The sequence below is a fragment of the Prionailurus bengalensis genome, chromosome E3, assembly GCF_016509475.1.
Source record: "Prionailurus bengalensis isolate Pbe53 chromosome E3, Fcat_Pben_1.1_paternal_pri, whole genome shotgun sequence".
Taxonomy (NCBI): domain Eukaryota; kingdom Metazoa; phylum Chordata; class Mammalia; order Carnivora; family Felidae; genus Prionailurus; species Prionailurus bengalensis.
In genome coordinates, this window is record NC_057357.1 from 2,636,604 (window position 1) to 2,697,551 (window position 60,948).

General features: G+C 65.9%; 2 protein-coding genes across 3 annotated transcripts; one reads left to right on the forward strand and one right to left on the reverse strand.

The window, feature by feature from the left end:
• Positions 1-13,777: 13,777 nt before the first annotated feature.
• Positions 13,778-22,583, forward strand: LFNG (LFNG O-fucosylpeptide 3-beta-N-acetylglucosaminyltransferase). Its single transcript, XM_043559555.1, has 8 exons — positions 13,778-14,313; positions 18,911-18,959; positions 19,444-19,543; positions 19,651-19,804; positions 19,922-20,007; positions 20,476-20,641; positions 21,078-21,163; positions 21,378-22,583. The coding sequence occupies exons 1-8, from the start codon at positions 13,879-13,881 to the stop codon at positions 21,442-21,444; spliced, it is 1,143 nt and encodes a 380-aa protein (XP_043415490.1). The 5' UTR covers positions 13,778-13,878; the 3' UTR covers positions 21,445-22,583.
• A 6,468-nt stretch (positions 22,584-29,051) lies between these two features.
• On the reverse strand, positions 29,052-60,489 carry TTYH3 (tweety family member 3). 2 transcript variants are annotated; one of them, XM_043559556.1, is made up of 15 exons: positions 60,160-60,421; positions 46,208-46,377; positions 45,931-46,042; positions 45,572-45,792; positions 45,187-45,282; positions 43,995-44,067; positions 43,632-43,707; positions 41,470-41,525; positions 40,729-40,821; positions 38,581-38,673; positions 36,853-36,989; positions 34,943-35,116; positions 34,347-34,422; positions 33,599-33,675; positions 29,052-32,193 (listed from the first exon to the last, which is right to left on the reverse strand). In XM_043559556.1, exons 1-15 carry the CDS (start codon positions 60,280-60,282, stop codon positions 32,178-32,180), a joined length of 1,593 nt encoding a protein of 530 aa, XP_043415491.1. In that variant the 5' UTR covers positions 60,283-60,421; the 3' UTR covers positions 29,052-32,177. The 2 variants fall into 2 exon arrangements, with proteins under 2 accessions (XP_043415491.1, XP_043415492.1); XM_043559557.1 differs by lacking the exon at positions 33,599-33,675 and having other exon boundaries at positions 60,160-60,489.
• Between the last annotated feature and the right edge of the window lie 459 nt (positions 60,490-60,948).

Below are 60,948 nucleotides of genomic sequence, written 5' to 3' on the forward strand. Positions count from 1 at the left end.
CTGAGCCAGCAGACTCCAGGCGGGCCCCGCACCCCTTAACCAGAGCAGGATGGGAGCTGCGGAGCTGGCCTGGGGGGCGGGCCCGGGGGTCCTGGGAAGGGGCTGAGGGGAGGTCACTGTGGACACACTCAGGCGGCCCAGCCCCCTGAGAGATGCACGCGATGGCGTCCGAGTCGGCCGGGCCCGGCCACAGCCAGACAGCCACCCCACCTGCCCACCGTCCTCGCCTGTGGCCCCTGGGGAGTGACCCTCCCTCCGGCTCCACAGCGGCGAGGACGGGAGGAGGCAGAGGAACCGGCTGTGCGGGACACCTGAGCCCGATGACCAGGGCTCCCAGGGGGCGGCCGCCCGGGGGGCTGGGAGGCAGAGACGTGGCCTGTTCCCACCGCCTACCCCCCTGAGGGCCCGGGAGGAAGCAGGTCAGCAGGTGGTTGGCCAGCTGGGGCCTGGGTCTGCCCCAGCCCGCTTTTGCTGGGCAGGGGAGACCAGGCCAGGCGCCTTCTGGCCTCAGTTTCTGAATCTGTGACCAGGGATGCTGCCCCTCCCCCCGGGGGCCCCTGGGAGTAGGGCAGATGTGCGGGACCGTCACTCCACTTCACACACAGGCAGCTGAGACCCGGGGCAGGGCTCACAGGAGGCAGCCGTGCTCCCAGCTCCGCTGCTGTGGGGCCGGTGCTCTGGGTCTGCCAGCCCCCTGCTGGCTGAGGTCACAGCCAGGCTTCCATATAGCATAAAAGATGCGTTGGGGGGCGCCTGGGCGGCTCAGTCGATCGAGCGTCCGACTTCTGCTCAGGTCATGATCTCGCGGTTCGTGGGCTCGAGCCCCGCGTCGGGCTCTGTGCTGACAGTTCGGAGCCTGGAGCCCGCTTGGGATTCTGTGTCTCCCCCTCTCTCTGCCCCTTCCCTGCTCGCACTCTGTGTCTGTCTCTTAATAATAAATAAACGTTTAAAAAAACAAAAGGATGCGTTGGAAGGTGAGTTGAGCCTGTGTCTTGGCACAGGTGATTGCCAGGTGGAAAGCGCCTTCCGGTCCTTGGGGCAATCGCAGGGGGGGCAAGTACTGGGCCTTGCTGGCCCAGAGCCTGGTGGCCACCTGCCCGATGCTCATGCCCGGACCTGAGAGCTGAGACAGAAATGCGCTACTCGTGAGAAGGCCCAGCAGAGCCCCGGGTGTCGAGGGGTTCCTCGACCCCCATCCTTGTGCCGGGCACATGGCCAGGGTCACGGAGACAGGCCGCCTGGCCGCCTGTGCGTCCCGTGTGGAGGTGGGGACCGCAGGCTGCACTCTGGTGGGCAGGCCCCGTGGTGCCCACTCTCAAAGCGGCCCCCCCGCCCCCACCATCAACAGGCTCTGTGCCCCTGCTCACTCACACGTGTCAGCCGTGCCCCCACGGCCCGAGGCTGCTCCCATCGAGGCAGAGGTGCTGGCCTGGCAGTGAGGGAAGGTTGCAGCCTCCCGGATCCCTGGCATCACTGGGGTGAATGGTGCCCCCCCCAAAAAAGACAGGTTCAAGTCCTACCCCCCAGAAGGTGCCAAGGGGCCTTATTTGGAGAAAGGGTCTTTGCAGGTGTAATTAAGTGAAGGATCCTGACGTGGGGTCATCCCGGGTTTAGGGTGGGCCCTAAATCCAATGGCGGGTCCCCTTCTAAGGAGAGAGGAGGACACAGAGGCACCGAGGGAAGGCAGCCTCGGGAAGGTGAAGGTGGAGGTCAGCGCGGTGCAGCCGCGAGCCGGGGACGGCCTGTGGCAGCCGGCAACCGCCAGAAGCTGGGAGAGGGGCCTGGGGCAGGCTCGGGGGCTCCGGCAGGGACACCCTGCCCGCACCTGCATTCGGACTTCAGGCCCCCAGAAGTGGAAGACGGTAAGCGTCTGTTTTCAGGCAAGTTTGCGGTAATTTGTGACAGCACCTCAGGACACCAATGTGAGCGCAGGGAGGGGGGGTCTGAAAAGGCTTGTCTCCCAAACCTGGGTGGGTGGGTGGCAGAGGAGCAGGGGGCCTGGGACAGGGGCCCGGTCGGGGGACCACGTGTGCAAGTCCCTCCCAGCAACCTGCACGGATGTGAGTCCCACAGACCCCTGCCCGACTCGGGTCCACAGCCCATTGGTCCAGGTGGAGACCAGCTTCCTGGCCCCACAGGGCTGGCTGGGAGCACCTCCTGCAGCCCAGTCACAGACGCCTCCCGTGGCCACCTTCCCAGCCCCCGATCCCTCCCACGCCACTTTCCTGCAGACTGGTCCCCTTGATAGGGAAACTTCTTCCTTCTCCTCTGTCTGCAAGTTCCAGCTCCTCCAGGAAGGATAGCCCACAGTGGCCGGCCTAGCCCACAGCCATCCACCCCATGCAGGCCCTGCCTAATGTGACTTCCCTCTGAGATCTGATCCAACCCCATGCAGCTCTGGCCCATGGGACGAGCCACAGACGAATGTCCCACGAGGGACGAGCTAGTGGGCAGGGAGCCTCCGTCGACCCCAGTGCCTTTGCACCTGCTGTTTCCTTTGGCTGTCAGCCCACATGTTGCCTCCTCCATCCCCTCCTTGACTGTCGGGCCCAGGCATGTTCTGTTGTCAGCTCAATTTCCACCCCCTTCCTTTATTTTACCCTGCTGATCCTGATGGGAGCTACGTGTGTTTGCTTTCCCTCTCTGCTGGTCCCCAGAATACCAGGAGCTCAGAGGGTAAGCCTGGGCCTGCCTCGCTCCCGTTCTGTCTCTAACGTAGGGCCGGGAGTGTCCATACGCTGCCAACTACGTGAACGGCAGGGTTTGGTGGCCGCCCAGAGCGACTCTGAAGCCAGGGTGACCTGGGGACTCCCCAGCGTGAGCCCTCCAGCTGTCTACCCAGTACCCGCCTCTTACAACCTCAGTATGGGCTGCTCCCGGGCCGCTAACCTCTCTCTTTGTATCTGAAGGGGTCGCCAGGCCTGGCCCAACCTGGAGGATGCACCGGCCTCAAATCCCCTCCACGCCCAGAGTCGCTGCCCAGACAGAAGGATGTTCCGGAGTCAGTGGTTCAGGAAGGGTTTGTGGCTGCCGCGGTCACAAGGGCCCTGAATGAGGAGGGGGCTTCCCCAGCGTCCAGCCACACGTCTCCAGGGCGAGCTGTGTGCCCCGAAGCACACCCGGCCCTCTCGGGGGCCCCGGCCACTCCGTACGGCAGTGGGGAAAACGCGGGGAGTACGTCTCTCGGAGAATCGGCGGTTCAGCCCGGGGGTGCCGGATCACACCACCAAGGGAGCCTCGTCTCAGCACCCCTGGGTGCCTCGCTCAGGCCCAGCTAGGGCAGAGGCAGAGGTCAGGGAAGGCCCTGGGGGAAGAGCCGGGGGAGGGTCGGGAGGGACGCTGGGGGAAGCTGACTCAGCCTCCACAGACCCTGCTTCTCCGGCAGCGCCTTCCTGGTGGGGCCAACCTTCCGTCCAAAGTTGCCGCCGCCGGCCAGCCGGACAGGAAGCTCGTGGCGGGGCCGCACCCTGGCCCCCTGGCCCCCGCCCGGCGCTCCGGCCTGGCCTCGGCCTCCCACCTTGGCCCGGCTGCCTCCCTGGGGAACGAGGCTGAGGCCAGCCCCGCTGCCCCCGCCCCGAGTCTGCAGCTGTGCCGGACGGAAGGAGCCTGCTCGGGCCGCGGGCGCCTGCTCTGGGCGTGTGTGCACGTGGTCACACGCGTCCTCTGCTCGCACGTGCAGCACCTCACCCCCGCACGCGGGCTCACCTGCACGTGTGGAGATGTGCACACGTCCGCCTGCGTGAGGACTTATGTCTGGGGCACCGAGAGAGAGCGCAGAGCCGGGCACGACGGCCCCGCCAAGCGGGTGCTCGGGGCCGCAGCCGGGGAAGGTGAGGGTGATGGAGAGGGGGCGCGCTCAGGCCCCGGGGTGGGGGCCTCCCAGCCTCCCACGGTCCTCCTCACTCCTGCACTGGGGTCTCCAGGGAGGGAACGTGAGAGCTTACAGCCAGCTCCTGGACTTGGTGGCCCCCCACTTCCGATCACATCAGCAGGGACCGGCCTGTGGCTTTGTCAGCGGAGGACAGCCTTGCAATCCGAGCTGGGGGGGCGCCGGGGGAGGACTTTGCCGAAGGGAGCAGAGGAGGCTGAGGAGAGCCTCAAGAGGGGTGGGGAGGGGCCGGGGGCGGAGTGAGGTCTGCTGCGCACGTGTGCAGATGGTGCCCTGACCAAGGATAGACGCCTGAAATTCGGCCCACGCTCTGCTCACCGGACTGCAAAAAAGGAGCACCTTCCCTCAGGCGGTGCACGGGGGTCCGGCAGGGTTCTGGGGACCCAGCGTGGACACGTCGCAGGCTGCCCGGCCGGAGTCCAGGCTTCCCCGAGACCCCAGGTGGACAGCTAGCTGCGCGTGCTCCTTCCCGCGGGATGCCCCGTCGGCCCCCAGGCCCGAGGTGCGTCCCTGTCTGGCCCGGAACGCCTCGGTTCCCACGCCGTCACAATGGCCACACAACGGGGCCCCCAGGGACGGAACTTAATCTCGGGCTATTGAAGACCTGCAAGCCATGGCCCCTGTCCCCAGCCCGCAGACGCCGCGCCCGGGACATTTGATCCACCGCCACCCTCTCCTCAAAGGGGGACACTGTCTCCCCAGGGCCCCCCACCCCCCCCCCCCCCGGCATGGACAGGAGGGAAACTGGGTCACCGGGATAGAGTGACAGCGGTGGCCGGCCGGGATGGGACTGGAGGATGCTCCTGGCCTGCAGACCTGCCCCAGGGCACCTGGCCCTGGGGGGAGGCGGGACCGGCCTGAGAGCTGCGCCTGCGAGGGCCTGGAGTTTGGGCCTAGAGCTGAGGCGACAAACTGCCTGCCTAAGACCTGCTCGTTGTGTAGGGACAGAGCTGAGACTGGGGACCCTCCCTTCCCCCACCCAGAGAGGGGCCCATAGGCCACCCTGCACTCCCCTCCACCCCCGGAGCAGGCCAGCCGGCCACCCGCTCCTCCACCCGAGAATGCCCGGCTGCCGCTTGGTTTCCTGGCCCTCGAAGAGCTTTCTGGAGCAGCCAGGAAGAGTCAGGCCTGGCCAGGAGCTACTTCTGGGAGCAGAGACCCAGGCCTTCTGTGTGTGAGGTGCGCTCACCGTCTGCAGCCGGCCTCTGAGCGGAGCACTGCACCCGCCCTAGACTCCGCGTGGGGGCCGTGGGAGCCTCGAGCTCAGCCCCGAGGACTGTGGGAGCCCCACGGGAGGTTGGAGCCCGCAGATTCTTGCTCTCAGGGGAAGCTGGAGACACAGGCTCACCGCTGCGTGGCCTTGGGCAGGACCCTGTCTTCCCATCTGTGCAACGGCCCTAGCTCCTTCTTGCCCCTTTGTACGTCTAGCAAATTCTTAGCTCTTTGTGGTTGCCACCCTCCCAGAGCACTCTCTGGGTGCCAGAATATGTGCCGGGGGCTGGAAGGGACCCAGGAATGGAAAAGAGGGGAGGGACCCAGGAAAACTTCTCCAAGGAGGTGGCCGCTGACTGGGGAGGCGGGCATGGAGGGACTGAGCCCAGCGGGTAAGCCGGGAGCAGCAGAGGAAGTCGGAGGCCTGCAAGAGCAGGGCCGGCCCTCCAGAGTGGGGAGCAGGGAGACAGGGATGGCGTCAGCCCAGGAGCCCGTTTCTAGGATTTGGGGGCCAGCCCTCAGGTCCGCGCAAGACCACAGTGCCCGCTTCTCACTCGGAGCCGGCAGCTCTGGGCAAGGAACTGCCCGGGAATAATGTCCACCTCCCACCTCGGGCGGCCAGGGAGTCTGTGGCCAGGAGACAAGAGGGTCCAGAGGGCACGCTGGCGTCAGCCTGTGAACCTTGGTCCCACGCAGAGTCAGCTGCCTGGAAAGAGAAAGGGGCCGCCGGGCCCGGACCAGGCCTGCCGTCAGGAAGCGGCCGTCCCGAAGGACCCGGCTTGCCCGGGGTACACCTGCCCTGCCCTCTCCTGCGGCTTCCGCTGGCAGTGGGGGCATCTGTGGCCTAGGCCGCATTTGCCGCCGTGGCGAGCCCTGAGCCAGGTCTTCCTGCGAGGGCACTTGGGGGTCCGCTGGGCCCCGCCTCTTGGCTCATCAGCACCCGCCCGCGCGTGTTTCAGAACCGGGGTGCGGGCACCGGGGCAGACAACCACCACCCCACCCCTGTGTGACCCAGGCCAGCTCACTTCCCTCCCTGAGCCTCGGCTTCCTCAATTGCAAAATGAGAGCTGACACACACCCTGCTAAGCCTGTCGCCCCGGGCCCCCCTTCCCTCCACTTTCCTGCCCACCCCCCCCAGCCCTCCCCGCAGTGGGCAGAGCAGGCCGAGGTACCCTCTCGCCGGGGCCCGGTTGGCACCGAGGGGCACGGCTTCGGGGCTGTGGGAGGGGGGTGGCAGCGTTTGTACCGCAGGGCAGGATCTGTGGAGGGGTGGGGGGGCCAGCCCGGGGCCGGGAGGAGGGGGGCCGGGGAGCCTAACCTGGCAGGCGCTCCGGCAATTCCGTCTGCTGCTTCTGTCAATACGAGCCTTCCTGTTTTGGAGATTAAACCTCGGCTGAGCAAACAGCCTTCAGGGGGGCCCCTCCCCGCCACCTTCCCAAACCCAGCCCGGCCGGAGGCTGCAAGCACCTGGAGGCCGCTGGGAGCCACGGGGTCCGGGGCCCCGCTCTGCCGCCCCTGCCCTCACCGAGCCTTGGCCCGCGGCCCAGGCGACCCGGCCCGGCCCCAGCCCCCCACTGACCTCCGTGGAGGCCACCCGCAGGAGCCCCCTGTGTCATCCTTCCGCTGCCGGGCTGGCGCACTGTCCCGGCAGCCCTGCCCGCCGCATCCTCTGCCCTCACATGACCTTGGCAGGAAGTGGGGAGCAAACTGCTTGTCGGGGCCTCCCCGCCAGGCTCACGCATACCTGTCAGGGACCCCAGGCGTGGCCGGGAGCCACCCTGAGTGCCCCACGGAGGCTCCTGACTTGGGAGAGGCCAGTCATGCGGATGACGATTTCTCCAGTTGGACAATTCTTTGTTGGGGGCCCGGCTTGCACATCGTAGGGCATTCAGCAGCACCTCCGGCTTTTACTGACTGGATGCACTGGCTGTGCATTACCCCCGGGCGTGGCATCCAAAAATGTCTCCAGGCATTGCCAAACGCCCCAAACGTCCCCTGGGCTGGTCCCTGCGGACCGTGTGTATACAAAGCAGCCAGGGCTGCAGAGAGAGGCCTGGCCTTCCCTCTGATGCGGGCCTCAGCCCTGTCCCGTCCTCCTTGCCTCTCCCACTCCTTCCTACCAGGGCCCACCTACCTCTGAGGAGCTGGCCCTGCCCTCCTGAAAAAATCCTCCTGTTGCCAGAGCCTCTCAGGACAGGGAGCAGGGAGAGCAAAGGCCTGGCCGCAAGGGCATGAGGCCTGGAGGGACAGACGGCCCGGGGCTGACTCCTCTTGCCCGGGCTCCCCCTCCTCCTACAATGCAACTCGAACCACATCCCTTTTGCTGGCAGACCTTCTGTGGTTCCCCATTGCCTCCCAGGCCTGACCCTGACCTTGACCCTGACCCAGGACCTGCCGGCTCCTGCTCAGCTCTCCAGGTTCACGTCCCTCTGCTCATCGACTCAGATCCCCGCCGAGCTGCGTGACCCCACCCACCTCTGGGCAGCACCCCTTCCCGCCTCCCCCCCCCACCTCTGGGCAGCACCCCTTCCCGCCTCCCCCCACCTCTGGGCAGCACCCCTTCCCGCCTCCCCCCCCACCTCTGGGCAGCACCCCTTCCCGCCTCCCCCCCACCTCTGGGCAGCACCCCTTCCCGCCTCCCCCCCATCTCTGGGCAGCACCCCTTCCTGCCTTCCCACCCTCCCCCCCCCCCAAACCTTCGCCAGTCACCACCTTTTCCTAGAAGCCTTGCCTGATGCTCACTACCCCCGGCCCTGGCACACAGTGGATTATCCCTCGCCTGGGCTCCGGGCACACTTGGGCTTGACCCGTCTCCCGGCCCTGACTGCCATCTCTCTGCTGGGAGGACGTCTGAGAGCCTGGCAGATCCTCCCACAAGAGTGTGAGCTCCCTGAGGCCAGGAGCTGCGTCTGACTCACCTCCTAAACCACCCGGAGCCACGCAGAGCCAGGGGTGGAGAAGGTGCCGGGGATCCCATCAAATGGTTGGGTGAGTGGACAGATGGACCGTCACACGGGTGGACGAATGGGTGCCGTGGTGGTGGCTTATCTTTTTGTGGGTGTGGTTGCCACTCCTGGGCACATAACCTCCCCCTCCCATCACTTCCAGGGCCGCCTAAAATAGAGATCAATGCCATATCCTTCTCCACCCTTGGGAGTGAGGGGCTCACTCAACTCGACTCCTGTCGCAGAGGAGGAACCTGAGGTCAGGGAGTTACAGAGATAAGGTCGGGGCCGTGAAGTGGGGGCGGGGGCGCCCTTTGAGGCAAGACTCCGATCCCTACCACCTCCATCCGGCCAGGAGCCCCTCCTTCCACTGCCCCCAGGGTCTGGTCCCATTGACATGGGCACCAGGTCATGACTGGGGCGAGGGGTCATGCCTGGGGCCTGGCAGGCACGGGGACAACCACTCCCCACCCCGTGGCCACAGCACAAGCTAGCCATTCTTGGCGAGACAAAGGCTGGCTGGGGCAAAGTGGTTCTGGTGTCTCCCTGGTGGGTGTCTGGCCGCTGTAGCACGTCAGTAATGTGTCCTCACGGCCGGGGCTCTGCTCCTGGGGGCTGCAAATCAGATTAGCCCGGTCTGGCCCCAGCGCAGAGCCACCAGGGAGAGGTGCAGCTGCCAGGCCTGGGCCCGTCTCCCTTCTGGTGTTCGAAGCCCTGCCCCACAGTGGAGAGACTCGTCCCTGACTGGCGGAGGCGTGCCTCTTCTCCGCTCTGCCCCGCCCATGTCCAATCTGCAAGACCAACGGCTTGAGTGAGACCCTCCCAGCGTAGGTGGGCACACAGTGTATGATCACTGAGAACTATGGGCATCAGCCCCTGCCAGCCCCCTGCCACCCTCCACAGCTCTGCCCTCAGGCCCCGGTGCCAGCTCACAGTTCAGTGGGCAGCCACGCCGGGCCTCCCTCCTTCCCCTGAAACCCACATTCCCCGGGGCTGGGTGCTTGGGGGACAGAAGCAGGGGCCTTCCCTTGAGCCTCTGCATGTCCGTGTATCTACATGTATCCATCCATCCACCCAGTCCGTCCAACCATGCGTGCATCCGTCTGTCCATCTGCCCATCCATCCATGCATTCTAACGTACCTAAGACGCACCACGTGCCCTTCTAAGCACTGAGGACAACAGCTACGAATGACACCGTGTTTCTGCCCTCTCGTAGCCCACATCCGGCACCTTCCCAGTCATCCCCACGACCTCTCTCTGCCTTTTTGCCTTTCCGTCCATCTGTCTCTCCCTTCCCTTCCTCATCTGTCCAGCCAGTGTTTGTTTACTGAGCACCTGCTTTGTGGCAGGCACTGCTGAGGAACTCAGCATGGCCCCTGACCTCCCAGGCTAGCTGGGGAGGCAGGCAGGGAAATGGGCAGTTATTATCTCGTGGTCAGGGCCAGGACGGGGGCAGGTGCCACAGGGGCTGAGGGCTGAGGGAAGAGGTGGCACCCGGCTGGCCTTGAAGGATGTCCCCTGAAGCCTTACTCAGCCACCTAGGCCAAGTCACCGGGCCACTGCGACCACTCCAGGCGCCAGAGTTCAGGCCAATGGGCCATGGCGCCAGGGCTCATTGTTTCTCTACGCCTGCAGGGTACCAGCCAAGGGTGGGCGGGGAAGGGAAGGCACCGGCCATATCCCTATTACAAAGTCAAGTGAAATCCCGAGATCTGCAGAGGGAGGGAACTGGCCCAAGACCACACAAAGCGAGGCCTGGGGGTGAGGGGTTCCGGGCAGAGCGGGCGTGCGGGCGGGCCGGGCCAGGCTGGGCTGGGGGCTCTATTCACAGCTGTAGACTGTTCATTCTTCCCGTGGGGGCAGCGCCCACCCCAGCTGCAGTAATGGGAATCAGCTGCTGCTGCCCGCTGTGCCCCCTCCCTCCTGCCGTGGAGCCGGCTGCACTGGGCTCCGGAGCCAACCCTCCCCTCCTGCCAGCGGGACTCCCTGTCCAGAAGCTTCTGGGCTGGGGCTTCTGTGACCGTGCCACTCATTGCCTGCTAGGGGCACCTTGGCATCCAGAAGGTTCCCTTCTTGCCAGTTATCCTCTGATGCCCTCACGGCAGCGCGGGGGGCAGCGTCCTCATGTCTGCCCGTCCAGGAGCCCCAACTCCGTCTTCCTGCCACCGGCTCACGGTGGGGTTGGAAAGGGACTTCCCTGTTGCAGTGACACGCAGCCTGCCTGCCTCGGATGACTTCCTGCGAGCTAACGGGGCCACCCGCTATGTCTCCTGGATCTTCCCAGGAAAGAAACAATCCAGGGGAAGCCGGCCCCAAGGACCCCGGGAGCCTGTGGAGAAGGGGTTTCCAGTAGCTGGTGGGACAGACCCCCATCCACGGGAGGCCCCGGGCTGAGCCCCAGCAGAGAAAGGAGACTGAGTTCAGGTGGGGACACAATACTGCCTCTGAGCCTGATGTGGGGGCAGAGTAGAGCCCCGCGGGGCTCTGTGGTCAGGTGGGCCCGCTTTCCGAGGCCACCGCTCTAAATTTCAGGGGCGGCTCGGAGGTCATTCAGCCACGTGCCTTCCCCGGGGCCCCAGCCTGGCGGAGACACCACGCTGAGTGGAGGTCTGCTGCCCAGGAGGCACACAGACCCAACGTCCCCAGGCAAGAGAGCCAGGCTGCTTGCTTCTCCGACCTTCTGCTTGGAAGCACCTTATAAAATGGAGGGTAGTGTTATCCTCATGTTATGGGTGGGGAAACTGAGGTTCAGGGAAGGAACATCCCGGGTCCAGGTCTAAAGCTGAGAAGGGGCCCCTGTGGGTTTGCAAGGCCAGCAGTCTGGCTCCAGAGGGCAACACCCACCCCCGGGCTGAGTTTGTGCCTGTGCCCAGAGCAGAGCCCTGGTCCAGCCTCCACTCCCAGCCCCCTCCCCCCGGGACCTTAACGTCCCAAGGGGCTTCCCGGCAACCTGGTCAGCCGCCCCCCATCCCTTCTCGAGCTCCCCGTTTCCTGTCCTCAGCCCAGCACCCCCACTTCCCCTGCGGCTGTTTGGCTCAGTGCGTCCCTGGTAGGAGCCCGTGCGCCTAGGTCAGGGGCAGGGAGGGGCTCACCTCAGGCTGGGGAAGGGGCGGGGGCAGCTGAGCAGGCCACCCCCCTACAGTTTTTAGACCTCAAGGAGTCACCACGAAATTCCATTCTCCTGACAGCAAAGAAACTGAATCACTCTTGCCAAAGCCCACGGCCCCCACAAGAATGCTATAAGGCTTTGTCCTGCTGTTCCCAGATGGCAGCCGCACCCGGGGGCCCCCCACGCCCCAGCCTGGCTGCGGAGAGGCGCAGGAAACTCCCTCTAGTCCCTGCCAGGCTGGACCAGCCCCTCTCAGTAACCCCGTCTCCTGCTCACCCCCCCGCATCCTTGCCTTCTGTACAATGGGTACACTGCTCCTGCTGTCTGGTGTGTCCAAGGGCACCAGTCGGAGAAAGCAGGGGTGCTCTGGGGTGCGGGCAGGCAGTGCTATCTCCTCGGCGGGGGGCCACAGGACCTTGTCTGGTGGGAGTATGGGCTGACGCGGCCGTGTGCTGTTCTCTCGCTTCTCTTGCGGAACACGCAGCATCTAGTGGGTATCGCTAAGTATAGAAGCCACTGACCTGAATCCCGGGCACGGCTCATGCAAAGATATGAGGGCTCAGTGGTGCTTGGGCTGTTGGGGAATGGGGAGGATTGCAGGGTGCGGCAAGAAACGGGGCTGGGAATGAGTTCCCAGGCAAGTAGACAGCAGACCAGGATTTGAACTCAGAGGCAATGGGGAGCCGTGGAAGATTCTGATCCATTTGGGGGGGGGGGAGGGCTAGATCTGTCTGGTCACTGAGTAGAGAATACATAGAGCAGGTAGGGAAGGGAGACCAGGGTGGAGACTGCCCAAGACTTCCTGAGGAGAGATGAGGGGAGTGGAGGGGGCTCCTTCTCAAAATAGCCCAGATATGGGGTCAGTGGGAGTTGGCGGTGAGGCAAGGGCACAGGGACTTCAGACCTGAGGCTGGGCTGGGCTGCGGCTCAGCTGACTATTTGGGGGCAGCCCATGCAGCCATAGGGCCCTTTCCTCCCCTGCCCACCCCGCCTCTCCGGCTGCCTAGAGGCTCCAAGGCTGGGCTCTGGCTGATGGGGGCGGGGTTTATGGCAGGAGGTGACACCACGGGAGACTTGTCACTTGGGCACAGCCAGCACCATCTGCTCAGGCAACTGTCTGCCTGAGGTGGCGCCTGCTAATTACCTGGGGGGGCGGGGGCAGGAAGAGGCCTGGGAACCACTATCTCACTATCTCCCATCACACGCCATGACACGGGGGCTAGGGCTAGGGCCCCAGAGCTCTGGGAGCAAATGGGCCACAGCCCCCTGGGGGCATTTACCCAGCAAATCCTTAGCGAGCACCCACTGCGCTCCAGGCCTGTTCTCCCGCAGGCGACACTCAGGCGGAGGAAGAGGCACCGGCACCCACAGCGCCACCGCAGGCAGGGGGCTAAGCTCTGCGGAAGTAACTGGCCAGCGGGCAGAGTGAGCTGTGACCTGAGCGGGCAGGGGCTGTGGCCCCGGTGGTCGCAGAGGGCCTCCTAAGGAAGGGGTGCCAGAGCCGAAGAGGGACGGGACGGGAAGGAGGCGCAGCCAAGCGGAGAGCCGCCCCCAGCTGAGCTTCCGGAAGATGCTGAGGGCAGAGAACTCGGACCCAGCTCCCGCGCCAGGGGGCCCCTCGGCCACTTCCGGGCCCCTCGCCCCTCGCCGTCAGCCCGGGCTGCTGGCGCGCATTCCTGCCGCCCCTGCTCGTGCGGTGGGCCGGCCCGACCCGTGGGAAGGCCTGGGGGCGGGGGCCGCCGTGTGCCGGGGGAGGCGGGGCGGGGGCACAGCTGGGCCACATCTGGCCGGATCGTAGAGGGACCAAATGGGACAAAAAGCAGCCTTTCATCCCGCGAGGGGAGGGGCGACCTCAGTTCCTTCTCGCCACAGGGCGCCTGGAGGATTTGGGGAACAACCCCACCACCCCCGCCGTCGGGCTGGGACTTGAGGAGATTACCTCGGGTTGGGGGGGGGGGGGGGAGCGGGGTGGAGCTGAAGGTGGAATTTGATACAGGTGGTTTCTCGCTGCAACCTCGTGGCCCTACCTGCGGCTCGGGCGGCTAAGCCCCTCCTCGGTACTAATAACCGCTGCCCGAGGCAGAAAGGACTTAGACCTTAGTCCGCCTACACGCCGCCCCACGTTCTCCGCACGCAGCACCCCAAGCGCAGGACGCCGGGCTCGGGGAGGGGCAGCGCCCAGCGAGGAAGTCAGGACGGCTCCGGCGGGACTACCGAGCCCGAAGCCCCCGTGCCAGAACCCCGGTCACCGCGCTGAGGGCGCGCCCTCCCGCGTGCCAGACGCCCCGTGCAGCCCCGCCGGCGCTGGCCAGCCTGCTTTCCCCTTCGGGGCCACCGGGGCGGGCCCGGCCCCAAGCCCCACGCCCCTCGGCTGCCCGCGGGGGACGACCCGGGCGGGGCGGGGCGTGCACGTGCTCACAAGGGGCGGTGGGCCCTTTCCCAGACCCCCGCCGTGGCCCCACGTGGGCGCTGAGCGTCTCGGGGGGCGACCGGCGCGAGGTCCCGCCCCAGGGCCCGGGAGCCAGTGAGCGCGCGGCGGGGGCGGGCCCTCGAGGGGGCCACGCCCCCGGAGGGCGGAGTCCGGCGGGGAGGTTTAAGAGCGTGGGGCGCGGGCAGTGGACAGCCCAACGCGCCGCGGGACCCGGGATCCTGCGCGCCGGTCTGCGGGGCGGGGCAGGGCAGGGCGCACCGGGCAGGGCGCGCCGGGGGCCGCCACCCCACCATGCTCAAGCGCTGCGGCCGACGCCTGCTGCTGGCGCTGGCGGGCGCGCTGCTCGCCTGCCTACTGGTGCTCACGGCGGACCCGCCCCCGCCCCCGGTGCCCGCCGAGCGCGGCCGGCGAGCGCTGCGCAGCCTGGCGGGCCCCGCGGGGGCGGCCCCGGCTCCCGGGCTGGAGGCGGCGGCGGCGGCGGCTCCCGCTGCGCTCGCCCGCGAGGTGCACAGTCTGTCCGAGTACTTCAGCCTGCTGACCCGCGCGCGCAGAGACGCGGGCCCGCCGCCCGGGGGCGCCCCCCGCCCCGCCGACGGCCACCCGCCGCCCCCAGCGGAGCCGCTGGCGCCCCACGACGTCTTCATCGCGGTCAAGACCACCAGAAAGTTTCACCGCGCGCGCCTCGACCTGCTGCTGGAGACCTGGATCTCGCGCCACAAGCAGATGGTGAGCCCCCACGCCTGGGCGGGGTAGGGGTGCCGTCTTGCGCAGCTGGTGGCAGTATAGGAAGGGCGCCAGGCTGCACTCTGTCCAGCCACCTGGAATATCTGGGGTGGTGACACCAACCCGTCCCTTTCCAGACCAGTCTCCTTGATGGGGTCACTCTCCCCATAGAGTTGTGGAAGTGTCAGATGGGGACCCTACTCCATCCAACTTCCAGAGTCTTGGATGGTATGCATTGACCCTACACCAGCTGCCAGTGCTTGGGGTTTGGTGCCCTGTGATGCTTCTTACGCCCTTCTCCTCCCCAAACTTTGGAGCGCATTAATAAGGTGCAGTTGTCTCCACACCACCCCAAGGCAGATTCTGAGTGGGGCATCCACCCTGGGCTCAGACCCTTCCCTGGAGAGGACGACGCTTTCGTCAGTGATGGGGTCAGGGTTAGAACCACCCCTGCCGCCCCGCATAGGGCTGGGAGAGTCTTTGCTGTGGAATGAAGACAAGTCTTTGCTAAAGATGATTTGCGTTTGGGGTGGGTGTGAGTGAGTCCTGGAGAATGTATCTGGAAAGAGAGCACTGGGTTTTGGGGGCCGGTGCGGAGACCCTCTCCCCACAGCGTAGGAATCTTTGGAGCCTGGAACCTTGTGCTTTACTGCACCCTAGTTGAGCACCAGCTTCCTCCACACATAATAAAGACACACCCCACTTTGAAAATCTCCCTCGGGGCTGCAGCAGGACGGTTGGGTTGGGGCGGGACAGGGCTGTGCGGGCCCTGCCGGAGGGCGGGAGGGGCAGCGGGGGAACGCCCCTGGGCTGGGAGATTCAAGGGACTAAGTGGGCGTTTGGGGTAAAGTTGAGGGACCCTTGTCTGGGACGAGGGCTCAGAGAAGACCCCACACCTGTTCCTCTCTGTTGGAACCTCAAGGCCTGGGATCTTCTGGGGTGGCTGAGCCCTGTTCGGGGACAGGGTTCTGGTGAGGTCATGATGGGGGCCGGGGTGGGGGGAAGGGTCCTCTCTGGTCCCAGCGTGGCGAGGGGGGCCCTGGGAGTCCCGTGGCAGCCTCCTGGGAAAGCAGCATCCCCTTTCCCAGGGGCTCAGCGGGCCGGCGGGAGGGGGCGGCGGGGGCCGCGGGTTTTGTTTGGCCGCCGGGCCGTTAGGATTCCCAGCGCCCGGCGGCTCTCACGCCGGCCGCTTGGGCAAGGTAACAAAGCCCCTTTCTCCAGCGGAGAAAGGCACCCGGCCTCTTGTGTGCAGCTATGCGCTCCATGGGAACCGCCGCTGGCGCGCTGGCCACTCAGGTTGCCTGGCGATGCGGGGGCCTGCGGGCCCCCCCATCCCTGACTGACAGCCCTTGTGGGGCACCATCCCTGAGCCGGGCACCCTACCCCCAGGACTCGGCCTTCCTGCCGTGTGACCTTTGGCAGCATTCAGCCCCCTCTGGACCGCCCCCGGGTTCTGAGCTCTGCTCGTCTTGAACTTTGGGGGCTTTCTCCAGCAGAGGGGATGTGGTCAGGGGGTCTCAGGTACGAGTCCCAGCAGGGGTGATCTTGGGCAAAGCCCAGGGCCTTTGTGACCCTCAGTCTCCTCATCTCTGATGTGGGGCAAGCATCGTCCTTCCAGTATGGTGTTGTGAAAGAGGGCGCCCAAACCTGGAGGCGGAGGGAATGAGCCCAACAGGTCCTCAGGAATCGGGGCGGGGGGGCGGTGTCACTGCCCTGGGCCCTGACGTCCCTGTTTAAGGGCCGCTCAGTTTCCTCTTTGACGGCTGACCCCAACCAGGAGAGGCTGAATCTGCCCCCCCACCCCCGCCCCCGGCATCAGTTCTTGTGTCACAACGAGCAAGAGTTCCTCACCTCCCCGTGTGGGGGAGGGGGTCCTCGAAACCGTCACAGCTGAGGGTCTTCCTCTCCCAGTCCTGTGCATGGTGATTCAGACCCACTTGGATGTGGAACACCCGAAGAAGTCAGGGCTTTGGTGGCGGAAACCCCAAAAGGCTGTGCAAGCTGAGAGTGGGCATCTGACTCACATGGAGGGTTGGGAGACTTCCTGGAGGAGGTGCCATTTGAGCTAGACTGAGAGCACCAGCATGGGGTATGTGTAAAACACTTCCCGCAATTGGAGTGATAGTAGGGGGGTGGGGGGGGGATGGCGGTCAGCAGGGACCACACTACGACAGTCCCTGAAGTCCAGGACGAGGGGCTGGACCTTCGGCCCCCACGTTCCTCCCCCACCCCTCCGAGGAGTGGGCCAGGCTGCCGCGGCTGCCACCACAGCGGCCACAATTGCTGGGGGAGAGCTTGGCATCCTGTGTTTCTTTGAATCGCAGCTCCAGGAACAATGCCGCTTCCTGTGGGTGTCCCCCCCGCCCGCGCTGGGCCAGCCCTGCCGCCCCTGCTGCCCCCCTCTTCCTCCTTCAGCCCCATCGTAGGGAAGTGGGGAGGTGGCCCGGAGGAGGGTGGTCTCAGTCCCTGGGAGGCACTTTGGGCTAGATTAGCACCACCTCTGCCCCCTGGGTGTGACCACAGGCTGAAGGCTGCCCCTCTCTGGTCCTCAGTTTCCCCACTGTCCACCCAGGTAGTACAGTGTCTACCTCTCAGGGCCGTTATGGAGACCAAAGAAAGGAGTCCGTCTCAGTGCTTTGCTCTGGGTACATACATGTGAGCTCTCGTTATGCCCATTTGACAGAGGGGGAAACTGAGGCTCTGAGCCACCAGGCAGCCTGTCCGTGGCTTTCTCTGCTGGTTGCCCTGATGCTGGGAGACCGGAGGCCTGGCACCCTCACACCCCCCACAGCCCCACCCTTCCCCGAACTCCTCTTCAGGCCGCCTGCCTTGCTCTCCCCGAAGCTGAACAAAGGTGACTTTAATCTCCGTAGCCTTGGGCTGGGTTTTTAGGGCACCACCAAAGCGCGGGAGAACAGGCCTCGCTTGATCTCATTAAGAAAGCATTTTCCTTTTAATCCAGCGACGGCAGTGCGCGTCTGCACTGGCCGGCCTGGGCCTCCCACAGCATTCCTGGGCTGAGATGCTGGGGAGTGGGTGGGGGGCTGGGTGCGAGTCTGTGCGTGCGGGCCGCCTTGGGGTGCCTGCAGGGCCCTGGAAGGAGGGGGTGCGTGCATGGAGAGGACATACCTGGGGCCTGCCCCTTCTCCAGCTCTAAGCCGGTGCTCAGCAGCTCATGGCCTCACCTGAGTGTGTGTCCGGGTCTGGGGTCAGGCTGGGCAAGGGGCTAGAGCCATCCAAAGGAGGGTGGGGACCCCAGGTGGGTCCCCCGGTTCCTGGGTGTGTGCTGTGCTCCGAGCCTCCGCATGCCAGAGCCTCCCTAGGACCCATAAAAGGAAACTGAGGTCTGGTGGGCACGGAGGTGGGCGGTCTCCCGCCGCCTGTGCTCAGAGCCCACCCCCCCCCCCCAACTTAGGCCACGGGCCCCAGGCTTTGCACTCAGCCATGCCCGGGTGCGCTGGGCGGCACGCGCTGGGCGGGCCAGGCAGAGGAAGGAACATTCCTCCCCGTGTGCTGACGGGCCCAGGCGGGTGCCGGCAGCTCCTGGCCCCGCCCCGCTGCCCGCCCCCTTCCTCGGAGCGCTCCTGGCAGGGGTGGCCCGGTGCTGGCACAGGTGGAGCCTTGATGTGGCCTTGGGCAAGGCCCGTCTGCCAGCCTGGATTTCCTTGCCGGAGCTGCGGGGGGGGGGGGGGGTGGAGGGTGAGGAGGGGAGCTGCTGGGGGTACTGCTCTGTGGGCTGGGGCACAGGCGGTTTCCTGCCTCAACCCTGCTGACCGTCGGAGTCTCCAGAGAACAGCGGTGGCTTCTTTGGCTCAGAGAAGGTGACCTGCCCGGCCAGTCACACCACCGCTCGGGGCGAGAGGGGCCAGGCTTCAGGGCCCGGCCCAGAGGACCGCAGTGCTGTGGCCGCACCCCTGCCCGTCGGACCTCTCGCCCAGCCCGGCCCAGTTAAACAGGCCAGCTGTATGGTAATGGGCAGCACGGCCACTCCCGCTTAACGCGGCCGAGTTAAGGCCAGCCCGGCGCCCCTCGCCGCGCGGCCCAGGACAAAGCTGGCGGACAATGCCTGGTGATTCATCCTCCCTCCGGGCCCTTTGTCCGCCAGGGCTTGGCGGCCGTCCAGCGGAGGCCTTTGTCCCTGACTGATTGAGACTTGGCTTCCCGAAGCCGACCTCCTCTGCCTGTCCCCCCACCACGGCCCTCTACCCCCTCCCACAGGCTAGGCGCTGTGTCAATAAGGGTGTGTGCCCCGCCAGGTGTGTGGGGTGGGCGGGGAGCCGGTTGCCTGGTGGGTGGGCGGGGCGCCCCACCTGGCTCGTGCCGGCACAGCCGCTGGGTGACCTCGGGCCCAGCTGTCGAACGGGGGGGGGGGGGGGGGGGGGTCTGCACGGGTCCCAGCCCTCCTTCTACTTAGGATGGGCACTTGAGACCCACTCCGTGCACCTGGGGAAACTGAGGCCCACAGAAGGACGGAGAGTGGGTGTGGCTGAGCTCTAGCTGCTGAAGCCCCAGGGTGCCCAGCCCTGGACGCCCCCCACCGTGGCCCCGGGGGCGGGGGAGACACAGAGCTGCCTATTCAAGACCACGTTTCTCCTTCCAGACGTTCATTTTCACCGACGGGGAGGATGAAGCCCTGGCCAGGCGCACCGGTGAGCCCCGGGCTTGGGGGGGAGGCGTGGGGGGCTCCACGCCTGGGAGGAACGCTTCCCTCCCCTCTGGAGAGGTCACCGAGGCCACGGGCCAGGGAGGGCAGTTTACTCAACTGGTTTGCTCAAGGCTCCGCCCTGCCACTCGGGGGGCCCCCCCACCCAATTCTCATGCAAATGAGGCCCTTTCAGCTCCCGGGGCCCTTTGAGCTGATGTGGCGGCAACAGGTGGCCGGTGCTGGGAAAAAGCCGCCTGAATGGGCAGGGGCGGGATCGGGTTGTCCCGGAGGGGGTGGGGCTGGGGGGGCGGGCGTGATCTCCAGGCCTTGAGCCTTGTGCGTGGGGGGCGGAGGGAGGGGGCCGCTGCAAGGTACAGCTTGAACCCGGGGCGCCCTGGGACAGTCACCCACTCTGTCCCGCTCTGCTGTGGCCACCATCCTCCCCGAGCCAGCCCGGACCCGCTTACAGCCCCCTGCCTTGTTCACAGGCAACGTGGTGAACACCAACTGCTCGGCTGCCCACAGCCGCCAGGCCCTGTCCTGCAAGATGGCCGTGGAGTTCGACCACTTCATGGAGTCCGGGAGGAAGTGAGTGTTGGCCCCGGTCCCTCAGGTGCCTGCTCCGGAGGTCCTCCCCCCAGCGACGCTCTCTCTGCCTCTCTCTTCCTCTCTCTACCGGCCCTGCTTCTCTCCAGGTGGTTTTGTCACGTGGATGATGACAACTACGTCAACGTCAGGGCTTTGCTGCGGCTGCTGGCCAGCTACCCGCACACCCAGGACGTTTACATTGGCAAGCCCAGTCTGGACAGGCCCATCCAGGCCACCGAGAGGGTCAGCGAGAACACGATGGTGAGCGTTCCCCACCCCCTGCCCCCCACGCACAGCTGAGCGGAGTGGGGAGGAGGCCAGAGGTGTCCCCGTGGCCTGGGGTGAGGGTCTCACGGTCTCCTGTGTTCCCTCCTGCAGCGTCCCGTCCACTTCTGGTTTGCCACCGGTGGGGCTGGCTTCTGCATCAGCCGGGGGCTGGCCCTGAAGATGAGCCCGTGGGCCAGGTGGGTGCCCTGGGACACAGGTGAGGCCGCCCTCGGTCCCAAAGACCCCCCCCCCCCCCGGCTTGGTTTGGTTCACCTTCCCAGCTGCGGGTGCCCCGACCTCACGTGCGCAGGCAGGCCGCGTCACGTTCCCCACCACTGGTCCCCTCCCGCCTGCCAGGCACGAGGGCTGGTGTGAGCACCGGCCCCAGGCACCGTCGGGCGGGACTCCTTTCTGCACCCAGTCGCCCCCGGACTCAGAGTTGTCAGGCTGGCGCAGAGGAGGGTGCCGGGCTGGCCCGCGAGCCTGTGAGGAACGCAGACGGGGTCTGTACCCTGCTCCACAGGGGCGTGTCCCCCTCCCCTTGGAGCTGGCTTCTTCCTTCTGTGCTGGTGCTGCCTGGCAGGATCCTGCCGGGCTCCCAGTGGGCGGCTGGCTCCCGCCTCGCCTCAGCTCATCCCCTCTCGTCCTCTCCTCCCTTTCTGCAGCAGGGGCCACTTCATGAACACGGCCGAGCGCATCCGCTTGCCGGACGACTGCACCATCGGCTACATCGTGGAGGCCCTCCTGGGGGTGCCCCTCATCCGCAGCGGGCTCTTCCACTCCCACCTGGAGAACCTGCAGCAGGTGCCGGCCTCGGAGCTCCACGAGCAGGTGCGCCGCCCGCCGCCCGGCCACGAGCGAAGGGGCAAGCGGGCAGGGGAAGGAAGTGGGGGGAGGAGGGAGCGCTGGGTGGAGTCGCCATGGTAAATAGGGAAGTCGGGAAGGGCCGCCACTGGGATACCCAAACCCCCCACCGGCGGGACCCTGCTCACATCCCGTGCAACACTCCCACTCTGTGCCGTCTGGGGCTTTTCCGGCACCAGCAGACGACTCTGCTGGCCCTCGCCGAAGCCCCCGCCCTGGACCTCACTCCCGGCTTGTGCAGAGCAGGTGGGGTGGGTGCAGCGTGACTCACAGACCTTCCTTCTTGGTCCGGGGAGGCCGGAAGGCGAGGCCGTCCTGGCGCCCCGAACCACAACGGCCGGCTGTGGACAAAGCCGGGGGCGCGGGGGCCGCTCCTGGCTTCACTCTGCCCCTCCCCGCACAGGTGACCCTCAGCTACGGCATGTTTGAAAATAAGCGGAACGCCATCCACGTGAAGGGGCCCTTCTCCGTGGAGGCCGACCCGTCCAGGTGAGGAAACGGAGGCCCAGAGAGAGAGGTTGTGACCTACGTAGGGTCCCCTAGGGCGTCTGCCAGAGCGGGTGTGGTTGAGCGGCTTGACTACCAAGAGGGCGCCTCGACGCCCTGCTCATGCCGCGGGGGCCCCTCCTGGTGCTGCAGGTCGGAAGATGGGTGCTCGGCCCACCCTCCCCGCACGGACCGGCCCCCTGCTCTGTCCCCACAGGTTCCGCTCCATCCACTGCCACCTGTACCCAGACACGCCCTGGTGTCCTCACACCAGCATCTTCTAGCCGCCACGGCTGAGACCCCGTCCTCGGGCGCCCCTGGTATCCAAAGGGCCCGGGGACCCGTGTTGTGCCGCCCTGGCCTTGGCGTTCGAGGCTCCCCGGGGCTGTGCCTACGTCTGTGTGTGTGCCGTGCGCCGGTCCGTGGAGCAGACTGCTGGGCGGTCCTGTTCTGCCAGGGAGCGGGCAAAAGGGCCACTTGTCTGCGTTCCCACGTGCCTCGGGTCAGCGGGCTCCAGAGCCCCATCCCGGAAGCACGTGCCTGCATCGGAGGTCGCTCTGAGGGCAGTTTTCTTACCATCTCAGAGTCTTAGGGCAACATGGGGATTGGGGGCTGCTCTGCGTGGACCTGCAGGCTCTGTGCTGGGGCACCTGCGCCCTGAGATCCTGGCCCCTCCTCGGAGCCCCCGGGACAACTGAGTGTTGCTCAGTGCAGGGAAGCCGGGTTCTGTAGGGGGCGTCCCGAGCCCCCTTCTCCCACTGAGCTCTGGCCCAGGCACTGGGAAGCAGAGAAACAGCACCTGGGTCCAGCCACTCCCGTTAAGCCCCTAGGGGCCGTGTGGCTAGGGGAACAGTGGCTCCCCTCCCGGCCGTCCTGGGTGGGGAGTCTCTCCAGCCCTCTCTGGTGTCTTCTCTTTGTCTCTTCCCACGATGGGGAGACAGAGCTGAGCATTTTATCTCCTCTTTGAAGCAGAGAGAAAGTCGCCCATAGTGGGTGTGTCTGTAAATATTGTGACAGTATTTTTTTACTGTGCTGGTTTCTCATAAGGGGGTGGGTAAAAAGTAGGGTGTTTTGTCGTTTTTTCTGGGGGGGGGCAGGTATTATTTTATCTTTTCTGTGGATCAGAAAAAGCAGAAGCCAAACGTGAGATATCTTTGTCGTTAAAGCTGATGGAAATGTCTAACACTGCACGTATTTATATGTCCCGGGCTCTGGACTCTCCTCCCCCACCTCGTGCATAGTACCTGTCTCCTGCAGGCCCAGCTTGGTGCACCTGGCCCGTGGGATGTGTTTTGTCTTCTGTTTTTCCTTCTGCAAAGACATAGGTAGGAAAGCGACAGATAATGGGAAAGTTCTCAGGGAATTGAAGGGTGGTTGCTATGGTGACGTCCTTTGCTGTGAATAAAAGTGCTCTTTGGGGCAACCCCAGGGGGTCCTGGTTTTGCTGGAAGTTGGGCCTGAGGTGCAGGTCTGTCTGAGGTGGTTCCAGGGGACTGGGGGCTCAGGTACTCATGTGGGGGAGGTGGAAAGAGGGGAATCTGAATAGCTCCTTGCAGGTGCCTGAGAGGCGTGGCCAGCCCTGGGCCCCTCCCCCCCCCGTGGATGTGGTGGTGGGGGCGGTGGTGGGGGGGTGGCTGGATCCACAGGTCTCATCCAGAGGAGCAGCCCTAAGGCTTTGCAGCTGCAGCCTGTGTTGGCCTGGCTCTAGGGGCTGCAGGGAGCCCAGCCCTCCCTGCAGGAGGGCTGGGGGCTTGTTGTGGCCCAGCTCGGACCTCCTTATCTGGCTTCATCCCCATCACAAACCCAGAGACCATGTCCTTGTCCCATTTTGCAGATGGGCGAATTAAGGCTCAGAGCCAGTGACAGCCAAGGTTAGGTAACTGAACTGGGCCGGCAGGGTGGTAGAGACCTCAAACTCAGAGGCCTGGTGGGCCTTGGATCCCGGCCTCCCCTTGTGCCGGGCAACCCACACTCGATGATCTGGGAGCTGGGCCCCCATGCCACCCGGACAGGCCGCAGGAGGCTGGGCCAGGATGTCCCCGGGCCTTGTTTCCTACAACAACCAGCTCCCCGATGACCACTGCCCTTTCTTCCCCAAATCCAGTGGAGGGTGGCAGGAGTAGGCAGGGGCTGGTCCTGCCTCAGCTGCGGCTTCCCTCCCCAGTCCCCAGCAGCCTGGGGACAGCCCTTGCGCCCTCTTCCTCTTGCTGAGTCCCAGCTGCCTCGGCCCCTCGACTCTAGGTTCCCAGACCTCCGTGCTCCCCACTCTGCTCCAAGCTTCGCCTTCTCAACACATCAGAATAAAAAGCGTTTGCAAAGTGCTTCCTTTCCCCACCCCTGACCTGCCGGGGGCGGATGCCAGTCCTGTCCCCACTGGACACATGCCCACATACACAGCACCCCCAAATGGAGGGGGTGGCCAGGGAGGTCCCCGTTTCTCACAACCCCCTTGCTGGTGGCTACTCTGGCCCGGAGGCGACTGGCCGGGGCCTGACCCCACCTTGCCCTGGCATTGGGGATCAGCCTCCCCTGAGCTGGCGGGGCCCTAGGGCATGGGTGTGTCTGTGCAGCCGCTGTGGGGGCAGGCGGAGCCTGCCACAGAGCTGGTCCAGGCCCTCCCTGAGCCTTGTCCTTCATCTGAGACCGGGGAGCCCCCGTGCTCTGGGTCTGGGAGGTGGCGCAGAGGGCAAGGCCCGGGCCTTCCCTCTTCTCGGGGAGAAGCTGAGGGAGGAGGAAGTTCTTGCTCCCCAGAAGGGGAAGCGGGTCTGGGAGGGGGCCTTACAGGAACCGGCAGCCTGATTTCTTCCACGTGCTGCCCTCCTGGGTGTGGGGAAGGGGCCTTCCCCCAAGGAAGGAGTCAGGGAGCGGAGGAGATAACCTGAGCAGGGTGGCCTGCCTGGCTGGGCTAGTTACCCCCCCTTCCCCCGCACCTCCTGAAGTGCCCGTCATTTGTGGGCTTTCAGAATCCGAAGTAAAACTGCCACCCCCGTACTCCCCACCCCCACCCCCTCCGGCTTCCGCGCTTCCGGGCTGCCAGGCGGCAAGCCCTGAGCCGGGTCTGGGAGGAGCCGAGAGGGGTGCGGGTGGGGCCCCTCCCTGCTCAGTTTAAACAAACTTCCCTTCACCTGGGGCCATCACGGCTAACTTCCCAAAGAGACGTGAGAGCTGTGGTCAGGTGCTGGAGACGAAGGCCTTGCAGAGGTGCGGTGGGGAGAGCGGGCAGTCTGGGTCTCGCACAGCCTGGGCAGAGGTGCGGAGGCAGGACTGATCAGGATGCCTGGAACCTGGGAGGGAGGATGGCAGGGGGCTGGGTCTCCACGGCCCTTCCCCACGCCCTTCCCCTGCACCTGCAGGCCACCGGGGCTCACCCTGAGGCTCCCTTCCTTGCTGGCAGCTTCGGCCAGTCCCGCCCTCTCTGGGCCTGGGGTGGGTGGGGGGCGGGTGGGGGGCAGAGGGGAATGACCAGAGCCAGCCCCGTTCTTTGTCAGACCTGCCAGTCTTGCCGCTGCCTCAGGCCCATCCGCCCAGCCCCAGCCCCAGCCTTGCCAAGCCCTTTCTGAGCCCAGGGCAGGACACAGACACTTGGTACATCACTAGGAGGGACCCAGGGACCTGGGGCAGCTCCTGTCTCACCCCTGGAGGTGGTCCAGGTTACGTGAGGGTACTGGGTGGGGAGTGCAGAGCTGTGGCTGCCCCCCACCCCCGGGCACATGCCCCTTAGGAGCCCTGCCCAGGCTTCTGGGACCCCCCGCCCCCAATCTGTGTGCAACCCACCTCAGTCCCTGGGTGCCAGCGCTGGTGGTGAGCGCTGGGGGTTTCTCTCCCTGCCCAAATTGACCTTTCCCAGGACCCACCAGCATCCCGGTGCACAGCCCCGTTCTGGCCCTTAGAAGCTCACAGTCCGAACCTGACCGTTGTTACTGATATCTGGTTCACGTAATTGTGTAAGGTCAAGAAGCAAGCTTAAGCAGCTGCTGCAGGTCACTCCTGCTGCCGTCCTGTCCCCTGGGTCTGACACGGGGCTGGCCACCGCATGTCCTCGTGGCTCGTCCCGGTGGGACCTGTGGGCCCTCCACTCAGCAGAGCCCCAGGGAGCCTCAGACAAGCAGCGGGCCATGAGGGGAAATTGCTGGGAATGCAGAATGTCCCGGGCTCCCGCCCTGCGGCTCGGGTCCCCCGAGGGCCCGGCGCCCCCTGGTGGGCATCTGCCTCACTCCTGGAGATGCTCTCCCCACTTAGACCCTTCTCGATCAAGGGATCAGGACACCTGCTGTCCCCGCCCTCTGTGGGTGTCCCCTCATTCCTGGAAATGTGGGCTCCTGGCTCACAGGCTAGCTCTCCTGTCCTGGCTCCTGCGTCCACTCCCGGTTACTTCCGTGTCCGTGATCCTTCCCATGCCCTTGTCCTCCCCTCCCCTCCCCCTGCATCCCCACTGCATGGTCACTCACTCCCCAGACCGTGCCTGCCCCACGACCGCACTCTGCCTCCACCTGCTGCCTGTCCCTCTGCTCAGTCCCTCCGGCCCTCCTGAACCCCCACCCCCCTCACACCTCACAGGCTTGTCCTCTACTGGCTGGAGGCCCAGGTCCAGGCACACCTTTGAACTCACCTTCACCTCCCTTGGCTTCTTGGTTTCACACCCTCTCCCAGCCAGGCCTCTAGCGGCCACCCTCCTGCAGCCTGTCCCCCCGCACCTGGGCAGCTCCCCGAACTCTGGGGAGTCTCACCCTGAGTTCCAGATGGAGCCTTGGCTCCCTGGGAAACCCCCTGCCCCGACTTCGCCCCTGCCTGCTCTCCGGCTCTCCTACTTCTCCCCGTCCCCGGCCCCCAACCACTTCCTTCAGCCTCCCTCCTCCATGAGACCCACCCCACCCGGCCCACAACACTGCCCGCGCCGCCACTCTGACCTCGGGGCCAGCAGGGGGCTCCACCGTGACCTAGGCCCCACCCTTCTTGGGGACTCAGGAACACCACTCCACCGATGCACACCGGCCCCTCTTCCCCCACTGCAGCCGAGCCCCGTGCCAGGCTTCCAACGCGCTCTGATCTTAAAACATCCTAATCTTCAAACACGCACGCTCCTCCGGGCCACGCCCCCCACGCGTGCGCCTCTGGGCCACGCTCCCTCCAGCCGAGGCACCGTTTCCGGCTTTGCAGCTAAACTCCAGGAGTCGCTTCTTGCTGTCCCCGCGTCCTCTCCCGTGCTCTCCTGAGCCAGCTGTCAGGCTTCATCGCACTGGTTCTTGTCCAAGACTCCAGTGGTGCCCAGCTTCCTGAGTCCACCGGACTCAGTCACCTTCCAGTGCCCACGGACCCCGTCATCGGCAGCATGTGACGTGGTCCCTCATCTCTCCTTGACAATGTCTTCGTGTGGCTCCCACGACACTCTCTGTCCCGGGCTCCTCCTGCCCGGCTGGTTGTCCCTCCCCACTCCCAGACCCCAAACAGGGGTCCTGCTGTCTCCTCTTCCGCACCCACTCCCTGGGGGATGTCGTCCAGACTCCTGGCTTGAAACACGGTATCCAAGCCAAAGACTCCAACTGGCCATCGCTGCCCAGTGCTCTCTCCCGATTCCCAGACTCACTGTTCCACCACCGCCCCCGACCTCCCCAGGTGCCTGCTCCCTCCCCGGCCCCCCCACCTCAGTGTATGATAACACATCCCCGGGGACCCACCGCAGCTCAACCCAAGCCCCACACCCACACACAGGGTGCCAGAAAGTGCTGCTTGTGCTCCTTCCAGAACCGAGTCCTGTCTCACCCCTCCTCAGCTGGACATCCTCCCCGCGCCCCCCACCCCCCCCACCCCCACCCCGGCCTGCCCTCGGCTCTGGCCTGCAGTGTTGCCACAGCCTCCTGGCTGCTCTCCGGCTTCTGCCCTAGCCCCCATCCTGACTCAGCAGCCAGGGCCATCCTGTCAAGATAAATGTCCCGTGGCGTCGGTCTGCTCAGGTTCTCCGTGGCTTCCCCCTCCCTCAGAGTCCACCTCCAAGTCCTTATGAGACCCACAGGCCCTCTGCCATTTTCCCAGCTTTGCTTCCTATCAGACCACTCTTCTTTGCCGCTCCACTGCAGTCACCCTCACCTCCCTGCGTGAACACACCAGGCATGTATCTGCCTCAGGACCTTTGCCCTGGCTATTCACGCCGCCCAGAGCCCTCTTTCCCCAGATATTGTCAACACTAGCTTCCCCTGCTCGGCAGAATGGTACACCCCAAAGATGTCACATCTTAATCTCCTTAACCTGTGAATATGCTACCTTCACGGCAAAGGGGACTTTGTAGATGTGAGTAAATTAAGAACCTCGAGACAGAGAGATGATTATCCTGGATTATCCAGGTGGCTCCAGTGCAATCACAGGTCCTTCTTTTTAAGAGGGAGGCAAGGAGGGTCAGGGTCAGACCGGGATCGGAAGCGTGCTACACTGCTGGCTTTGAAGATGGAGGGGCCATGACCCAAGGAAGGTGGCAGCTTCTAGAACTAGGACACCACTGTGCCCTCCCTGACATGCAGACAGGGACACTGAGGTCCAAGTAGGGCAGGAAGTGCCTGGACGCTTTCCCTCATGGGACTCTCTTGCCTTTTGGGTTCCTTGGCCCCACGTCCCCAGCTCTCCCTCCTTACCACACGGCACCCTGGAGGCCTCAGCCGTCTCCTCCACTGCCCTGGGTGCTCTGCGTCCCCTCTTCAGAGCTGACCAGTTCCGGGTGCCCTTCCCTAGGAGCCAGTCAAATCGGAGGCTGCTGGACCAGCCCCGCCCAGCCCCGCCCCGCCCCCCAGGCGCTCCCAGCAATGCCACGAGAGCCTGGTGTGTTCCACTGGGCCTTTGCAGGTCCCTCGCCCACCTGTGCCCCAAGCATGGGAGACATGCTTTCCTGGCCAAAAGGTGCGTCCCCCTGTTCCACGGGACACTGAGGCCCCTGTGAAGTGGGTGGTATTACCTTTAGGGGAGGAAAGTGAGCTCACCAGCAGCCCTCCCACGTTCCCTGCCGGGTTACGTGGCACCTTCCAGTGTCCATTTCTCAGCCGAGAACAAGAATGGTGGTAACTTTAAATACAAAGCGGCCAGTCCTCTTCCCAGCAAAACGAGCTTGTTTGGGAGGCGGAGGAACCAAGCTCAACACCACACATCTGAACCACAGACCCGGCTGAGAACAAGCTGCGTCGCTGGCTTATATAGAGGGAAGGGGGGACCGTGTGCCTTGCGGGGGGGGGGGGGGGGGCCTGTTCGGAACAGGAGCCCATTGGAGGAGAGCGGAATGGAGGCCTCTCATTGGCTGAGAAGTATGGCTTCTCATTGGCTGGGCTGTTGCTGGGCTAGGAGAAACCACCCCTGCGTGTCTTGTTCGTTTGGTTGGGTTGGGTCGGCAGGAGTGGCCGGGGGCGAGGGCAGGGGCAGGGGCAGGGGCAGGGGCAGGGGCCGGGGCATACACCAGGGCTCCTTTCCTCCTTTTCCCACCACCATCCCACCCACCCGAGAGGAAGGAGTCCGGCGAGGCCCGTGGCTGGAGATGCCCCCAGGGGAAGTGCCCTGAGCCCCATCTCCGTGGGGCTCAGGAAATGCTCCTCCAAGGGGACCCACCATTGCTCCCACCTGGCCCGCCTCCAACACCCCTGCCCTGGGCCAGGCCTGTCACCTCTCCAGGTGGCCGGAGGGGCCTCCACACAGGCATCCCGTCCCCCCGGGCTGCTCCAGTGCACGTCCAGACTGCAGGGTGAGGCTTTTAAGGTGTCAAGACCACTGTTCGTGCCCATCTCATGAAGCCCCACCTGGGTGGGCTCCCCGGCCAGGACTGGGCCTCCCCCACCCCCCGGGGGTCTTTTGGCTCCCAACATGTGACCACACTGTCCACAAATTCCGGCAGGAGCCCAATCAACTCAGGAAGAGAGGCTTGTTTTTTAAAATGTGTTTATTTTAAAACATGAAACCCAAGCTGAATAGAAACCACAGAAATTACATTGACGAGATTTTTAGTTATTTGCCAAGAAAAATAAAGCCCCCAAAGAAATAAAAATCAAACCCCAAACCCAGTTAAAAAAAAACCAAAACCAAAACCAAAAATAAAAATAAAAACACAGCGACAGCACATACAGCCTTGGCCCTATGGAGGTCGGAGGAAGATTCTGGAGGAAGATGCCGAATGGTTCAGGCCTCAGTTCCCCCTTCCCGCTCAGGGCACTAATCACACTGGGGAGAGGGTGCAGGGCCAGGAGAGGGGCCGGGAGGGTCGGAGTCTTAACAAAATCATATTGAATGACAGGTTATATGTAACAAAGTGGCACAGACGCAACCATCACAGCTAAATAGAACGTCCCTGCCCACCCCCTGCCTGCCCCGCAGCTGCGCCCCAGGGAGGCCCCCACCAGTCTGGGGCTGGGCAGGGGTCCTGGGTAGGGAGGGGATGGTACTTGGGCTGGAATTGCATAGTGAGATGGGGTGGGTGATGTGGCAGGGGACCCAGGGGCAGTGGATGCTGGCACGGGGAGTCCCATCAGCCAGGTGTCCCGGTCGGACCCTGCCTCCCACTTGCCCAGCCTGTCCGGGGCCTGGGAGCCAGCTGGACCCTGCTGGGGGGGGGGGGGGGGGAAGGGGCGCTTCAAGGCCCCGGGGGAACCCTCCCTCCCACCTGCTACCCACTTTGTCAAGGGCCTGTGGGAAGCGAGGCCCAGTGGTGCAGGGTTGGGAAGGGATGTGGAGAAGTCACTGGGATGGGGGTTAGGAAGGGGACCCTGAACACTTGGAACGAAAGGAAACCAATGGTAGGACTTGCTCCCCTCCAGAGACTGAGGCTTGGGTGTGAGCCCCTCGGAATCACTCTCCTTTTCCTTTCTCCAACCTCGGTGAGTAGAAGAACGTGAGGACGTCACAGATGGGGCAGGCACTCACGCACACGACGCACGGAGGGTACTCCCAGGACAGCCGCGGTCCACAGCCTGTCCGGGCAGCGCCCGCCTCTCATGCTATGTACATTCACATTGCGGGCGGCCTCCCAGGGCCGCGGTCAGCCGACTGTGCTTCTGAGCAGCGGTGGAGAGCGGCTGCACCCGGGCGGGGCTGCCGGGGCCTCCCCCCGACCCCGGGCCCGGAACGCTCTCGGCACCGGTGGAGCCCGGAGGAAAAGCTGGGCAGGTGTGCCGCGGGCGCCCAGAACAACGGCTGGGCCGGGCCCGGGGCACACAGTGCCCTGCGGTGAGGTTTGCCCATGCCCACGGGCTCAGACGCCAGGACCACCTGGGGCACCCCAGTGTTTGCCTGCTCACTTCCCTCCCTCCCCGGCTCAGCGGTTTGCCCCAGGGGCGGGGCAGATGTGGCCTGGCCTCCAGCCCACCTGCCCTTTTGGTCCCAGACACCAGCACAGAGAGAGGATCGTGGAGGAAGGGCAGGCGGCCTGTCCCCGGGCCTGTCCCGGGGCAGGGCATCGCCCCCGCTCTGGAAGGAAGAGCCCACATGTCTGTAAGCTGCTTGGCCAGCTGCCCACCTCCCACCGCAGGACCCTGGCCCGGGCCCTCACACGTGCCTGTCGGTGGTACTCTGCTGCCCCTGGCTTGACACACAGGCCAGAGCCTCTCCGTTTCAGGCTGGCTAGGCCAAGACTGGGACTGGCGGGGGACTTCCCATCCTGATTTGGGGGTGGCCCACCCTCCATGGCAGGAAACACAGCAAACATTGTACACTAAAGCCAAAGCACCTTAGGGAAGCCTTGTTCCCACTTCACAGGTAGGGAGACTGAGGCCGCAGGGACCTCGGTCCTACAGCCTAAGGGACATTCGTTCCCTAGGACACAGTCATCCTGGGGCAGCACCTGCCCAGGGACGGCTCTCGAGGCTCCTGGGCTGCCTGTCAGTCTACAGCCCTTTCCCCAGCAGCACCCCGAGAAGAAACGGTTACTCCAGCTTGACTCCCAGCCGGCCGGCTTAGGCCTCATCTCTGGCCCGGACTCAGGGTGACACTTGCCGGCTCTGGATCGGCCAGGGGTGCCCGCGGAGGCTGGGTGAGGTTAGTGGTTAGTCCCAAGAGGGGCAGCAGGGGCCGAGGGCACGCTCACAGCCAGCTCGGGTCCAGCCCCACGGCCCGGCACGGGACACCGCGCCTGTCCTAGACAGAGAGGGAACCGAGAAGGGAGGGCTGCCCGGCCCGCAGTCCGCCTGCCCTAGGGTGACAAAGGTGGTTAGTGCAAAAACGAACCAGACAAGCTGCCAAGTCTTGGGGTGGGGGAGGGGGTTTGGCACCAAGAAGGTGGCCAGCACTGAGTGTGCGGCCCCTGCCGTCCTCCCGCCGCTGTGGGGGGCTGGGCCCCGCGGGCAGGGTGGGCGCTGAGGGAGAGAGCAGTGCTGGGCCGGAGGCAGAGGAAGCGGAGCCTCCCGGAGGGGCCTGTGTTCAGGTGGAGAGAAAAGGAAGAGCCACGGAGGCGCCCCGGGGGCTCTCCGCACAGGAGCCCGGCGGGCGGGTGCGAGCCTAGGCCCCTCCGGGTGCCGGGCACAGCGGGGGGCGCCGCACAGCCTGTGGACAGAAGCCTCGGGAACACAGAGCTGCGGGAGGGGAGGGGCAGGCTGGGGTGCGAGCCGGAGAACGCGGGCGTCCACAGGGTCGGCGTGCTGCAGGGCAGGTGGCAGGGACACGGCGCCGGGGCCGGCCCAGGGAAGGGCTCTGCAAACGCAGGTCCTCAGAGGCGGACAGGCGTGGGGGGCCAGGGCCCCGCGTCGGTGGCATCGCTCGCAGGCGTCCAGGCGCGTGGCCCGAGGAGAGGGCGCGGGCCCAGAGTTCCTCATCTCCATGCCCCTGCGAGGAGGGGAGGGGAGGGGAGGGGAGGGGAGGGGGGCCGCAAAGGAGCCGGCAGCGGGCCTGGCGTGCGTGCGGAGGGTCCGGCGAGTGGTCGCGGGTGGAAGCGGCAGTGCTGGCATGGGGAGGGCGGGGCGATTGGCACGCGGGCAGGCGGGCGGGTGGCCGGCCGGGGCGGTCTAGTGGCCGCTGCCGCTGGAGTCGGGGCGAGGCTGGCTGGTGGCGAGGTATTTGGCTCTCATGCTGGAGGTGTACTGGAGGGAGACAAGGGGAAGAGGGGGTCAGCAGGGCAGCGGACGCAGCCACACGAGGGCCTTGGTGAGGTGAGCCAGGAGCAACCCGAGGTGGGACAGGAGGGCGGTGGCCCGGCTGACGGAGCCCCGGTGGAGGGGCTCGGGAGTGGCCGGCGGGCTCCACGAGCGGAGGCCAGCCCCCACGCCCCAGGCTCCCCTCCCGGGCACAGGAGCGCACTCAGTCGAGGTTGCCTTCCAGGGCTGGGCTGAGGGGACGCGTGGAGACTCCTGCCCCAGCGGGAGACCATCATGCAAGGGTGGAGTCAGGCTTTGAGAGCGGGTCAGGCCCTGGGAAGGAGGAGGCCCCACGGCCACTCTGCCCCATCGCCCCAGGAAAGGAGGCCCCGAAGGTCACATGGGCTGTGGGGCTGCGGACTCCTCCCAGCTCCTAGACGCAGGGACAGAGGTGCCTGGAGGGAGGGCACGGACGGTGTGTCTTGGCCGCCACTCGTCCAACCTGAAGCGTGTGTGTGTGCGCGCGCGCGCACGCGTGCGCAGGGGTCGCTCACGATGAGCACACACACAGGAGGCGTGTGCTGCGGCCAGGCGGGGTGCAAAGGGCCACAAGCCCAAGGGGACGCGGACGAAGGCCAGGCCAAGTGCCAAGGGTTGCCGGGGTCAGGGAGCCTGCGCAGGCTGACCCCACAGCCCTGCGCTGACCCCTCCCGAGTCCCCAGATGGGGAGGGACGATGCTCCCTGGTCCCTAGAGCCCTCCTGGCACTCCAGGTGGGGAAGAAGGCGAGAGTGCCGGGCGGCCGGCCAGGACACAGCATCAGGGGGAGGAGCAGTGGGCACCAGGGAGCCGTGTCGTCCCCCGGGCAAGCGGCAGGGGAGGGGGACGGCACCCCAGAGCCCTGAAGGAGCCCAAGCAGGCCCGCACAGACGTGTGGGCACGGCCGGGGACAGCTTGCACGCTTGCCTGCATGCGCCTGTGTGCACCTCTGAACATGCACGGTGGCACCCCAAGGGCACCCCGGGGTGCCACCTCACCCGTGTTCTGCCTCCCTGAGCCCAGGCGCCAGGCGCAGGCACACCCAGGGGCCTGGTAGATGGTCTCCTTGCTGGGAGGTGACAAGAGGGGCCGGGGCCATCTGCAGCTGGGCCGGGGGCAGGGAGGGGGCTCACTGCCCCTGAGGTGAGGGGTCACGGGCCGGAGGCCGGCACGAGTCTCTGGTTGGGCTGGGGGCTCACGAGCTCACAGGCTTGTAAGGACCCGGAGCTGGCCCGGCAGCTGCTGAGCTGGGGCGCGTCACGTGGGCCCAGGGCCCGCGCTGGTGAGGGGGTAGCAGTGAGCCGACAGCATGAGGCGGAGAGAGGCGCAGTGGGCAGGCGGTGCAGGGCAGGGCACCTGGGGCGGGTCAGTACCTGTCACTCTGAGGGCACGGCCACCACAGCGTTCGGGCACTATCCATGGGCTTAAACTGCCAGCCTGCCAGATAGCACTAGGAGGGCCCGGGGCGGGAGGGGTGCAGGAGAGAGAGAGAGAGAGGGCGGCCTCAACGCCGGGGTGTAGGCCCCGCCCGCAGCAGGCTGTGGGGGGCCAGAGCACGGTGTCGATGACGAGGGCTACCTGGCCCGCGAGCCCACACGGCCCTGGTCCGGGTCGAGGGCGCCCCGGCGGCTGCAGGGCAGGACGGGGCCACCGCACACGCGCCCACCTCTGAAGGCGGGTGGCCTTCAGCCTCTCTGGCCCTGTCCTCTGCAGCCCACCTCGTCCAGCAAGGCCACCGGGGCCCGTCAGTCTGCAACTTCCTTCTCTTGGGTGCCAAACCACCCTGTCCCCTCTTTTCTGTCTCAGCGAGGCCAGAGGGGACAGCGGCTGGAAGTGCCAGAGGCTGAGTCCCGGGCCGAGCTCAGGGAGTCAACGGAGGAAGTGAAAGGAAGTGGGCCCGCGTGAGAAAGGAGAAGCCAGGGCCCCTGAGGGTCGAGCTGGCCCGCCAGGCGGCTGGGGCACAGGGTACCTTCAAGGCCAGCTCGTGGGCCCACCCGGCCCCGCCTCCTCCGGCCCCAGCACTGGAGGCTCCTCGCCACCCCGCCGGGCCCGCACTGCCCGCGAGAGCGACATGACCGCCAAGGCAGCCGCGCAGCACCCCCGCCCCGGCCTGAGACTTACTGAGGGCGGCGGGGACTCGCGTCCGATGAGGGGCGTGTTCTCACAGCGGGGGTTCTGGAAGTTGGCATTCTGGCTCCTGCGGTCGTGAGGGGAGAGGGGCTGTGAGCGGCCGCCGGCCGAGCAGAGACCCTTCTGAAGCCAGGCAGACTCTGTGCCCACCTACCTGTGCCCGGCCCTCTCCAGCCCTGTGCGTTCTCGTCGCCACCCTGGATGCGGCCCCCAGCAAGGGCCTGAGGCGCCCGTGACCCTGGCACAGTAACCCAGGGCTCGACCCAAGGCTGCCTCGGCGCAGCCAGAGCCCACCCGGATGCCCGCCCACCACGCGGCCGGCCCCGGGCTGTCGGCCAGGGCATCCCCACACCCTTCGCACACACCCTCCAGCTAACCGAGTAGCCTCATCGTGGCCGCGAGCCTGGTTTGCCTGGGCGACCCCACCCAGAGCCCGGGCAGCGCCCAGGGAGGCCCCTTCTGACTGCCCGACCGGCCCCTGCTCTGGCCCTCCCAGGTTCTCCCGCAGCGGGGCACACGGAGCTCCGCACGGCCTGCGCCCCCGTCCCCGCCTACCCACCCCCCTTCCGGCTCCCGGCCCAACTCACATGTACTCGGTGACCGGGGCGTTGCTGACGGTGTGGGCCGCAGCTGGGATGCTGGTCTCGCTGCCGTAGCTGCTCCCGCAGCTGTACAGGCTGGGCATGTGCACGCGGTAGAGGCTGTCGTGTGCCTGCCTGGGCCCCGGGGCCGCCTCCTCCTCCCCGTCTTCGTCGGGGCCTCTGCAGGGAAGGACACCCGGCGCGGGTTCAGACCCGGACCCGAGGCGGCCAGCCGCCAGGCCCGTGTGGGGTCGGCTCGGATGCAGACACACCTCGTTCCGACCCCGGCTTGGTCAGGTATGGACTACGGGACCGTGGGCAGGTCACCCTGGCTTCATCCTCTGAGACGGGGGCGCCGAGGGCCCCGTGCCTCAGCCTGTACACCCGGATGCGGTCTGCCTATGAGCACGAGGGGCCACGGTCCCTCCCGCGGGGCAGAGAGTGGGGTGCCCGGAAGTGGGGGTGGCCTCTCTTGGCCCTGCAGGTCTCTGCCTGCATCTCTGGGTGGCCTGAGCCCATGGGGACTGTGCGTCCCCGGGAGGCCTGAGCCCAGCCCTCTTGCTCTGCTGCACGTTTCCTACCCACTGTGCCCGGGGAGCTGCAGGGCGAGGCGGGGCGAGGTGGGGCGAGGTGAGGCAAGGCGGGCGGCCGGGGCCAGGGCTCTGGCGCACCCGCAGGCCCCGCGCGTCCGGTACGCTCCCAGACCGGACCCGAGGCGGGGCTGCCTGGTGGTGTTGGCCTAGGTCAGCCAGGCCTGCGCTCCTGTCCCGCCTCCTGACCGCCAGCTGGGTGACCGCGAGCGTACAGCGTCCTCTCTGAGCCCCTTGCGGCGAGAGGAGCAGGACAGTGGTAGCAGCTGGCGAATGTGTCCATTCCCAGCCGTGCCCGGGGCTAAGCCCTTACACGCAGTGGTTCATCTAGTGCCTACCCGACCCCGAGAGGCGGGCTCTTTACAACCCGCGTTTACAGTTAGGGCGCCGAGGCCCAGAGTGCTCAAGTGACTTGCCCGGGGTCATCCTATAAGCAAAGGCAGAACCGGGATCTGGATCCAGGGAACGTGATTCCAGGTCTGTCCTCTCAGCCACTTCCCTACGGCTGCCATCGTTATTACCGCCGCCACCACCACCACCATCACCATCATCGCCACCCCCGTTGTCCCCGTCATCACCATCGTCACCACCACCACCACCACCATCATCATCACTAACACCACTACTGGCAGGATCACCACAGCAAACAACAGAGGGAAGAGATCTGAGCTAAGCTGCCTGTCCTCTGAGCCAGGCCACCAAGAAGCAGCCACGGCCCAAATGAGCGGGAAGGGAGGCGGGGACTCTGGGCGATGAAGTGTGGGGCCCAGGCAAGGCGATGGGCCCGGTTCCTCTGGAGACCACTCAACCTAGTACTGATCAGGGAGACTAAGGCAGGGGCTCCCGGGCACCCCACTTCAAAGACAAGAGCGTCACGGCCCCGTGGGTAGTAGCGGCCATCCCGGTCACCCGGCTAAACGGGCCACGGAGGCCGTGGCCACCTGGGGCCTTCCCTTGTGGAAGCTCCGAGTCCCCACGGCCAACCAGCTGCTCTTTCCACACACAAGCCCTGCACATCTACGCCCCGGGGCGGGGAGACGGACAAGACACCCCGAGGCCAGCCGGTCAGAGGCGGGGAAGGGTGTGGGACACGGAGCCAGCACCGGCAGCAAGGACGCCCCGGCTCTCCCCGCCTGCTCTGGACTCGCACGTCACCTGGGCCGGGAGCTCCTCTCTACTCGCAGAGCGCTGCGGAGGCTTGCAGAGTGTCCGGAGCAGAGGGGGCGTTTGCTCCTGTCTCCGGGCGCCAGAACACGGGTGTCCAGAGGCGCGTCCCTAAAACACCCGGCACGCGGGATGGCCTGAGGCCAGCTCTGAGCCCCTCACCTTTTCTGCTGCCAGGTGTGTGGCACACTGCAGACAACGGAGCTGAACATGAGGGCTGTGACGAAGGAGAAGAGGGCCAGGTAGATGAGGCCCTCGACGCCGTCATAGCAGAAGCCCGTCAGGGCCTGCACGTAGTCCTGAGGCCACACGGACCGGGAGGGAGACAGGGAGGGCGGGCTGAGACGGGACGCGCCAGAGCCTCGGCCCGGCACGCGGCAGCCCGGACCGCCCTGGACTTCACCACCCTCCGGTCAGCTCCCGTTCTCCTGAGGCCCCACACCCCCGGCTGCTCCCATTTGTTCCCCTGACCCTCAAGCTACTACCCGCTGTTCCCGCTGCCCTTCCAGGTGCTCCCTCCTGCCCCCAGCTGCTCCCTCCTGCCCCCCAGCTGCTCCCTCCTGCCCCATAACCCCAGCTGCTCCCTCCTGCCCCCTGCTGCTCCCTCCTGCTCCATAACCCCAGCTGCTCCCTTCTGCACCCAGCTGCTCCCTCCTGCTCCATAACCCCAGCTGCTCCCTCCTGCCCCCCACTGCTCCCTCCTGCTCCATAACCCCAGCTGCTCCCTCCTGCCCCCCGCTGCTCCCTCCTGCCCCCAGCTGCTGCTTCCTGCTCCATAACCCCAGCTGCTCCCTCCTGCCCCCCGCTGCTCCCTCCTGCCCCCAGCTGCTGCTTCCTGCTCCATAACCCCAGCTGCTCCCTCCTGCCCCCCAGCTGCTCCCTCCTGCCCCCCAGCTGCTCCCTCCTGCCCCCAGCTGCTCCCTCCTGCCCTCCACTGCTCCCTCCTGCCCCCCGCTGCTCCCTCCTGCTCCATAACCCCAGCTGCTCCCTTCTGTCCCCCAGCTGCTCCCTCCTGCCCCCCGCTGCTCCCTCCTGCCCCCCGCTGCTCCCTCCTGCCCCCAGCTGCTGCTTCCTGCTCCATAACCCCAGCTGCTCCCTCCTGCCCCCAGCTGCTCCCTCCTGCCCCCAGCTGCTGCTTCCTGCTCCATAACCCCAGCTGCTCCCTCCTGCCCCCAGCTGCTCCCTTCTGCCCCCAGCTGCTCCCTTCTGCCCCCCAGCTGCTCCCTTCTGCCCCCAGCTGCTCCCTCCTGCCCCCAGCTGCTCCCTCCTGCCCCCAGCTGCTGCTTCCTGCTCCATAACCCCAGCTGCTCCCTCCTGCCCCTAGCTGCTCCCTCCTGCTCCATAACCCCAGCTGCTCCCTTCTGCCCCCAGCTGCTCCCTTCTGCCCCCCAGCTGCTCCCTCCTGCCCCCAGCTGCTCCCTTCTGCCCCCCAGCTGCTCCCTCCTGCCCCCCAGCTGCTCCCTCCTGCCCCTAGCTGCTCCCTGCTGCCCCCCACTGCTCCCTCCTGCACCCAGCTGCTCCCTCCTGCTCCATAACCCCAGCTGCTCCCTCCTGCCCCCCGCTGCTCCCTCCTGCCCCCCAGCTGCTCCCTCCTGCCCCCCAGCTGCTCCCTTCTGCCCCCCAGCTGCTCCCTCCTGCCCCCCGCTGCTCCCTCCTGCCCCCCAGCTGCTCCCTCCTGCCCCCCAGCTGCTCCCTTCTGCCCCCCAGCTGCTCCCTTCTGCCCCCCAGCTGCTCCCTCCTGCCCCTAGCTGCTCCCTGCTGCCCCCCACTGCTCCCTCCTGCCCCCAGCTGCTCCTTCCTGCTCCATATCCCCAGCTGCTCCCTCCTATCCCCCATCCCCCCCCCCTCGTTGTGGCCCCTGGGGGGCCTCCCCCCCAGGCCGGCCCTCACCAGGTGCAGGCTGCGACAGTCCACCAGGGCGGTGAGGTGCTGCAGATTCACCTCTGTGCCGTTCAGCACCTCCTGGACACGGAGCAGGGGGTCCTGGGGGGACACGCGCCACACAAGGTCAGCACCAGTCAGGAGGACAGGCCCCTGGGAGCCCCCATGTATCTGTCCACCCACACCCGTGGTCTTGGAACAGGCGTTGAGGACCCCGGGCTTCTAGAAACGATGACCCCAGAGTCTGTGCCCTGGCCTCAGGGGGACTGTTGAGGATTCGAGTGGAGCGGAAAAGTAGGAGCCACCGATGCCTGTCAAGACAGGAGAGGCGGCAAATGCCCACGTGTCTTCTGACGGGGGTCTGGTTCTTTTGCAAATCTCAGTTTACAGAAGGGCGAAAGGGAAAGCGTTCATGGCATTTTAAATGACAAAACGCCATCCGAACCCTCTGTACAGAACGAGCCGGATCCTGTAGCATGTGTGTGCATGTCTGTGCGTGCACACGTGTGTCTGTGTGTACGTGGGCACCTCCAGCCACATCTTCTCCGTGGAGAGATGACCTCACAGACACATTTCAGGGTCGACAGCAACTCCTCTAGATCGACCACTGGACCTGGCACTGCCTTTTTATTTTTTCATGTTTATTTATTTTTGAGCCAGAGCCAGAGCGCGAGCAGGGGAGGGGCAGAGAGAGGGACATAGAATCTGAAACAGGCTCCGGGCTCCCAGCTGTCAGCACAGAGCCCGACGCGGGGCTTGAACTCACAACCTGCGAGATCATGACCTGAGCCGAAGTCAGACGCTCAACCGACTGAGCCACCCCGGGTCCCCCCAGCACTGCCTTTTATAACACATATGCGAGGAACGCTCTGTGAGTCAGAAATGGATTTCAGGATGACAAAACTCACTATTTATTAGGGGCTGAATTACGTCCCCGCTCCCCAAATTCACGTTGCATATGCGTTACTAACCCTCAATACCTCAAAATGCGTATTTGGAGACGGAGCCTTTAAGGAGGTAGTTAGGGTAAGCAGAGGTCACGAGGGTGGGCCCCAATCCACTAGGACTGACGTCTTTGTAAGAGGTCGGGGCACAGACACGCGCAGAGGGACGCGGGCGTGAGGACACGAGAACGTGGTGTCGATACGCCATGGAGAGAGGCCTCAGGAGGTCGCAGCCCTGCCCGTGCCCTGGCCCGTGCCCCTGACCTCCAGCCTCCAGAAGTGTCGGGAAATCCATCTCTGCTGTCTGAGCCCCCGGCGTGCGGTCTGTTCTGGCGGCCCCGGCACAAGGACGTACCTACCTATCCGCTCGATTGCAAAACGCCCAGGGGACGCCCCGGCCATACCAGAAATAGGAAGTAACTGTAACACGCATGCGCTCTTTTAACTTAAATTTCGTGAGTTTACTACAGAAGATCCAGCTGGTCACACAAAAAAGGCTGAGAGCCGAGCCGTGCCCACTCTGCAGTGGTGTGCACGGGCCGGGCAGGGATCCCATGTGCTGACCGGCACCTACGGGGAGCCTGGGATTTGCCAGGAGCATGGTAGCAAAGGTGTGGGGTGAAGTGCTCAGGTCCCGGAACATCAGCCCTCCAATTCCCGGAACACCCCTACGGGCTCGGGGGCGGGCCTTCCTTTGTTCCCCCATCTGTCCCTATTTTCCTTATTATTCCTTATTTCTTTTAATTCAAACAGCATGCATTACTTTAAATATAAAAAACAGAGGGGTGCCTGGGGGGCTCAGTCGGTCGAGCGTCCGACTTCGGCTCAGGTCATGATCTCACAGCTCGTGGGTTGCAGCCCCGTGTCGGGCTCTGTGCTGACGGCTCGGAGCCTGGAGCCTGCCTCGGGTTCTGTGACTCCCTCTCTCTCTCTGCCCCTCCCCCGCTCGCGCGCTCGCTCTCTCTCTCTCTCAAAATAAACGTCGAGAAATACGTATACACGTACGTACGTTAAAAAGAAGAAACAGACCTGTTTTTAAAAGCCTCCCACAATTGTCCAGGGAGATGAAGGGTGGACACAGGGGAGAAGGGAGGGCACCACCGGGAAGAGTGTGGAAGAGGCAGGGACCTCCACAGGAGCCCGGCAGGGGGCACTGCCCCTCGCAGCATCTAGCCCTCTAGCTCGCCAGCTGGCCCGCCGCCCACCCACTCACCTTGGTGGCCGGGTACTCCCGGGGGATGGTCTTCAGCAGCTCGGCCACGACGCCCTGCATCTCCACCAGCGCCTTGTGGCTGCCAGACAGCTTCTGCTCCACAGAGAGGCAGCTGACGGGCAGGGGCAGGGGCAGCCCGTCTCTCCCACCCCAGGGCCACCCCCCCCCCCAACGGGTCTGCCAGTCCCGCTGCCCCGGGCCTGCGCCAGCGCGTGGGCACTCTGCTCTGTGGGCCCGCGGGACACCCCTCCCTGGCTCCCCGCAAGCCTGCCCACGTATGCAGAGATGAGACAGATCACCAAAAACATGGTGTCTCTGAAACAGGTGGTTTTCAGGACCCCAGAGGGCCATGCAGTCACGTGGAGTGACAGGCAGGGGGCCGAAGGGTTTCCCTCCAAACTCCACCCTGATGACACCTGTCCCGTCATTCCAGAGTGGGCACGGGACCCCTCCCGCAGGGCGACGCTTGGCTTCGCTCTGCAGGGCCACCCAGGGGAACCCAAGAAATGAAAGGAATCCCAGGTATTTCGGGGCGGTAGGCCGTCCACCCCAAAAGGCTTGCACCGAGGGCATCAGGGCGCTGACCCCAGGGGCAGTTAGTGATGTCAGTGTGGCCTTCATCCGGCTGCTCCTCGGGTCCCAGGGTCCAATCACGTCTGAGAGGGGTTGGGGGCCGTGGGGGTCAGGGCCCGTGTGGCCCCCTCCCGCCCGCACCGGGGCAGGAGCACCCCCGGCACTCACCTGCTGGAAGGGGTTGGAGGCACGGGGCGAGCAGGCCAAGTAGTACTCCAAGATCTCTGCAGAGAGAGGTCGGGGTGGCCGAGTGAGGCCGTCCGTCTGCGTGTACCTTGTGTGCCTACATGTGTGCGTCCGTGCGTGCGTGTGTCTGCAAGTGGTGCCTGTGTGCATTCGAGCACACGTGAGAGGGGATGTGGCCTCCAGAGAGCCCGGGGCCAGCGCCCAGACCCTCCGCCCTGGGCAGCGTCCCTGCAGCACGCACAGCGGTCTCTTGGGTGCAGCCCTTGTCCCTCCCCTCCCTCTGGAGCAGCAGACAGGGCACCGGAGGTAGGCAAGGGGTCAGAAGACGCCCGGGGATGCATCTGCTCGGGGGTCACTTGGGCAGAATAATAGTTCTTGGGTCAGAGCATCGCCCCAAAGAGGAGGTGACACAGCCCATACATTGCAGCCTGGAGCACCCAGGACTCGGGGGGCCTGCCTGTCTCATCGCCCTTAAAACAGGTGTCCGTCCAGCGTCCGATGTCCAAAGGTGGGGATTCACTTACGGTTCGGATTCAAAAAACCCTAGAACACCCGAGCCTGCCTGCAGCTGAGGGAGGAGCCCTGGACTCTGCCTGCGCCCGCGCCCCGCACAACGCTCTCTGGCCCCTCAGGACCCTTCCCTGAAGCAGTGGACACTGGCTTTGGAGTTCCAGGTGCCTCCCTTCTGGGGTCCCTCCGGGGCCCAGTGCAAGATGGGGAGGGACCAGGAGCAAGGGCTTAAGTGCAGGGCTGGCCGCAGTCTGGGGCAGCTTCCCACGGGGCTCCTGCACTTGACTCCTCGGGCCTGGGCTGTCACCAAGCTTAAGTGAAAACCCACTTCACGTGGGCCACCTGGCTCTGCCTGGCCCGTGAGGGGCGGACTGTGGCTCGCAGGCAGCAGCCTGTACTCATGTGAGGCCGGGGGCTGCTCGCACTTGCCAATGGCCCCAGAGCCCTGAGCAGCGAGGACCCGAAAGGCTGATGGCACCAGGGCCAGGGACAGCGGTGGTAACGGCTGTCACCAGTCCTGCCAGCTCTGAGCTGGGCACATCCACCTTCCCCCACTGTGGGGGCTCCTCTGGCTTAGATGGAAACGGTTCCTTCAACCAAAGAAGCTAAAAACCTGACCACAGGCTCCTCTCCGTGGCTTTCTCGGGCAAAGAGGAGAAGACAGTCCCGTGAGGGCCAGTGCTTTAAGGCCACGCAGAACTCCTATCCCTGGGGGGACGGTCCCTCGACTCTCCTCTCAAGGAGCACGCGGTATTCACAGCAAAGGCAAACAATGAGCTTAGCACCGTCCAGCTCTGGCCGCGCCCGAGCCCAGTCCCACCTGCACCTGCCTCCTGGGATGGTCAACACGCACCCAGCCCCACACACGCTCTCTGCCCCCAGCTCAGTCCACGGCTCCTGTGAGGACAGCCGCTCAGACAGAGAACAGGGCCTCAGTTCCTCCCTCCCTACATCCTGCTTCTTCAGAAGCCCCATCACGCTCCCTCACGGCATGTCCCCATTCACCTCTCGCCCTGCTGGCTCAAGGCACCTGCCCCCTGCCTGGAGAACTTCAGCAACCTCCCTGCCTTCCTGCTTGACCTCCGTGTTGCTCCCACAGCCCAAAGAAACTTTGAAAAAGAAACTGAATCATGGGCCATGTCTTTTCCAGGCTTCCCACTTCCAACGGACCCCCTGGAATTAAGCCCAAGTTCCTTTCCTCGACCTGTCCCTGCTGGCCTCCCCATCCTCTCCTCTCACAGTGGATCTATTTTCTGCCTTACAAACACATTGGGTTTGTCTCTGCCCCAGTGCCTTTGCACAAGACACACAGCCTTCCCTGGCTCAATTTAAATGCTACCTCTTTGGTAGGCCACGCTGTCTGCTCTGAAGTAGCCTGTCGTCACTTGCTGCTCCCTTGTCACCCACCTCCACCGTCACCCCTCCCCTGTCATCTGGCCTCACACAGCACCTGTCCTCATTCTCAGAGCCCCCCACCCCCCACCACTCACAGGTGTTCCTGTTCACTCACTAGCTTCCTGACGTGCGTGGGTCCTGCCTCCCCTAGACCAAGGGCCCACGAGAGAGAGGATGCCTTGTCCTCGCTCAGTTGGGTCTCCCCAGCCTGGCCGCTGGGGTGCCGGCTTCAGACTCACCCCCACTCAGCACGGAGTGTTCCTCCACCATCCTGGTCACGTAGGTGTCGGGGTCCACACAGAAGTCGCTGGAGCCCTGGGACGGGTGCAGGCAAGGCAGATGGGGTGACCAGGCTAAGCCCCCACAGCCTTCAGCTCTCAGGGATAGAGCCTGACTCCCAGGTTCACTTTTAGCTCCAGAGATAAAATGGGGATGTGGGGACGCACTGACTTGCTGTGTGCCCATGGGAAGGTCCCCACTCCTCGCGGAACCTCGATACCCCAGGGTAGGGCGGGAAGGGAGAGGAGTATGACTTTCCCCAGCCCCCCCGCCTCATGCCGAGGCCCAGCACACAGGGATCACGCTTCCCCTCTGCCACTCACCACGGACACGGCCAGCTCCAAGCCCAGGGCGCCCCAGCTGATGACCAGGGCCAGGACCCCCAGCAGGCAGACCCTTGGAGCAAAGAACGCCAATCAGCGACCCCCAGGCTGGGGTGGCTGCAGGCCAGAGGGCCGGGTCCCCAGGGAACATCTGGGGGGGTCTGCCCTCACGGGGGCTGTGGCTCCTCCGTGGTCTGGCCTTAGCCAGAGCCACCTGAAGGCTGGGCACAGATGCGTCTCCCTCCCATCTGGGGCGGGCTGGGGTGGGGCTCAGGGGAGGGCCAGGAAGGAAGGTCTCCCTGCTTCCCCCCCGGCCAGCAGGTCTCAGCCCTCACCCTGCTCTCCACAGCGTGGCCGGAGGGGCCCGTTAGCCTGGGCCAGACCCATGGGGCTCACACCTGCCTCGCCCAAGGCCCGGCCTCACCTGCCTCCCCGGTCCCTGCGGTCCATGCACTCAGGCCTCCCTGCTGCCGCTCACGCCCCTCGCGGCAGGCCCACGTGCTGGTGGTCAGACGTCCAGTCCCCTCCCTGCCGGGGCTCCTTGCGGAGCACACGCGCCGCAGACTGGCCTGCCCCCCTGCACGTCCCCCCACCCCCACCTGCTCTCCTCTCCTCCACAGCAGCGCCCCCCCCCCCCGACACAAGGTGCTACAGGGGCCCGCCTGTTCACTGGTCTCTCCCCGTGCCCGGCCCGGGGAGGGCGCAGGACACGGCTGTTCAACTGTTCAGTGAGGAAGCGACAGCTGCTACCCGCAGACAGCTAGCACTGTCGCGTCTTTCGGGGGACGAGACAGTTATCAGTGCCAAAAAGCCACCGGCCCAAGGTGGCCAGGTGAGTGGGCGGCACAGCAGGGCGACGAGCCCAGACTGCCTCCAGGCCGGGGACGTGGCCAGCTTGACTTTCTGGTGTCCCCATGACTTGGTGACCCGGACAGGTCTTCAGGTGTCTGGGTTACGATACGCAGGCTCAGTGGGGAGGGAGCCCAGCAGGAACCAAGGACGGACGGGGCAGATGTGCCCGCCACAGGGGCACGGGTCAAGGGCCCCAGGAGAACTGCCGGAGCGGGCTTCCGTGGTGGGAAACCCGTGGCCAGACCCACAGATGGGGGTGGGGAGGGAAGGGCCGCCTCAGGGGAGAAGGTGCTGCGGGCGCCTCACCCCTGCCCTCCGCCCCTCCACCCCACAGACTCACCCGACCAGAATGCCCTTGGAGCTGCGGATGAGGCCGACCAGCGCCAGCAGGCAGATGGCCACGTCGAGCAGCAGTAAGCCCAAGTAGCCCAGCCACCTGTGGGCACACGGTGGGTGTGGGTGTGCGTGGGGCGCAGGGACGGGGGCATTGCTCGGGGAGGCATGGCAGAGCTGAGGGAACGGCCTGGGGCCCAGAGGGGCATCCGCGGGCAGCTCCGGGATATGGGGCTGGCATCAGTTCTGGTAAAAGAAGTCCCGGGGAACACGGCGGTCCCACCCATAACAACTGTGACACCGGGCTCTGAAGGCCACAAGCCCGTGGAGGGTGACTAGCACCCAGGCAGTAGGGGCCAGGTGGGGCGGACAGAAAAGAGGGCCAGCCGCACCTGTACCAGTCGTAGAGATCCACCTGCTCGGCCAGCACCTCCAGGGACACAGCCGGGTTCCTCCAGAAGGGGATGGCCGCGGTGTGGCCCAGCAGCGTCTCGAGAAGGCCCTGCAACCTCTGGACTGCGCGCAGGGGCTCTGGGCGCGCGGCCAGCTGCCGCTCCAGGCTCTGCAGGCTGGGCTCTGCCGTGCGGTTCAACGCGGCCGCGGTGTCCCACACCTGCGCCGGGCCGGGGGCCGGTGAGCCCGGGCGCAGACCCACTCCCGGCACGCTCCGCGCACACGCCCACCCCTCGGGCACGCACGCAGACGCGGGGCGCAGGCACAGAGCCCCCCTCCCCATCGGACGGCCACTCACGCGGTCCTGGACCCCTGCCACCGTGCGGTTGGCGTGGCGGAGCGAGTAGGTGGCCCGATGGATGCCGTCGCTGGTCTCCCCGTTGCCGTAGAACCCCACGGCGATGCCGGCGCTGGGACGGGGCGGGGCTCTTGAGGGCGCGGCCGGGCCCCTCGCTGGCCCGCCCCGGCCCCGCCCCTCCCGGTCAGGCCCCGCCTCCATCGGGCCGCCCCTCCCTGCCGCGCCCCCCCGCCCCGCCCCCCGCCCCGCCCCCCGCCAGGCCCCTCCCCGCACTCACCTGCAGACCAGCGTGGCGATGATGACGCACCAGGCGGTGCAGCAGCAGTCGGCGTCCAGGTGCTCCTCGCTCTTGCGCCGCCGGCAGCACAGCCAGAAAGAGTAGAAGAGCAGGAAGAGGAGGTCCAGGGCGAGGCAGGCCAGCGCGGCGGCCCCCAGCAGCAGCAGCGCCTGTGGGAGGCCGGGAGGCGGCGCTGGAGGTGCGGACGCCGGCACCGGGCTCCCACCGGACCGTCCTCCAGCTCGGGGGACAGAGGCTCCCAACACTCGAATGACTCCCGTCCTTAGCCCCGTCCCGGACCCAAGCCACATTCGGAGAAGCCAGACGGGCACGGCCATGGGGTCCTCCCAGGCCCTGTGCCCCTCCCTGCGGGGGCCCCTCACCTCCTGGGCCCCAGGGCCCCAGGCAGGACATAGGACAGGTCCAAACAGGGGTCCCTGACCAAGCCCAGTAAGGAGGTGCTGGGTGGGCAGGGGCCCCCGGGGAAGGGCCAGCACAGCTGCTGATGGCCAAGTCGCCGAGGAAGGCCCCTCATCTCCCAGAGCCTCGGTCTTCTCTTTCGTAAAAGGGGGCAGTGCTCTCCCCAGAAGAGGCTGGCGGAGGGTCTCGGTGAGGGCCCGCAAGAGACTGAGTTGGACCTGGCCACCTTTGCAAGCCCCTGGGGCCGGGGCAGCCCGAGGGGCCCAGAATTATCCAGCCACGTCCCAGGAGTCACCAGGGGAGGAGGAAGTGCCCCCTCGCGGGCCCTCTCCTGGCACCAAGGTCAGCATCCCCCGTGGGAAGCAGGGACACATGCCGTCGGCCCAGCGCTGCCTCCCCTGGGTGCCACACTCGCCGTTCTACCTGGCCCAGCGCCCCCTTCCCCATTTTACTGGTAAAGAAACCGGCTTCAGAGAAGATACGGAGGAAGGACCGGTGTCATGGCACCTCTGGGGCCTCAGCACACGTCCCTTGTTGGGGTGGGAGACGTGGCCTGTTAGCGCTGTAGGCCGGGCCTGACCACGTGCACCTCATGGGGGGGGCGGGGGACCAAGTAAGTCCCACACAGAAGGTTCACCACCACACACCGGCTCTCAGTCCACACTGGAAGTGCCGTAGAGACGAAACGCCCTCCCTCCCCAGGCCTGAACACTGGGGTGCTGCTGGGGGAGGATGCCCACCTGCCCCCTTCAGGGCCCCCTTGGGAAGCGAGGCTGAGCCGCAGACGCCCTGGCGCCCAGCGGCTGTCTCCCTGCCCTCGCAGGAGCCCGCTGGCCCGGGAGGTCTCCCACCAGGCTCACCATCCCTGGCCACCCCCACACCTGGGGGGGGCCCCTCCTGCCTGACCAGGGAGGCACCGAGCAGCCACACTTCAGAGCAACACCGGGGCCCAGGGAGCCAGGAGCTGTTTGGAGGCTGGGCCTCGGGCCTCCCCCTCGAGGCACAGGAGGGAGGCACCATCCAGGGGCAGACCGGGGTGACGCCATGAAGCTGGAGTCACAGGCCACGGCCTTGCCCTGCCGGGGCGCAACGGGCGTTGGGGGCTGGCACCCTCCGGTGCTCCTCCAGGCTGAGGGTGCCTACCATCTCTGCCCTGGCAGGACGGCCCGTTGGGTCCCAACCGCTCCTGCTCACAAGCTGCGGGTGGGAGGGAAGCAGGCCCCCGTGGGGCCGGTACCAGGGCCACCTCGTCAGCCGCGCCCAAGTCACAGAGGGTGTTCCCAAGACCCGGGCCGCAGCCAGGGGCCTCCGGGCAGGAATCGGGGCATGTCACAGGCCGGGGGGGCCATCACGGAGGGGGGTCTCACCTTAAGGGTCCTGGAAGCCGGCACCGCCCTTGCCCTGCCCCACCCCGCCCTGCGTGTCAATACACATCACAGTGCTTGCAACAGCACTCTCTTCCGGGCTCCCAGGGTCTGCCCTCACAGGCACAGGCCGGACATTGGCCGGGGTGCCACAGGCCCTACCCATCCCCTCCTCACAGGCAAAGGGCAGAACACAGCACCACCCCTGGGACCTCTGTGCTTCCATAACAAAGGCCACCCTCCAGCCCCTGTCACCGGTCCTACCTGCAGGCTCCTCCCCCAAACCCTCAGAGGCCCACCACACCCCCACCTGGAAGCCTTCACCCAGAATGAGCCCCTGCCCATCCCCATCCTGTGCAGATGGTCCCCCTGGAGGCCACCCTCTGCTCTGACTGACCTCCCTTGGCCTTGGCTGGAGTAGCCCCACCCCTCCCACAGTGCCACCTCCTCTCCTGCCGGATTCCCCCCTCCCCCAATTGGACACAATCCAGGAAAGTCCAGGACACGGATGGCTCGGTGCTGGTGTTTAAATACATGCATCAACACACATCCTCTTGAGGAACCCCTGCCCCGAGGCGGGGCAGTGGGGACCAGGGCAGGCAGAACCCAAACAGGCCCCCAGCTGGGGCCCTGAGCCCACCCAGCCTGGCCAAGGGGACATCACGACTCATCAAAGTGCTCACAGGCCCAGATCGCTGCGTCATTGGTGCCGGGACCACCCGCTCCTGTTTGCCAGATGAGAAACCCAAGGTAAGATCCGCACTGCTGGCCAATGGGGGGGGGGGGCCCTAGGGCCTGGGGGGAGCCTGGGGGCGGGGGGAGCCATGCCAGGGCCCCGGGGTGCCTGGAGCTGCTGGACCCCAGCTGGGCCATGGAGACCAGAAAGGGCCAGACAGGTGGGAGCACCCGGGCCGCCTCCCTGGCGGGGGCCGTCCTTGTCCGGAAGGTCAGGGAAGAGCACCATGGGCAGAGGCCACCACAGGCTGAGTCTGGAAGGTGCTGTGCCCCTGTGGGCGGGAGTCACGCTGTACCTTTCTTGGGTGTCCTCCTACGGCTTTGATTTGGTTTGTTTTGTTTGTTGTTGTGTGTCATTTTCGGGTTTTTTCTTTTTTTTTTTTAAACCACCAAGTTGTACCAACTTTGTAATTAAAACAGAACCAGAATCCTGTTAGTAGCTCCTTTCAGCTGAGCGTGGGAGGCCCCTGGTCTGAGCCCGGCTCTGCCACCACGTAAGAGGCCCCGTGAGGTCTCCGGTCAGGCCCTGCTGCTCTCCGCACCCCATTTCTGCCTTTGTGCAGTGTGTGAGCCTTCCCCAACCTCCCTGTGGGAGCGGGGTCCCCGGCAGCCGTGCCAGACCCCTCTCAGTTGATGACTGGGTCACATGGGCCCCGGGAGGCCGAGAACCTGGACCGAGGTGCGAGGGAGGCGTGTTCTGCCCTTCCCCCACAGCCACCCCGAAACCGCTGCCCAAGCGGGACAGCCCAGGGAGCCAAAGCAGCAAGGTTCAAATGCTGCCCAGCCTGGCTCAGAGATGTGACCTTGAGTCAGGGACCGCACCCCCATGCCTCAGTTTCCCCACCTATAGAGTGCAGATGGGTGCGTCACTGTCCTGACCGGGTGACTGAGGATTACACAAGCGAATCCCTGTAAATGCTCAGAAGAGCATCCCCGTGGGGGTCCCCCAAGAAAGGTGAGGGTCCCCAGGGGTTGCTACCCCCAGGGCCCGCTCTGTCACCACACAGCCTGGTGGGCTGGGGGCAAGAGAGTGGGCACCTTGGCTGCTGGGGGGGGGGGCGGCAGTGGTCCAGGGCTGCTCACGCACAAGGTGAGCACGTGCCCCTACGCGCACACGCACAAGCATGTCCTCGCGCGCACACACGCCTACACCCGTATATTCACACACATGCTCGCCCACGTGCACATGAAGGTGTCACCCTGTGATCACAGCAGCCTGTGGCTGGAAGCTCCCAGTGGCCGTGGGCATGGGAGGGCATCCCAAGCACCTGGCTGCTGGAGCAGACGGGGAAGCAGGGAAGGCAGCCGGCCAGCCAGGGGCAGCCTCGCACACAGGTAGGGCCGCCTGCCTGGGGGCGGAGGACGCTCCCGTCCCATCCCTGCCTCTCGCAGGGCAGGGGCTAGGGGAGGACCACTCACTGCCCCAGGAACCCCAGGGCCAGGCTTGATGGTGATCGTGTGTCCTGGGTACCAAAGGGGTGAGTTACTTTCCAGAAGCTTCTCTGGAGGCAATGGCAGACAGAAGCACAGGTGCCCACCTCACCCCTGTAACCCTACATGCTGGGGGCCAGGCATCCAAGGTCCACCTCATCCCCTCCTGGTCTGTCTGCCCGGCTCCAGGAAGCCTTCTTCCTATGAGGAAGGGACTCTATTTCTACCATCTCTGTGCTGGGTCTGTCTGCCCACACCTCCCCCAGGAAGCTCATCGATTTAGCTGGGGCAGTGCCCCCTCTGGCACTGAGGCCTGGCACACAGTGGGCGTGCAGAAACATGGCCCCCCGGCTCCCCACCCCAAGGTCCGAGAAGCTGGGGAGCTCTCTCTCTCTGGCATGACATCAGGCTGTGGGGCCTGTACCACAGCAGCTTCCCACAGCCCCCATGGAAGGTGCCAGCACCCTCCCGGTTCACACAGGAGGGCACTGGAGCTGGGCGGGGCGCAGCCCATCACGGTGAACTTGCAGAGCCCGTCGCCATCTGGGTGCATGAGCCAGGCCTGGGGGTGCCTGGCATGCCCTCTGCCCCCGCCTCCCGATGCCAGATTCCAGGGGACAGCCCCGCCTCCCCCCCCCCCCCCCCCCGGGCCCGCGGCTGCGTGGGCTGCTGTCCCCTTCACCGCCACGGGGTCCATTCTCCATTCAGAAAGAGAATGGGAAATGCCTGATCAGCATCTGGGCTCCGACCAAATGGAATTTTCCGTCTGTGATGGAAGTGATGTCAGCACTCGGTCAGGCGAGGCGAGATGCTTGGGCCCGTGTCCTGACCGCTGGCCACAGTGCTGGCTGCCAGCCACCTGAGGCGCTAAGAACGCACCGGGCTCCGTGCGGGCGCCCGCAGTGAGGCCTCGGCGGGGCCCACACCCCGCTCCTGGCCCCACGGCTCACCTCATCTCTCGGCCCCGGACCACCCCCTCCTTCTCAAGGCCCCTGCAGCCCTGGCCTGTGCCCACACACTCTCTTCCATGCCTCATGGTCCCCCAAAGCCCTCATCCGCTCTGGAAATACCTAATGAGCCAGAGCTTGGAGTCTAAAGCCTTTCCCTGTCCCCGTTCAGGCCCCGGCCCAGGCAGGAGGCCTGCTGAGGGACCCAGGACCCAAGCCGTCCTCCACGTGAGCCCAAGCTCCCTGCACAGGGCGGGGCGGGGGCGGGGGTCCCTGGCTCAGCCCCAGGCTTGCAGGCAGTCAGAGTACAGGGGGCCCCAAGCCAGCCCCGTAAGGGGAGGGCCCACAGCGTGCCACGAAGCCTTATGGAAGAGCTTTGCAGCAGGAGGCTTGGCCCCGTCCAGAGACAGAGACCACAGTGTGAGGGCTCGAGGCTCCAGCGTCCCACCAGGGCCAGTCAGCGCATGGGCACCCCACCCGTGCGCGACGCCGGGCTCAGCTTCAGCATAGGCTACGCTGATGTGCCCGAGGCCACCGGGCCAGGGTGGCCACACGGGACCCTGGGACGGCCCATCCGTGCACCCGCTGCACCCAGGAGCACACCGCACGTGCAGCACAGGTCAGAACCCCCGACGGACCGTCTCCTCGGAGACGCGGCCCCACAGGGGGGCCTCCGTGCCCTCAGCAACTGCCCCTGAGCGCCGCCCACACGCTCAACCCCTCTGTGGGCCACCACAGCCTTCAGCCAGGCTGGGGAGCCCCTGCCCTGCTGGAGTCCCTCACGGGGGCTCCGAAGCTGCCCACCCCAACCCCCGCCCTAAAGGCCACAGCGGCACACCCCCCGGGCCAGCCTCCTGGCAGAAGTCACGGACACCCAGGCCCCGGTGCTCACGGGCGAGGAGGACGTGGGGCCAGACGTCCAGGGCTGACGCTATTCTCGGGGCATCGGGGACTTCCGCCCGGTCACACGGCAGGAGGTTTGGGGCCAGGCCCCCAGGCCCAGCTGCCGTAACTGAGGTCCCGCCACTGCCCGTGGCGTGAGGCCCACGGCCCGCAGAGGTGGGTGTCCCTGGAAAAGGCCATCCCATCCCTGGCAGGCCTGTCCCTTCAGCTCGTCCTCACCCCTCCCTGTACCAGCCCTCCCTTCGAGGCAGCTCCACCAGCTTTCAAGGGCGAGGCTCCAAACAGAAGGCGAGTCCAAATTCCTCCAGGGGCCTGGGCCCTCCCTGCCCTGCACCCCACCATCCTTGCGGTGGTCACACCTGCCTCACTGGAGCGGGGAGGCCCGAGTCACTACACAAAGGGCCCCTCGGCCCAGGGCCAGCCCGAGACGGAGGCACATCAGCACCAGGCCTGACACGGGGGCCACGGGGCACGCGTCTCCGGGACCCCAGCAGCGCACACCCAGAGCCTCGGAAGACTGGGGGCTGTGACGACAGGTGTCAGAGGGCACCAGCAGGGCACCGTGAGAGGAGGGCACGCTCCCAGAGAGGGACGGCCCGGGCGAAGGCCCGGCACGAGGTCCAGGCTGCACACCCGTGTCCCGAGGGGCTCTGGAGGGTGGGGTGGGGGCAGGCGGGACCCTCCACCGCTTCCCAATGGGGAAGTCCCACCCCAGCCCCAGAACTGCCGAGGGCCTTTCTCCACAGGAAGAGACCAGGTCGGGTCTTCCAGGAGGCTGGCGGGATCCCAACCCCCAAAGCACCATCTGGGAACCCACGTGCGTCTCGGCCAGAGCCCTGGGCCTGGACTGAGGGCCGGGCTGCTGTCACAGCTCCTGTGCCCGGGGCCCCTCACTGGGAAGGGCTCACACCACACGGCGCTGCCCGCTCCCCTGGGGCTGGCTCTTGGCCTCGGCAACCACCCGGCCTCACACTGGGCCTCGCGGGTCTCCAGTCCACCTGGGAAAGGGGTGGCACCCACCTTCCAGGCCGGGGGCCTGAGGCCAGAAGGGACGCTGGAGCCCCACACACTTAAGTACAGAGGAAGCAGGGGTCTGAGCCCACACGGGCCTCCTGAGGAAAGCTCCGGAAAAGGCCCCCTCACCCGCTGGGCCAGGCTGAGCGGGTGCCGAGGGCCCTGGCCGTGGAGCAGAGTTGGGCGCCTGGCTGGCTGTTCGGCCCACAGCCCCCCACCCCTCTAACACACTTGGCTGCGGCTCCCACATGCCGACCAGAAATTAAAAACAGATTTTCCACTGAGCTGGGCTTGGGTTTCACGAATTCCATGACGGTGAGCTCGTGGCCATCCTGGGGAAAGCACAGCCAGCGGCCGGCCGAGCAGGAGCCCAGGAGGGGCCTGGCTGTCTGTCCAAGTCCTCCCACCAGAGGTCTGAGACCCAGAGCACCAGGCCGCACATGGACACACACCGGCTGCAGGCTGATGCCCTCACGGCGTGTGCACCCTACTCGCCCTTGCCCTCCAGGAACCACCGGGATGGAGGCCTGGCGAGGCTGGACTTGGGCTCAAGGCCCCGGGACGAGCTCTGGTGGCTCACCCCCCAAGGCAGCCCCCGCCCCGCCGCCCTCCGGGTCTGGGGGCCAGCCCGCTGTCCTGCTGCCCACACCACACCCGCTCGCGGAGGGAACGGACCCCGGAGGACACGGCACAGGAGCTGCCCTTCCCGCGGCGAGGGTGTCTATCCGGCCCCAGTGCCCTAACGCATTTCCCAGCACGGCGCCCAGAACAGCCCTCCGCTCTTCCCCAGGCTTGACCGCACACACCTCTCCACTGGCCACCCCTATGGACCCAGGCCACAGGCCTCGGATGCAGCCAGGGGCCAGCCAACGGGCCCGGTCACATCATCAGGCCAGCCAGAGCCCTATCCCAGGACTCAAGGGGGGATGTGGCCCAGGGAGGGCAGCCTAACCAGCCTCCAGGGCCAGGCTGGACGAGACACCACAACTTCTGCGGCGGCCCTCACGACAGTCGGGAGCCCAGCTAGAGTGCACGCGGCCGGAGCGGGTGGCACCCCAGGCCGGGACCCTCCTCAGAGCGAGAAGGAAGCAGTCGCTCAGGCTTTGGGCAGGCCGGCCTCGCCCCACGCCCTCAGCCAATACAGGAGAGGCCCGACCACAGTGGGTGCCTGTGGTACAAAACAGAGCCCTCTCTGAGACCCCTACGTCTCGTAGCCCACCCGCCCCTCCTGTGGGGACCCAGGTCTCAGCCAGGCTCCTCTGGGGAGCAGAAGCAGCACGCCGACTGAGACCTGCGGGAGGACCACACGTGCAGGCCGGTGGGTGTGCGTGAGCCCGACCCAGGCCTCGGGCAGGGGGCAGGGGACAGGGAGGCTCCAGAGGGGACCTGCACAGCCCCTCTCCCACAGCCCACCCGGCCACAGCCTGGGTCCTCCGCCCGGTTCTGCGGGCACACCCCACACCCAGGCCCCTCCTCTGCAGCCCCCATCCTGCGCCTCCTATTGGCCTGGAGGCCTGACCTTGACCGAGGCCTGCCAGAGCCCTCACAGCCCCCTCCACGGCCCGAAGCATCCTTGCTGCCTCAGCACGTCTGCTGTGTGGCCCCCAGGGGTCCTGCTGGACAGGCAGCAGACCCCATTCTGGGCATGTGCCGTCCCACCTCGGGCAGGGACCCCAGCTCAGGGGTACCCTCTGGAAAGCAGCCCCCTGTTCTGGGCAACGGTGCCCATCAGATCCTCCCCAAGAGCACGAGGAATCCCTCAGAGCCATGGGAGAGCCATGTGTGTGTCCTGGCCCAGTGCCAAGCTGAGGGCAGACCCCAGGAGGCAGGCACGGGCACAGCCAGGTCCTGCCACACCCACCACCAGCCCTGTCACATGCCCCAATTCCCGTGGGGCCACAGGGGGCCACTTCCCATATCTGTGACCCGGTCCCTGGGCTGCAGATTCTGTTCCTCCTGTGCAGCCAAAGCAGAACTGCCGTGGTGGGGAGAGGACCCGGTCCCCACACCCGCTGAGCTTCCCTGAACCAGGCCCTGCTACGGGACCAGGGAGCCTCTGCACGGGGACTGTGTCCACCGAAGGGGAGTATCGCGCTGAAGCAGGAGCCTGCCCACATTTCCAGCCCACTGATGCTGGCCGGCCAGTGGCCTCAATTCTGCTTCTAGAGCAGTGACAATGCCCACCCCCGAGGGCCACTGTGTGGCCGCCCGGGGAAATGTTTATGAGCCTCTCTGGTACAGCGGCTGTGGCCTGGGGTGAGAGCCACAGCACACCCTGCCCAGAGCCTGACCAAGACCCCCTGGCCAGGGCCGGAACGGCCTTTGTCCCTTCCTGCATATCCTCTGGGCAGAGGAGTAGAGTGTCGGGGACACGGCTCGTCACCACATCCACAGACCCTTGAAAACCAGGGGCCGCCGAAAGGCAGAACGATGGGGCCTGGTGACAGAGACCTCACACCAACGCCAAGCAGGGGATGTGCCAGGTTTCCCATTAACCACCCCCATGACCGCCGCAGTGTAGACCTCGCGGCCGAGGCAACCAGAGGCTTCACCCTGCCCCCCGTCGGAAAGGAAAGAGCCGGTCGATCTGTCCCAGCAGGCACTTCCCTGTTCACCCACCACTGCGTCCCCCAAATCCAGCTCATCGGCTCTGTCCGTGCAGGGGGTACTCTAGAAGCTCCCGCCCACTCCTCAGTGAGCTTTGTCACGTTCGGTACGTTTCTGTCACTTGCACCCCAGCATCCCGACTGTTACCATGGGACGCTGGCCACACATCAAGAACCCAGGGCCAACAACATTGTCCAGAAGTCGGTGACAATAAGGGCGTGCGGCGTGATTCTGGTTCCGAGTGACGCGCACCCCACGGGTCTGCGTGCGGGGGTGAAATCCAGCCAGAGGCGCTTTTTGGTTTTTTCTTCATGCTTTTTCCTATTTTCCAAATGTTCCGCCAACATCTATTATTTTTGTAGATGAGAAGCCAGGCGATCACCCCAGGTTTTAACCTGCTGATCAGTGATGGAAGGAAGATGACAACAGGGCCACCCCACCCGCAAGACCCGGGGGCTCGGCCAACACCAGCCTGCAGTCAGGTACTCGGCAGACCTTTTTTGAGTCATAGCTTTTAGCCAAGGCGCTACGGTCTTAGCTAGGAGACCCCTGGGCCCCGACAGTCATACAACCTAGACCTCGAACGCCCTCTAAGGGGCCACCCAGTCAGGGTTCACACATCTCCGAGCACAGAGGCAGCACGTTCAGACCAGAAGGACTCCCTTATTTTGGGCTGAGGCTCGGGCTTCTGTCTCAGGGCCTTTGCATGTGCCATTCCAGCGGCCAGGAACCGTCTCTGCCAAGGTCTGTGCACGGTTACCTCTGTCCTATCTTTAGGGTCTCAAATGAACCATCCCAGCACTCAGGGTTCTAACAAGAAACAGGCCTCACAGGCTGCGCAAGCCTGAGGCAAATGTTACCATCTGACCGGAAGAGAAGCCAGTGTGCCCACTTAATGCCAGGTTCCGGGCAAGTCCCAGCCCTCCGGGCGTTCGCAGCCTGGCTGGCGCCCTTCGTGGCAGGCCAGGAAGCACCTCTTCCAGGAAGACTTCCCTGACCACTGCGCTCCTGCAGGCCCTGTCCTGACACCTCACAGCTTCCAGCCGCCCTGAACTGGCAGAGATAATGAACAAAGAGAGTGAATTTGGCCTCGGCCTCCGGACACGGGGGTGTGAAAAGGCTTGGCAGGGGAGTCATTAGGGTGGGTAGGGATGGATGGGGCACACTCTCCAAGGGGCAGCCCAGGGATGATCCCCCCCCCAAGGTCACACAGATAGGAAGCAACAGAGCTGGGGCCCAGGCCCCTATTCTCCAGCCTGAAAAGGCTGTGGGACCCCTGCCTGAAGCCAGGGCAGGCCCTACCATCACCTCAGAGCACATCAGGCCCCCAGACATTGGGCCCAGCCCACCAGCTCAGCAGTGCGACCCCCAGAGTCTCCTCCTTTCTCTGGGCCTGCGATCCTCCGGGCAGCTCCCCTAAAATGACAGTCCCCACCCATCCAGCTGCCCCTTGTGTGGGGAACTCTGGGCCCAGCCCCAGGGGAGTCGGACCAGCAGCCCCTCCTGGCAGGCAGGTGGGGGGTGGAGTAGCACAGAGCAAACTCCAAAAGCTTCTCTGCCTCCTTCCAGTCCCCGTCCACCCACAGACCCCACTGGCACCCTCCCTATGATCTGTCCATCCGGCAAACGGCCCGGGTCCCCAAGAGATGCATCAATGGCAAGGGAGCCCCTCCCCTCAGAATGGTGGCCTCGGGAACATGGAAACCCGAGACCTTCCGCCCCAAGAGAAATGCCAGCCCTGCTCCTGCAGGGGCTCCAAAGCCCCAAGTAGGGCCGGCCAGGGCTCTGGGAGCCCTCGGAAGAGCCCCGCATCTGCTCCCGACCCCTGCAGGGGGCCAGCAGAGGGGGGCCCAGGAGGCTGACTCTGGCTCCTACCACCTCGTCATCATGTGACTCTGAGCCACTTCCCTCTCTGAGCCTCGGTTTGCTAATCTGTACAAGGGAGGCAATCATCCTCATTTCCCGGTCTGTGAGAGAAAGGACCAGTGACGGACAGCCCTGCACAGTGCCCCAAAACAGGGCCGGGCCATGGGGGTTTCCAGCGGGTTTCACCAGGGCACCCGGCAGTGGAAGGCGGGGGCCGGAAACGGCAAAGGACAAAGCCTGGTCTCCTCACACCATACACGTCCCCTACTCCCCCGACCCAGGCCCCACTCGTCCCCTGGACAGTCCAGGAGGCAGAAGCCCTCCTCCCACGCTGGGCCCAGGCCACATGGGGGTGGGGGCATCGCCAGACCCCGCAGCTCAGGCAGAAGCTGGCCAAGAGGGGGCGCCTGGGCCAAGAAGACGAGGGGACCCCCGCCCGCTAGCTGCCCCCTCCACAGCCAGGAATACTAAACCAGGGGAGGCAGGAAGGGGCCCTAGGCCACAGGGTCCACGCTGACCCACTGCCCAGCCACCCAGGAAGGGAGCTCTGTCTGATGCCACCGAGCACGAAGCAAAAGCATGGGGCCTCTGCATCCCCCACTGTAGCCCCACAGAAGTGCGCCAGCCCGGATTTCAGGATGTGGCATTGAAGGATCAGAGAGGTCAAGTGTTCACCCAAAAGCACCAACCCCGGGAAGGCAGGGGCAGGACGCATGTCCGGGTCTGGCTCATTCTACTAGCCCCCAGCCAGGAGCGGAGGTGGCAGGGGATGGAGACAGGCTGGTTTCCACGCCGTGAATTATTCAGTGGCTAATTCTGCTCCGCAGAGAGGAGGCAGGAGAGTGAGTCAGAGCCCTCCCACAGCGGAGGAGGGGGCAGTGCTCACAGAAGCTGGGGGCACACACCCGCAGGGGCACAGGGCCCTGCAGGAGGTCGGGCTGAGCCAGGGGGGCCGGCCCCCACTCTGGAGACCTCCACAGGCTGCAGACGTCGGGCCCTCACTCACACCCCACAATGTGTCCCGAGAGCCCCAAGGGGCGAGGGGCCACAGCCAGTCCAACCGAGGGTGGTGGGATGGCAGGTGCAGCCCTCAGGCAAGCTCTGTGCGGGTCCAGATGCCCCAGGCGCCCCAGGGGCAGTCCCGGAGCTTCAGAACCGATAACTGGCAGAGAACTTCCTAAAGTAAAGCACAGTTCCTGGCCGGGGACAGCCAGGGGCCTGATGTGACGGAGCCGTGACACGTGGAAGCCCCTGGGGAGCAGAGAAGGGTGCTGCTCCCACACCGGTCGGCACCCCACGGCTGGGCTTCTAAACGTGGGCGTTGAGTTTTATAAAAACCTTGCTGTCTCTGGGCATGCCTGGGCCAATCCCCGGCCCCCTTTCTAATCTGCTTAGAAGCAGATCAGCAGGCCCAAGGTGACCACTGAGGCCGGGAGTGGTGGGCTCCCCCGCAGAGCTGAGATGCCCGCGGTGCCCTCGCTCTCTGCTTCCGGTCTCATCCTCTAGCTGAGGGTGCCCACAGGAGACAGTTCTACACAGGCCAGGTGCGATAATGTCCACGGAATACCGGACTCCCAGGCCATCTTGACAAGGAACGCTGTTCCACTCCCCCCGGGGCTCTGCAATGACCACTGGAGAGAACCCCAGAGGAGTTCCGGGTGACCAGGCATCCGGGTCATGGGGCTTCTGGAATCCGGATCCCCAGGAAGGAAGGAAATGCCCACAGCCCAGTCCCCTGCCCTGCACTCAAATGACAGTGGATCAGTGCTGGGGGTGGTGCTTGGGCTTGGCATGACCCCAGGACTAGGGTTCTACTGGGAGAGCCTGATCCCTTGGGGAGAAGGCTGCAGACCTCCACTGTCCCCCATTCTGCCCAGGCTCAGCCCCTTTCCAGCCTCCCAGACTGAGGCCCACCTTGAGTGTCTGTGGCCAGGCCTCCCTCCATCAGGGGCAGCCGGGTCTCCAGGCAGTCCAGGTGTCACCACAGCACACACCGCACTGTGTGCATCCCACAGCCTGGCCACCCAGCAGGGAGTCACTGCCGGCCAGAGAGGGCTGGCATCTGCCCAGCTCACTCACCTACCAAAATCTTGGCAGTGAGTGGGATTCCCCAGCTGGGGGTGAGGGGGCGAGGAATCCCCCCCTCCTGGCTGGACCCAGTGCTCTCAGGTATGGGCTTGGAATCCTCTGGGTAAGGGGCTCTGCAGGGCCACAGTTCAGGGCTGCCCCAGGAGATGGACAAGGGCCTGGGTTGGAGCTGACAGCTGGCAGAGGGGGCTCCAGGGAGAAACGCGTGAAGGCTCCACATGACCCTAAAAAGGTGGGCCTAAGCGACACCAGGGGAGAAAGCTAGAATCTGCAGGAGGGCCGCGGACCCTCCATGCAGGATGGGGGTCTTTAGACGCTCAAGGAGGGGAGCCCCCAGGACGCAGAGCGGGGACCCTAGAGAAGAAAGGGGCTGTGACTCACGAGAAGGTGGAGGCCGTGACCCTCGAGGAGGACGGGGGCAGCGACCCTCGGGGAGGGAGCCACCCCCCGCCCCCAGCCAGACCCTCGATGGGCGGTTCGGGAATCTTCAGATCTTCGAAAGGACGGGACCGTGACCCTCGGCATGGAGGGGCCGTGACCCAGGGCCCTGACCCTCGACCCAGGGGGGCCGCGTCACCTGCTGGTAGTCGGTATCCTCGGGCCGGAACTGGCTGCTGGTGGTCTCCCAGCTCAGGTCGAAGTGGGGCAGCCGGTGTAGGAGGTTCACCCACCAGGGCGCCGCGTAGCTGACCCCGGCCATGGCGGGCCGGCTGCCTCGGGCACGCCGCCGCGGGGCTCCCTCGTTGGCCCGGGGGGCGCGGGGTTCAGGGGCCGGCCAACCCCCGCCCGGCCGCCCGCATCGCCCGCTCGCTCCTGGGCCCGGCCCGGCCCGGCTCGGCCCGGCTCGGCTGCGCTCGGCTCCGCTCGGCCGCCCGCGCCCGCCGCCTCTTTGTTCGCCGCCGCCGCCGCCGCCGCCGCCTCCGCGCGCCCCCCGCCCGCGGCCCGACGCCCCGCCCCCGCGCCGCCATTGGCCCACAGCCCGCCGCCCCCGCCCCGGTAGCCGGCCCCGCCCCCTGCCGCCATTGGTCTGTAGCTCGCCGGCCCCGCCCCCACCCGCCCGTCCGCCGTCCTTGGCCCTCTGGCCCCGCCCATCCGCGCGCTCCCGCCCGCCGGCCCCGCCCCCGCGCCGCCATTGGCACGCGGGACGAGGCTCCGCCCAGCAGGGCCCCCTTCCCGCGCCGAAGGGCGCCGGGCGGTGGTGTCTCCACCAGCGGGTCGTGGCGGGGGCCAAAACCCTGTCCTCACGTCCACACGTCTGGCCGCCCTTCCCCCGGGCGCTCGCTCGTGGGTTCGACCGTTGCACGTTCCTTGAGCTTCTGTGGCGTTCAGCCTGGAGGAGCTGGGCTGGCCTCTCCTGCACGCAGCC

Excerpts from the sequence above, each read along its gene's own strand:
- LFNG (XM_043559555.1), top strand. The coding sequence starts at position 13,879 with ATGCTCAAGCGCTGCGGCCGACGCCTGCTGCTGGCGCTGGCGGGCGCG. Across the intron at positions 18,960-19,443 it reads AGCCCTGGCCAGGCGCACCG|GCAACGTGGTGAACACCAAC; the intron begins GTGAGCCCCGGG and ends CCTTGTTCACAG. Across the intron at positions 21,164-21,377 it reads GTGGAGGCCGACCCGTCCAG|GTTCCGCTCCATCCACTGCC; the intron begins GTGAGGAAACGG and ends CTGTCCCCACAG.
- TTYH3 (XM_043559556.1), bottom strand. The coding sequence starts at position 60,282 with ATGGCCGGGGTCAGCTACGCGGCGCCCTGGTGGGTGAACCTCCTACAC. Across the intron at positions 44,068-45,186 it reads TCCAAGGGCATTCTGGTCGG|GGTCTGCCTGCTGGGGGTCC; the intron begins GTGAGTCTGTGG and ends CTTTGCTCCAAG. Across the intron at positions 33,676-34,346 it reads GCGAGTCCCCGCCGCCCTCA|TGCTATCTGGCAGGCTGGCA; the intron begins GTAAGTCTCAGG and ends GGGCCCTCCTAG.